Consider the following 68,118-nt stretch of genomic DNA (forward strand, 5'->3'; position numbering starts at 1 on the left):
CTGGCCTGTCTCTCAAAACAACTAGACAAGGTTTCCAAAGGCTGGCCCCCAGGTCTAAGGGCCCTAGCAGCAATGGCCCTGTTAGCACAAAGCACAAGCAGCAGATAAACTAACCCTTAGGCAAAACCTGAATATAAAGGTCCCCCATGCTGTGGTAACTTTAATGACTACCAAAGGACATCATTGGTTAACAAATGCTAGATTAACCAAGTACCAAAGCTTGCTATGTGAAAATCCCCACATAATCATTGAAGTTTGCAACACCCTAAGCCCCACCACCTTGCTCTTGGTATCAGAGAGCCCAGTTGAACATAACTGTGTAGAGGTGTTGGACTCAGTTTATTCTAGCAGGCCCAACCTCCGAGACCATCCTTAAACATCAGTAGACTGTGAGCAGTAAGTGGATGGGAGCAGCTTCGCTAGCCCCTGCAAAGTGACTCTGAAGACGACGACAAGCCCTGCTCCAGTCACACCTGGAAGCTGACTGGTCCACGTACGACCGAAGCATGAGAAAACTCATCGTGGGACTCATTTTCCTTAAAATTTGGACTTTTACAGTAAGGACTTCAGCTGACCTTCCTCAGAGTGAGGACTGTTCCCAGTGTATACATCAAGTCACTGAGGTAGCACAAAAGGTTTCTACGGTCCTATTGTATTATGGTTATTATAAGTGTACTGGAACTCTGAAAAGAACATGTCTGTATAATGTTATTTTATACAAGGTATGTAGCCCAGGAAATGACCAACCTGATGTATGTTATGACACATCTGAGCCTCCCATGACGTTTTTAAAATAAGATTAAAGACTGAGGACTGGTGGGGGCTCATAAATGATATGAGTAAAGTGTTAGGCAAAACAGAAGAAAAAGGGGTGCCCAAACAAGTCACCTTAAAATTTGATGCCTGTGCTGTCATTAATAGTAATAAGTTAGGAATAAGGTGTGGTTGTCTTAATTAGAAAAGAGGCTATCTGGCAGAAAATAAGTATATCTGTCATAAATTAGGACTGTGTGGAAATAAATGTAAATACTGGCCTTGTGTCATTTAGGCCACTTGGATAAAAAAAAAAAAAAAATGAAAAGGATCCAGTCCACCTTCAGAAAGGAAAAAATGGCCCTTTCTGTACTAAGGGACAATGTAACTTTCAGGCCTCTGAGCCCAAGCTAAGCCATCATATCCCCTGTGACCTGCATGTACACATCCAGATGGCTGGTTCCTGCCTTAACTGATGACATCCCACCACAAAAGAAATGAAAATGGCCTGTTCCTGCCTTAACTGATGACATTATCTTGTGAAATTCCTTCTCCTGGCTCATCCTGGCTCAAAAGCTCCCCTACTGAGCACCTTGTGACCCCCACTCCTGCCTGCCAGAGAACAACCTCCCTTTGACTGTAATTTTCCTTTACCTACCCAAATCTTATAAAACAGCCCCACCCCTATCTCCCCTCACTGACTCTCTTTTCAGACTCAGCCCGCCTGCACCCAGGTGATTAAAAACTTTATTGCTCACACAAAGCCTGTTTGGTGGTCTCTTCACACGGACGTGCATGAAATTTGGTGCCATGACTCGGATCGGGGGACCTCCCTTGGGAGACCAATCCCCTGTCCTCCTGCTCTTTGCTCCGTGAAAAAGATCCACATAAGAACTTGGGTCCTCAGACCCACCAGTTATTTCCACACCCCAACCCCTTTCCCACTTTTCTGGAGGGTAAGAACCCCTGAACCCCTGCCCTCTGTGTCTCTACTCTCTCTTTTCTCTTGGCTTGCCTCCTTCACTATGGGCAACATTCCACCCTCCATTCCTCCCTCTTCTCCCTTAGCCTGTGTTCTCAAGAACTTAAAACCTCTTCAACTCACAGCTGACCTAAAACCTAAATGCCTTATTTTCTTCTAGAATGCCGCTTGACCCCAATACAAACTTTACAGTAGTTCCAAGTAGCCAGAAAATGGCACTTTTGATTTTTCCATCCTACAAGATCTAGATAATTTTTATCATAAAATGGGCAAATGGTCTGAGGTGCCTGACGTCCAGGCATTCTTTTACACATTTTTCCCTCCCTAATCTCTGCGACTCATCCCAAATCCTCCTTCTTTCCCTCCCGCCTGCCCCCTCAGTCCCAACCCCAAGCATCGCTGAGTCTTTCTAATCTTCCTTTTCTACAGACCCATCTGACCTCTCCCCTCCTGGCCAGGCTGAGCCAGATCCCAATTCTTCCTCAGCCTCTGCTCCCCCACCCTATAATCCTTTTATCACCTCCCCTCCTCACACCTGGTCCAGCTTACAGTTTCGTTCCTCAACTAGATTTCTCCCACCTGCCCAGCAATTTCTTCTTAAAAAGGTGGCTGGAGCTAAAGGCATAGTCAAGGTTAATGCTCCCTTTTCTTTATCCGACCTCTCCCAAAATCAGATAGCGTTTAGTCTCTTTTTCATCAAATATGAAAAACCCAGCCCAGTTCATGGCTCATTTGGCAGCAACCCTGAGACGCTTTACAGCCCTAGACCCTAAAAGGTCAAAAGGTCGTCTTATTCTCAATATACATTTTATTACCCAATCCAATCCTGACTTTAAATAAAGCTCCAAAAATTAAATTCCGGCCCTCAAACCCCACAACAGGACTTAACTAACCTCACCTTCAAGGTGTACAATAACAGAAAAAAGTTGCAGTTCCTTGCCTCCACTGTGAGACAAAACCCAGCCACATCTCCAGCACACAAGAACTTCCAAACACCTGAACCGCAGCAGCCAGGCATTCCTCCAGAACCTCCTCCCCCAGGAACTTGCTACACTTGCCGGAAATCTGGCCACCGGGCCAAGGAATGCCCGCAGCCCGGGATTCCTCCTAAGCTGCGTCCCATCTGTGTGGGACCCCATTGAAAATCAGACTGTTCAACTCACCTGGCAGCCACTCCCAGAGCCCCTGGAACTCTGGCCCAAGGCTCTCTGACTGACTCCTTCCCAGATCTTCTCAGTTTAACGGCTGAAGACTGACACTGCCCGATTGCCTCTGAAGCCCCCTAAACCAGCACGGACGCCGAGCTTCAGGTAACTCTCACAGTGGAAGGTAAGTCCTTCCACTTCTTAATCAATACGGAGTCTACCCACTCCACATTACCTTCTTTCCAAGGGCCTGTTTCCCTTGCCTCCATAACTGTTGTGGGTATTGACGGCCAGGCTTCTAAACCCCTGAAAACTCCCCAACTCTAGTGCCAACTTAGACAATACTCTTTTAAGCACTCCTTTTTAGTTATCCCCTCCTGCCCAGTTCCCTTATTAGGCCGAGACACTTTAACTAAATTATCTGCTTCCCTGACTATTCCTAGGCTACAGCCATACCTCATTGCTACCTTTTCCCCCAGTTCAAAGCCTCCTTCACATCCTCCCCTTGTATCTCCTCACCTTAACTCACAAGTATGAGACACCTCTACTCCCTCCTTGGCAACCGATCATGTACCCCTTACCATCCCATTAAAACCCAATCACGCTTATCTCACTCAATGCCAATATCCCATCCCACAACACGCTTTAAAAGGATTAAAGCCTGTTATCACTCGCCTGCTACAGCATGGGCTTCTAAAACCTATAAACTCTCCTTACAATTCCCCCATTTTACCTGTCCAAAAACTGGACAAGTCTTACAGATTAGTTCAGGATCTGTGCCTTATCAACCAAATTGTTTTGCCTATCCACCCTGTGGTTCCCAACCCGTACACTCTTTTGTCCTCAATACCTTCCTCCACAGCTCACTATTCTGTTCTTGATCTTAAAGATGCTTTTTTCACTATCCCCCTACACCCCTCATCCCAGCCTTTCTTCGCTTTCCTTGGACTGACCCTGACACCCATTAGGCTCAGCAAATTACCTGGGCTATACTGCCGCAAGTCCTCACAGACAGCCCCCATTACTTCAGTCAAGCCCAAATTTCTTCCTCATCTGTTACCTATCTTGGCATAATTCTCATAAAATCACACATGCTCTCCCTGCTGATCATGTCCAACTGATCTCTCAAACCCCAATCCCTTCTACAAAACAACAACTCCTTTCCTTCCTGGGCATGGTTGGATACTTTCACCTTTGGACACCTGGTTTTGCCATCCTAACAAAATCATTATATAAACTCACAAAAGGAAACCTAGTTGACCCCATAGATCCTAAATCCTTTCCCCACTCCTCTTTCCATTCCTTGAAGACAACTTTAGAGACTGCCCCCACCCTAGCTCTCCCTGACTCATCCCAACCTTTTTCATTACACACAGCTGAAGTGCAGGGCTGTGCAGTCGGAATTCTTACATAAGGACCAGGATCGCGTCCTGTAGCCTTTTTGTCCAAACAACTTGACCTTACTGTTTTAGGCTGGCCATCATGTCTCTGTGCAGTGGCTGCTACCACCCTAATACTTTTAGAGGCCCTTAAAATCACAAACTATGCTCAACTCATTCTCTACAGTTCTCATAACTTCCAAAATCTATTTTCTTCCTCACACCTGACATATATACTTTCTGCTCCCCGGCTCCTTCAGCTGTACGCACTCTTTGTTGAGTCTCCCACAATTACCATTGTTCCTGGCCCGGACTTCAATCTGGCCTCCCACATTATTCTGGATACCACACCTGACCCTCATGACTGTATCTCTCTGATCCACCTGACATTCACCCCATTTCCCCACATTTCCTTCTTTCCTGTTCCTCACCCTGATCACATTTAGTTTATTGATGGCAGTTCCGCTAGGCCTAATTGCCACTCACCAGCAAAGGCAGGCTATGCTATAGCATCTTCCACATCTATCATTGAGGCTACCACTCTGCCCCCCTCCACTACCTCTCAGCAAGCCAAACTAGTTGCCTTAACTCAAGCCCTCACTCTTGCAAAAGGACTATGCGTCAATATTTATAGTGACTCCAAATATGCCTTTCATATTCTGCACCACCATGCTGTTATATAGGCTGAAAGAGGTTTCCTCACCATGCAAGAGTCCTCCATCATTAATGCCTCTTTAATAAAAACTCTGCTCAAGGTCGCTTTACTTCCAAAGGAAGCTGGAGTCATTCACTGCAAAGGCCATCAAAAGGCATCAGATCCCATTGCTCTAGACAACACTTATGCTGATAAGGTGGCTAGACAAGCAGCTAGATTTCCAACTTCTGTCCCTCACAGCCAGTTTTCCTCCTTCACATCGGTCACTCCCACCTACTCCCCCGCTGAAACTTCCACCTATCAATCTTTTCCCACACAAGGCAAATGGTTCTTAGACCAAGGAAAATATCTCCTTCCAGCCTCACAGGCCCATTCTATTCTGTTGCCATTTCATAACCTCTTCTATGTAGGTTACGAGCCGCTAGCCCGTCTCTTAGAACTTCTCATTTCCTTTCCATCCTGGAAATCTATCCTCAAGGAAATCACTTCTCAGTGTTCCATTTGCTATTCTCCTACCCCTCAGGGATTGTTCAGGCCTCCTCCCTTTCTACACATCAAGCTCAGGGATTTGCCCCTGCCCAGGACTGGCAAATTGACTTTGCTCACATGCCCCGAGTCAGAAAACTAAAATGCCTCTTAGTCTGGGTAGACACTTTCACTGGATGGGTAGAGGCCTTTCCTACAGGGTCTAAGAAGGCCACCACGGTCATTTCTTCCCTTCTGTCAGACATAATTCCTTGGTTTGGCCTTCCCACCTTTATACAGTCCTATAGGAGACCGGCCTTTATTAGTCAAATCTACCAAGCATTTTTTTAGGCTCTTAGTATTCAGTGAAACCTTTATATCTTTTGCGGTCTTCAGTCTTCAGGAAAGGTAGAACAGACTAATGGTCTTTTAAAAACACACCTCACCAAGCTCAGCCACCAACTTAAAAAGGACTGGACAATACATTTACCACTTTCCCTTCTCAGAATTCAGGCCTGTCCTTGGAATGCTACAGGGTACAGCCCATTTGAGCTCCTGTATAGACTCCTTTTTATTAAGCCCCAGTCTCATTCCAGACACCAGACCAACTTGGACTGTGCCCCCAAAAAACTTGTCATCCCTACTATCTTCTGTCTAGTCATATTCCTATTCACTGTTCTCAACTACTCATACATGCTCTGCTCTTGCTTACACTGCCGGTTTACACTATTTCTCCAAGCCATCACTGCTGACATCTCCTGGTGCTATCCCCAAACTGCCACTCTTAACTCTTGAAGTAAATAAATAATCTTTTCTGGCAGGACTATGCTGAATCTCCTTAGGCACTCTAATTAGATGTCCTAGGTCCTCCCAATTCTTAGACCTTTAATACCTATTTTTCTTCTGTTATTCCATTTAGTTTTTCAGTTCATACAAAACCATATCCAGGCCATCACCCATAATTCTAAATGACAAATGTTTCTTCTAACTGTCCCACAATATCACCCCTTACCACAAAATCTTCCTTCAGCTTAATCTCTCCCACTCTAGGTTCCCACGCCACCCCTAATCCTGCTCGAAGCAGCCCTGAGAAACATTGCCCATTATCTCTCCATACCGCCCCCAAAAATTTTTGCCGTCCCAACACTTTACCACTATCATATCACAGGGGATATGATGGCTTAGCTTGGGCTCAGAGGCCTGACAGTTACAAGCTGTCTTAAAAATAATCACTAATAAAACCGGCAGAGGCTTGACTATTCTGGCCCAGCAAGAAACTCAGATGAGAAATTCTATCTATCAAAATAGATTAGCTCTCGACTACTTGTTAGCAGCTGAAGGAGAGGTCTGTAGGAAATATAACCTTACTAATTGCTGCCTACACATAGACAATCAAAGGCAAGTAGTTAGAGATATGACAAAACTGGCACATGTGCCCATGCAAGTGTGGCATGGATTTGATCCTAGGGCCGTGTTTAGAAAATGGTTCCCAGCACTAAAAAAATTTTTTTAACTCTTATAATAAGAGTTATAATAGTAATAGAAACCTGCTTACTGCTCCCTTGTTTGCTGCCTGTACTTCTTCAAATGATAAAAAGCTTCATCACTACCTTAGTTCACCAAAATGCTTCAGCACAAGTGTACTATATGAATCACTATCGATCTGTCTTGCAAGAAGACATAGGTAGTAAAAATGAAAGTGAGAACTCCCACTATTGAGTGACAGTCTCAAAGTGGGGGAATAAGGGAGGAGACCACCCCTCACATTGTCTTATGCCCATTTTCTGCCTCCAAAGAAAGAAAAAGTAAAAACTAAAAGGCAGAAATGAAATCCACAAGCAGACAGCCCGGCACCACACCCTGGGCTTGGTAGTTAAAGATTGACCCCTGACCTAATCGGTTATGTTATCTGTAGATTACAGACATTGTATAGAAAAGCACTGTGAAAATCCCTATCCTGTTTTGTTCCCATCTAATTACTGGTGCATGCAGCCCCCAGTCACGTACCCCCTGCTTGCTCAATCGATCACGACCCTCTCACGTGCACCCCCTTAGTGAGCCCTTAAAAGGGACAGGAATTGCTCACTCGGGGAGCTCGGCTCTTGAGACAGGAGTCTTGCCAATGCCCCCGGCCGAATAAACCCCTTCCTTCTTTAACTCGGTGTCTGAGGAGTTTTGTCTGTGGCTCGTCCTGCTACAGACAAATTCATAGAGACAGAAAGGCGAGACATTATCAGATGTTGAGGTAGGTATGAATGGGAGATTTCTGTTTGGGGTGATGAAAAAAATGTGTAAATGGATTGAAGTGATGGTTGGATAACATTGTGAATGTAATTAATGCCACTGAACTGTATACTTCAAATGGTTAAAGTGGCAAGTTGAAAAAACACCCAATAAAAGAAGAGCTCCCCCAACACCTTAAGGAGCTTAGAGGGCAGGCATACATGCAAATAATTACAATACAGTGTGCTAATGTTATAATTGTGATGTATACAGAGTGTGAAGAGTTATAGGAGAGAGCTCATATGTTTGTGGGTGTCGGGAATTTGGAATAATCATGGTAGGTGCTGGAACTTCTCTCAGCTCAGTGTTAACAGGGTGTGGAAGGAAAATATCTTGGGCCCCCAAAATCACTGAGCTACAGGGAAAAGTCAAGCTGGGAGCTGCTGAGGGCAAACCTGCCTCCCATTTTATTCAAAGTCACCCCTCTGCTCACTGAGATAAATGCATATCTAATTGCCTCTTTTGGAGAGGCTAATCAGAAACTCAAAGGAATGCAACCATTTGTCCCTTATCTACCTATGACCTGGAAGGCTCCTCCCCACATCGAGTTGTTCCACTTTTGCTTCGAGTTGTCCCGCCTTTCTGACCCAAACCAATGTTCATTTTACATATGTTGATTGCTGTCTCATGTCTCCCTAAAATGTATAAAACCAAGCTGTGCTCTGACCACCTTGGGCACATGTCATCAAGACCTCCTGAGGCTGTGTCCTGGGCATGTGTCCTCAACTTTGGCAAAATAAACTTTTGAAATTAACTGAGATCTGTCTCAGATTTTCGGGGTTCATGTTTTGGTAACCATGAAGGGATTCTGACCTTGACAAACCTCCTATCGGTGCTTGGTACCAGCTTGAGCTATCTTTACGGCTCAAACAAATAGGACAACTTGCTGAGGCCTGGATCACCCACTGCAGAGAATCCCTGATTTCCCAAGATTTGGTTGAGATCTAAAGTTTATTTTGCTGTACAACTTCCTTTTTTTTTTTTTTTTTTTTTCAGTTTCACTTGCTTCCAACAAGGAAGGCAAGTTTTTCAGCTTCCATGACGATGGAAAGCAGGTTAACTCCTTTACCAGGTTTGAGTTTGCTTCCAATAGGGAAGGTGAGTTTTTTTTTTTTTTTTTTTTTTCCTGCTTCTAGGATGGTAGAGAGCAGTCTTCAGCCTGAGACCCGTCCCTAAGTAAGTAGCTGAATTGGGGTTTTGTCTTGGCTAAAGTTAACAACCAACTGGTCTTAATTTCTCTTTACTATTAGAGCACTCAGTAATCCAAATAAGTTGTGCGGTCGTTTGTTTTGCTTAACTGTTTTTTGTTGTTGTTTGTGTCCATTTTTGTTGGTGTTTTGGTCCTTTTCCCATTGGGTTTGACCAACTTTATCTGACTTGATCAAATCCAAAGGAAAGTTCCAAATTATGAGGAACAAGGCCCTGAAATAGTTAAATTCTCCCCCCATCCCCCTAACACAAAGGTGGTACGGTGGGGGAGAAAAAAACAGCTAGCAAAAGGAAAAAAAAAAAGAGGAAAGTTTTATTTTGACTACTAAGGGGTTTATTTACATAACAAGGTCACGTTTTTGCCAGCCAGGCCAAACTGAAAGAGCAATGGCTATACCTCTGAAATAGCAGCAATTTGTCCTAGCTGAAATATGGTAATGAGGTTAAAAAAATTTTTTTTAAAGGCGCTTAATGGTTAAAAGTCAGCTTAATTAAAAGCTAACATCCAAGACCTGTGTGTGATGGCTGGGTGCAGTAGCTCACACCTGTAATCCCAGCAGGAGAATCGCTTGAAACCGGAAGGTGGAGGTTGCAGTGAGCCGAGATTGTGCCGCTGCACTCTAGCCTGGGCAATAAGAGCAAAACTCCATCTCAAAAACAAAAAACAAAAAACAAAAAAAACCAACCAAACAAAAAACGTTGCTGACTCTTTTTTTTCCAGAGTAGTAAAATTTTTCTTTTAAGCTATTTACAGCTTTTAACAATTGAGTAAACTATACTCCTATGAACAAAATTAGGAGCATATTTGTTTCTCTCTACCTGATTTCTACAGAATTTGGAAACTATTTGTGAGTATTCTTAACTTATGACAATACAATTATTTGCATAAGTGCAATAAGAATCTGTTTTTGACCGGTCGCGGTGGCTCATGCCTGAAATCCCAGCACTTTGGGAGGCTGAGGCGGGTGAATCATGAGGTCAGAAGATCGAGACCATCCTGGCTACGGTGAAACCCCATCTCTACTAAAAATACAAAAAATTAGCCAGGTGCAGTGGCAGGTGCCTGTAGTCCCAGCTACTTGGGAGGCTGAGGCAGGAGAATGGCGTGAACCCAGGAGGTGGAGCTTGCAGTGAGCTGAGATTGTGCCACTGCACTCCAGCCTGGGCAACAGTGCAAGACTCCATCTCAAAAAAAAAAAAAAAAAAAAAAAAAAGAAATCTGTTTTCATTTGTGACAGGACACAATTGGAGAAACAGCTTATTTTACCAAGGCTTTGACTTGAATGGTGTGCTTTCCTTTAAGGAATTGAATGTGACTTATGTAGCCAATAAAAAGCCCCTTGGAAAAAACTGGCCTCATACTTTCATCTACACCGTCCCTGTACAGGGTTCCTGACCTGTGGTAAGTAAAGAATGTCACTTTCTGACAGGCCCAGGAGCCCCAAATTTATCTTGGACCCTCAGAGGAGACGAATTCACCCAACTCATAGGTATTTGATGATACAAATCCATGGCTGGGCTCACCTTTAAAAAAGTCTTATCTGAGATTCCTTCTACTGAACAAAGTTCCATCAAAGCCACTTTAAAAGCCTATGGGAAAAAAAAATAATTATTCTTGCTGCAGTGTATACAAATAATCAGGCCAAGTATAATAAAGCAAATCAGTCCTGTGATTTGTCTTTAGCAAAAATGGGAAACTGGAGAGAGAAAAATTATGTTTCAAAAACTTTAGTACACCTGTTGTTAGATTCTAGTCTTGCCTAATGTTTATCAATTTTTATTTTTTTCTACAGTTTGGACCAAATTCTAATTTTCTTGGCTAGGAGCATGCAAGATAATATTTTCAATTTTTTTTCTCCTCCTTTTTCTCCATTTTCCTTAATTTGGAGTCACTGAAAATCAAGCTGTGCTTTCTTTTCTTTTCTTTTCTTTTTTGAGACAGAGTTTTGCACTTGTTGCCTAGGCTGGAGTGCAATGGCATGATCTCGGCTCACCGCAACCTCCGCCTCCCAAGTTCAAGTGATTCTCCTGCCTCCACCTCCTGAGTAACTAGGTGGGATTACAGGCATGCACCACCATGCCCAGCTAATTTTGTATTTTTAGTAGAGATGGAGTTTTTCCATGTTGGTCAGGCTGGTCGTGAACTCCCAACCTTAGGTGATCTGCCCATCTCAACCTCCCAAAGTGCTAGGATTACAGACATGAGCCACTGTACCTGGCCTAAGCTGTGCTTTCTTAAAGCCCTGCGAACTGAAGCTAGACAACTTAAATTTCAGAAGAAAATAACAGCAACCTATTTACATAGATAACCAGCTTTCATACCTACCTACTGATGTACTTACTTCAGAGTATTGTGGCCTATGTTGATTTTTCAGGATTGTTCTTTGTTTGTTGTTTTCTCCCTTCCTCCTCTATTTTGTCTTTATAGGACATGAGACTTCACAACCTTCTAAAAATGAGCTTTCTGGCCAGGTGCACTGGCTCATGCCTGTAATCCCAGCACTTTGGGAGGTCTAGCAGGGTGGATCACTTGAGGTCAGGAGTTCAAGACCAGCCTGGGCAACATGGCAAAACCCTGTCTCTACTAAAAATACAAAAATTAGGCGGGTGTTGTGGCATGAGCCTATAGTCCCAGGTACTTGGGAAGCTGAGGCATGAGAATTGCTTGAGCCCAGGAGGTGGAGGTTGCAATAAGCCAAGATTGCACCACGGCACTCCAGCCTGGGTGACAGAGCAAGACTCTGTCTCCAAAAACAGGTTGGGGGGAAATGGAATTGTCATTTTCTCTCTGAAAGGATATTATATTAAACAAAGAAAAGGGGATACAGAGCTGCTGTACAGCCTCCTTAGAGGACTGAACAATAAGGAATATCATAGGCAACAGGAAGAGCTGAGATTTAAACAAAGAAATAACTTCCCCAGGCCCTGGAACCAGTGGACAGGGAGATTTGAAGCATCTACTTTCCCAGGACATTTCACTTCTTTTACGTACTGTGAATGGAAACAATATTTCTTTTTTTAAGCAGCCAGATGGATCATCTGAGGTCAGGAGTTCAAGACCAGCCTGGCCAACATGGTGAAACCCTGTCTCTACTAAAAATACAAAAATTAGCCAGGTGTGGTGGCTGGCACCTGTCATCCCAGCTACTTGGGAGGCTGAGGCAGGAGAATCGCTTGAACCCGGGAGGCAGAGGTTGCAGTGAGCCGATATCATGCTATTGCACTCTAGCCTGGGCGACAACAGCAAAACTCCGTCTCCAAAAAAAAAAAAAAAAAAAGAAATAGAAAAAGCAGCCAGAGAAAAAACACAAAAACACAGCATGTAGAGAATAAAGATAAGAATGACAGCCAAGTTCTTGAAGAAAATAATGCAAGCAGAGGTAGTAAACTCCTTTAAAGTACTGAAAGAACTTTAAAAAAAAAAAAAACTATTAACCTCTAATTCTATACCCAGCAAAAATATCTTTCAAAACAAAATGCAGGCCATTTGCAGTGGCTCATGCCTGTAATCCTAGCACTTTGGGAGGCCGAGGCGGGCAGATAACCTGAGGTCAGGAGTTCAAGACCAGCCTGGCCAATATGGCAAAACTCTGTCTCTACTAAAAATACAAAAAGTAGCTGAGTGTGGTAGCTCATGATTGTAATCCTAGTTATTCAGGAGGCTGAGGCAGGAGAATTGCTTGAACCTGGGAGGCGGAGGTTGCAGTGAGCTGAGATCACACCACTGTACTGCAGCCTGGCGACACAGTGGGACTCTGTCTAAAAAAAAAAAAATTAGCCCAGCATGGTGGCACATGCCTATAGTCCCAGCTACTTGGGAGGCTGAGGCAGGAGGATCACTTGAGGCCAGGAAATGGAGGTTGCAATAAGCCGAGATTGAGCCACTGCACTCCAGCCTGGGCAACAGAGTGAGACTGTCTCAATTTAAAAAAAAAAGGTAACTATGAGGGTTAACATAAAAGACTATTTTAAAAAATTATTTACATGTCTTTAAAAGATAATTGCTTAAAGCAAAAAAAAATGAGTTATGGGAGTTATAACATATGTAGAAGTATTGTATGATGAGTTCAAAAGTTGGGATGGCAGAAGTAGAAGTATATTGGTACAGGATTCTCATCCTATACGTGAAGTAGTGTAATATCAATTGAAGGTGAATATGTATACTACATACCTGAAAGCAACTACTTATAAAACAAACAAACAAACAAAATGAAGTGTTATACTAATGATAAGTCAAGAAAGGAGATAAATATATTTATTTATTTATTTTTGGAGATGGAGTCTCGCTCTGTTGCTAGGCTGGAGTACAGTGCCACAATCTCAGCTCACTGCAACCTCCGTCTCCCAGGTTCAAGTGATTCTCCTGCCTCAGCCTCCCGAGTAGCTGGGACTACAGGCACACGCCACCACACCCAGCTAATTTTTTGTATTTTTAGTAGAGACGGGGTTTCACCATGTTGGCCAGGAAGATCTTGATCTCTTGACCTCATGATCCACCTGCCTCAGCCTCCGAAAGTGCTGGGATTACAGGTTTGAGCCATCGTGCCCGGCCAGAAAGGAGATAAATATATTTTTAAATACTTATTCCAAAGAAGCAAAAAAAAAAAAAAAAAAAAAAGAGAGAGAGAAAGGGGAACAAAGACAGTTTGGTCAAATGGAAAACAAATAGTAAAATGGTAGATTTGAGCCAGGTCTGGTGGCTCACGCCTGTAATCTCAGCCCTTTGGGAGGCTGAGGCAGGCAGATCACCTGAGGTCAGGAGTTCAAGCCCAGACTGGCCAACATGGTGAAACCCCATCTCTACTGAAAAACCACAAAATTAGCTGGGAGTTGTGGTGCATGCCTGTAATCCCAGCTACTCAGGAGGCTGAGGCAGAGGTTGCAGTGAGCCGAGACCACACCATTGCACTCCAGCTTGGGCGATAAGAGTGAAACTCTGTCTCAAAAAAAAAAAGATGGTAGATTTGAACCTGATCATATTAATAACCACATTTTTTGGGGGGACAGCGTCTTGCTCTGTCACCCAGGCTGGAGTGCAGTGACACAATCTTGGCTCACTGTAGCCTTGACCTACCAAGCTCAAGCGACCCTCCCACCTCAGCCTCCCAAGTAGGTGGGACTACAGTGCATGCCACCACACCCAGATAATTTTTTACTTATTTTTTTGCAGAGACTAGATCTCACTATGTTGCCCAGGACAATCTTGAACTCCTGAGCTCAAGGGATCTGCCCACCTTGGCCTCCTGAAGTCCTGGGATTACAGGCATGAGCCACCACACCTGGACACATTAGATGTAAATGGTCTAAATACCCCAGTGAAAAACCAAAGATTGTCAGATCATACTGAATAAAAAAGACCCAATCATATGCCATCTACATGAAGGCCACCTTAAATATAAAAGTAGACATAAATTAAAATAGGCTTATATTTTGATAATATAATAATTAGGTGTGTACCCTTATAATACAGTACAGTGGCTCATACCTATAATCCCAGCGTTTTGGGAGGCCAAGGTGGGAGGATTACTTGAGGCCAGGATTTTGAGGCTAGCCTACACAACACCGTGAGACTCCGTCTGTACAAAAATTTAAAAATTAGCCAGGCATGGTGGCACATGCCTATAGACCTAGATAGGAGGCTGAGAAGGGAGGATCACTTGAGTCCAGAAGGTTGAGGCTGCAGTGAGCCATGATCATGCCTCTGTACTCCAGCCTGGGTGACAGAGCAAGACCCTGTCTCCAAATAATAATAATAATGTTGGCTGGGCACAGTGGCTCAGCCTGTTATCCCAATATTTGGGAGGCTGAGGCGGGTGGGTGGATCACCTGAGGTCAGGAGTTCGAGACCAACCTAGCCAACATGGGGAAACCCCATCTCTACTAAAAATACAAAATTTAGCTGGGCGTGATGGCAGGTGCCTGTAATCCCAGCTACTCGGGAGGCTGAGGCAGGAGAATCGCTTGAACCCGGGAGGTGGAGGTTGCAGTGAGCCAAGATTTTGCCACTGCACTCCAGCGTGGGCGATAGAGTGAGACTCTGTCTCAAAAAACAAACAAACAAAAAGACATACCTGTTCTAAACACTGCACACTTAATAAAGATTCAAAATACACAAAGCCAAAACTGCTAGAACTGCAGGAAAAATAGAGAAGTTCATAATTAAGGTTGGAGATTTCAGTATCCCTTCATAATCAATATACATTTAAATAACTCATAAAGGAGTAATCAAAAGGAAAATTAGAATTTTTTATTTTTTTGAGATGGAGAAATGGCTAATTTAAAAAAAATTATTTTTTATGGTTAAATATTACTTTTATGTTTTAATTAATGAATTAATTTTTTTTAAATTAAGGTGGAGTCTTGCTCTGTTACCCAGGCTGGAGTGCAGTGGCATGATCTCAGCTCACTGCCAAACTCTGCCATTGGGTTCAAGCGATTCTCGTGCCTCAGCCTCCGGAGTATCTGGGATTACAGGTGCACGCCACCAGGCCTGGCTAATTTTTTTTATTTTTAGTAGACGAGGGTTTCGCCCTGTTGGCCAGGCTGGTCTCAAACTCCTGACCTTGGGTGATCTGCCCGCCTTGGCCTCCCAAAGTGCTGGGATTACAGGCATGAGCCACCATGCCCAGATACTTTTATTTTTCTACCTATTTTGGTTTAGGACAGATGCCTCTGACTTGAACAGACCATCAGAGATGTGTAACATTAATTTTAGAAAACCACTCAGAGAGCTCCCTTAGGAAACAACACAAGTTTCTGCTTTCCCACCACCCATGCTTCTGGGCCTGTGCTCGCAGAGAAGTCCTCTGTTATCAGGCTGGCTTCATAAGTCAGTCCCAGCATCTTTGAAGGCATATTGATGCTGAAATGGAAAGGGTTTCAGTGCAATCTCTTCCAGTTTCATAGATGAAGCCCTAGGACAGAAGTAAACTTTCCTGTTTACAGCAGGTCCTTGAATAATGTTTTGTTCAATGTCATTTGGTTATAACATTGATGAGAAAAAAATCTGACTCCTGGCCGGGCCACTGTCTGTTTGCATGTTCTCCCCATGTTGGCGTGGGTTTTCTCCAGGTACTCCCACATCACAAAACTGTGCATGTTTGGTTAGTTGGCATGTGTAAATGGTCCCAGTCTGAGTGTGAGCGTGTGTATGAGTAAGCCCTGCGATGGGATGGCTTCGTGTCCAGGATTGGTTCCCGCTTTGCACTCTACCCTGCCAGGATAGGCTCTGGCCACTCATGACCCGACCCTGCACTGCTTATTCATTTCTGTGATGTTTATCCAGACTTTGTTCAAACTCATCTCTCCAGATTCAATCTTCTCAAGTTTTTTTTGCTTGCTGAATAGTTCTTCATTAAGTTTGGGGATTTCCTGGAATGGGCTTTTCTGATTAGATTCCATTGTTCGAAATTTTTCCTTGAGGGCATCCAGATCCTCCTTGAGAGCAACTTACATCCACACCAAGCCAACACAGGCCACAACACAGGCAGCGAGGATGACAAAACCACAGAGCGGATAGCAGATCTTGCAGCATGGTTAGTAGCCTCCCTTGGCAAAGCGAGAGCGATTTCCAACCACACCGAATTCCTCTTCCTCCTTGGAGCTGGACTCAGAGTCTGAGTCAGGAGGCTCAGGGCGAAGCAGGTGGTGACTGCTTGGGCTTCTTTCTCCGGCTGTCCCCAGCCAAACCAATCAATACATTGAGCTCTTTGGGCATTTTCATCTTCTTGTGTGGGGTGGGTAGAGCCCCGACTCCTGAGCTGCCAGGTGCGCACCCGACGCCCAATTGTCTTCCTGCGTTGGAGCTGCCTTCCAGGGTTGGGGATCCTGGGCCAGAGCCCCCTGGTCACTCCGCCAGGGACTGGAGATCAGAGCCCAGAGGAAGCTGGAACTCAGATGGGTGGGGGAAGTCACATAGAAATGGCCAAGGAGCTGATGACCCCAAGGATAAGGCCTTGGGCGCAGAGTGTTAGTAAAGAGGGTGGAAAGGGACCTTTATCTCCCAAAGGGCAAAAAAAGCCAAGTCAAAAATGAAGGATTCTCCGCCCTGATGAGTAGTCAATACTTCTAAGGGTGCTGCTCCAGGAGCTGGGGAAGGGCACACAAAATAGATGTTTTGGACCTCCGGGGCAGAATTTTCAATGGAGAGGGAAGAGAAACTTATTTATTTATTTATTTATTCTTTGAGTCGGAGTCTCTCTCTGTCGCCCAGGCTGGAGTGCAGTGGCACGATCTCTGCTTACTGCAAGCTCCGCCTCCCTGGTTCACACCATTCTCCTGCCTCAGCTTCCTGAGTAGCTGGGACTACAGGCGCCCGCCACCACGCCCGGCTAATGTTTTTGTATTTTTAGTAGAGACGGCTTTTCACTGTGTTAGCCAGGATGGTCTCCATCTCCTGACCTCGTGATCCGCCTGCCTCGGCCTCCCAAAGTGCTGGGATTACAGGTGTGAGCCACCGCGCCCGGCCGAGAAACTTATTCTTGAGTGGGAAGAGTGGGGAGGTACAGAGCAAGAACGTGGGAACGCGTCAGTCCCTTCCTAGCCGGAGAGGTGGCGGCAGGAGGGAGCTCCCAGCAGCTACAACCCCAACACTGCTTGGCCGCGGAGAAAATGCCCAGGCCAGGAAGCCGGCTGGGGTGTGTGATGATCACCGTTCTGTGGCCTCTGTCCTGAAAGTGAAAGGGGCCCGAGGCCGAGGAAGATCCGGAGCCCGGCTCTAAGGGCTCATCCTGAGAGAAGCCAGTCCCGCGCCTGCGAGACCTCCGCCCCGTGGTCTGGGCCTGTGGGGCGCCGTGCCGTGGGCGACGGCTGCTCAGCCAACCGATAGCGCTTCCGCCTGGAGTTTGAGGTCTCCGGCAGGGGCAACTCTCGGCCACTCAAACGCGCAGGCCCTACTCTAGCCTCAACTCCGGCCCCTGCTCCCGGCTCTGGCCGCGGCTGCTCCCTACACGTTGTTGTTGTAGGCGGTGGCGGCCGCGGGCTCCAGACCCGGGCCATCGCTCCGGCCCCATATTTTTAAAAATTTATTTATTGAGACAGTGTCTTACTCTATCATCCAGGCTGGAGTGCAGTGGTACAGTCACAGCTCACTACAGCCTCGACCTCCTGGGCTCAAGCAATCCTCCCACTTTTGCCTTCTAAGTAGCTGGGACTACAGGTGTGAGCCGCCACGTACAGCTACTTTTTTTATTTTTTGCAGAGACGGGGTCTCACTATGTTGCCCAGGCATTTATCTTGTTTCGAAACATCATGTTAATTTTCACCTGTTTGGTAGGGATTTACTTTGCTGTTTTCTATGCAATTTTGTATTATATTTCATAATCCTTTTCTGTTCTTACTTTCATGTGAAATGCATTTTCCTGTACTTATTGGGAGAGACAGGACAGAATAGCTTTTCTAGCCTCAAGGCTCATGAAGTTCTATTATTTTCATAAAGTGACTAAAATAGCCTAATACTTTGAGATGTTTCCTCTGCTTCTCTCTCACTTCTGTCTATACCTTTTCTTTCTTTTACCTCTTATTGTCACTGTCCTGCTCAATTTGGAGTCTACAACCTCAGAGGGGTTTTGTTTTGGAATGAAGCTCAAATTTGTTCGTTTCAAGAGTTCATGAGAACCTAGACCACTACAACATCTTCAGAACTTAGCACCATCCCCACAAACTCACGGGCAAATTGAAGCCTATAGAAACCTTCTGTGTTTTGACTGTTGCTAGATTTTTTTTTTTTTTTTTTTTTTTTTTCAGATGGGAGTCTCATTGGTTCTGTTGCCCAGGCTGGAGTGCAGTGGCAGGATCTCGGCTCACTGCAACCTTCACCTCCTGGGTTCAAGCGATTCTCCTGCCTCAGCCTCCCGAGTAACTCGGATTACAGGTGCCTGCCACCACCACACCTGGCTCATTTTTGTATTATTAGTAGAGATGGGGTTTCACCAGTTGGCCTGGCTGGTTTCGAACTCCTGACCTCAGGTGATCCACCTATCTCTGCCTCCCAAAAAGCTGGGATTACAGGCGTGAGCTACCACACCTGGTTCCAATTTTTAAAATTTTATTTTTGGCCTACCATGCTTTCCAGTGAAAACATGTTGACTTGAGGGCTCTCCTATTCTTAATGCCATCAGATGTCCCATTGCCTTTCCTCCACGGCTTTCCACACAGTCCCAAGCAGATCTTATAGCTGCTTTTGAGTTTGTCACTATCTGATCATATTTTGGGATTGTGGAGATAGCTTGTCACAAAGATTAGCAGTAGATGCTGTGCATGGATTTCTGCTTTAACTCTCCTAGTTGCTGTTTTTATGAAGGGATTTGGGGAGATTAACAAAAACGACACAACTATTTCTGACATTTTTTTTTTTTTTCTGTGACAGAGTCTCATTCTGTCACCTAGGCTGGAGTGCAGTAGCGCAATCTTGGCTCACTGCAACCTCTGCCTCTCAGGTTCAAGCGATTCCCTGCACAGCCTCCTAAGTAGCTGGGAATACAGGTGTGCACCACCATGCCTGGCTCATTTTTTTGTATTTTTAGTAGAGATGGGGTCTCACCATATTAGTCAGACTGGTCTTGAACTTGTGGCCTCAGGTGATCCACCTGCCTCGGCCTCCCAAAGTATTGGGATTACAGGTGTGAGCCACCACGCCCGGCCATCTATTTTTTAATGGACTTCTGGTAATCTTTTATTTAGGAATATTTATAAGTGATAATGGTTATCTAAGAGGTAGTAGAGCATGGTGATTGATAGCATGGGCTTTGGAGTCAGACTACCTGGGTACAAATCCAGTTTCACCCGTATTAGTTGTGTAATCCATAATGTCTGTTTTTTTAGTTTCTTCTGTAAAATAATAGGTTGTTGTGAGAACTAAATGAAATAATATATGTAAAACACTGAGGGAAGTACTAGGTTACTTAATAGGCTAATAGGCATTCAACAAAGATAGCTGTTATACTTAATGTAAGTTTATTTTTTACATTATTGGCTGTATAATAGACTACAAAGAATAGAAAACACTTGAAAATGAAAACAAGAACACCAACCTCTTGATTTTTTTTTTTTTTTTGAGACGGAGTCTTGCTCTGTGGCCCAGGCTGGAGTGCAGTGGTGCGATCTCGGCTCACCGCAAGCTCTGCCTTCTGGGTTCACGCCATTCTCCTGCCTCAGCCTCCCGAATAGCTGGGACTACAGGCGCCCGCCACTGCACCCGGCTAATTTTTTGTATTTTTAGTAGAGACGGGGTTTCACCATGGTCTCAATTTCCTGACCTCATGATCCGCCCACCTCGGCCTCCCAAAGTGCTGGGATTACAGGCGTGAGCCACCGCACCTGGCCCAACTTCTTGATTTTATGACAAGATAGAAACTACAACTAAAAACAGCTAGAAAATGATGAAAATGAAAAAACACGTGGTTGACCAAGCTGACTTTAGAGGAAAGTTCATAGCCTTAAGCACTTCCATTAAAAGAATGAAAATATATGCAACACACATTCAATACTAGAGTTAACCATCTTCTATTTTTTTTTTTTTTTTTTTGAGACCGAGTTTCACTCTTGTCGCCCAGGCTGGAGTGCAATGGCAGGATCTTGGCTCACTGCAACCTCTGCCTCCTGGGTTCAAGTGATTCTCCTGCCTTAGCCTCCTGAGTAGCTGGAATTACAGGCACCCACCACCACGCCTGGCTCATTTTTTTGTATTTTTAGTAGAGATGGGGTTTCACCATGTTGGCCAGGCTGGTCTTCAACTCTTGACCTTGTGATCCGCCTGCCTTGGCTTCCCAAAGTGTTGGGATTATAGGCGTGAGCCACCATCCCCAGCCTATTTTCTCTCTTTTTTGAAGCGGAGTTTCGCTCTTGTTGCCCAGACTAGAGTGCAATGGCGCAATCTCAGCTCACCGCAACCACAGCCTTTGGGGTTCAAGCTATTCTCCTGTCTCAGCCTCCCGAGTAGCTGGTATTATAGGCATGCGCCACCACGCCCGGCTAATTTTATATTTTTAGTAGAGACGGGGTTTCTCCATGTTAGTCAGGCTGGTCTTGAACTCCCGACCTCAAGTGGTCTGCCCGCCTCGGCCTCCCAAAGTGCTGTGATTACAGGTGTGAGCCACTGCGCCAGGCCTGTTTTCTCTTTTTTAAGGTGGAAATCAATTAATTAGGGCTGGGCATGGTGGCTTATGCCTATAATCCGAGCACTTTGGGAGGCCAAGGTGGGTGGATCACCTGAGGTCAGGAGCTCGAGACCAGCCTGGCCAACATGGTGAAATCCCGTCTCTACTAAAAATACAAAAATTAGCTGGGCGTGGTGGCGTGCATCTGTCATCCCAGCTACTTGGGAGGCTGAGGCAGGACAATCACTTGAACCTGGGAGGCGGAGGTTGCAGTGAGCCGAGATCATACCATTGCACTCCAGCCTGGGCAACAAGAGCAAAACTCCATCTCAAAACAAAAACAAAAACAAAAAAAAAACTTTTTTGAAGTATAAAGAAATAGTCTTTTCTTTGCAGGTTACTTAAATATAGTTATATTTTCATAACGTGGCTTAATAATTTATTGTGCCATCCAGCTGAGATGTATAAATCAAAAACACAGCAGTGATTTTAACGTTTAAACAGGACAGTTTACAAAAAAGGAGATACAAATGGCTGAAACAAATAAACAGATACCTAACTTTATTCTTGTTTGTTTTAAAGAGATAAGGTCTCACTCTGTTGCCTAGACTCTGGAGCATAGTGGTGCAATCATGGCTCACTGCAGCCTCAAATTTCTGGGCTTAAGCAATCCTCCTGCCTCAGCCTCCCAAGTAGCTGGGACTTCAGGTATGCAGCACCACACTTCGCTAATTAAAAAAAAAAAAAATTGTAGTGATGAGGTCTTACTATGTTGCCAACCTCATCTTGAACTCGTGGCGTCAAGTGATCTTCCTTCCTGCGTAGGCCCTCAAAGGGCTGAGATTATAGGTGTGAACCACCACGCCCAGTCCTCAACCTTATTCTTAAGTGAATATACAAAATTCTACTGAGATTAAAATGCCATTTTTAAAGTAAGAGATTGGGAAAGATCAAAACATTTGATAACACTTACAAAGATTTAATAGGCACTCTCATGCATTGTGGGTGGGACTGTAAATTGGCACAATCCTTACAGATGGCAACTTGCCAATATCTATCAAAAGTAAAAATGCACGTATCTTAACCTAGTAATTCTAACTTTAGATTTCCAGCTTACAGTAACTTACTCATGTGCAATGTGACTTATATAAAAGGTTATAAAATGAATCATTATTTATAATAGCAAAAGGTTAGGAAAAAAATGTCAGCAGGGACTGCTCAAATATATTACAGTACATTCATACAATAACATCTGCAGTTATAGACCAAGAATCAAGAAACTCTTCATGTAACGACATGGGACAATCTCAAAAATATGTTACACAGAGAAGACAAGCTGAAGAACAGTATACACCGTACAATACCACTTAGGAAAAATATCTCTAGAGGGATATTTAAGGAAAAGATAACACTGTTTGGGAAGAGAAAATGAGTTCTAAAGTAGGGAAGGAGACTTCACTGTATATCATTCTGTGTCTTTTGAATTTTGAACAATTTTGAAATGAAAACATCCCAATGGAAATACAAGTCTTTTAGGTAAGTTCAAATGAGCAAGTATTATATTTCTTTCATCTGACTGATAAACTTTTCCACAATTTCATTGAGTCGTTCAGGCTCCATTAGTTTATTTACCAACTCCTGCTCAACAGCCATTAGGGCTGGGCCAGTAAGCTTCTCTTGTCCCATGGTATTACATAAATATGTCTTAAGACGAGGCAGGGTAGAAAATGAGTTCTCAGTACTTGCTGAAGTAATTGGCCAAGACAAAGCAATATATAATAGCTTTGAGAGACAAGGAATATTACTGTGAAGACCATGCTGAATAAACAAACAGCCAAGACTGACGAAGTTTATGCAATTATCATCTATGACAAAGTTAAGCTTTGCATAATGTCGATAAAATCTAAGTTCTGGGATAATGTCCTCATCGAGTTTATAAAATTCCTGAACATGTTTTGCTGTTGTTTCATTTAATGGTTCATTCCATTTAAATAACAGTTCTGAAATTTGCTTTATTTTACAATAATCAAACTCTGAAAAACATAACTTTAAATTTTGTAATATAGTATCTAATCCTTGGTAATAGATATTAATTTTATATTGTTCTTCTGTTGAAGTAGGAAAAAACATATTATCTGAATTGCCAAGATCTACTGATTTCTGAATTTTTCTTCTTTTCTGAAGAGAAGGTTTTTCAACTTTAAAACCTTTACAGGTTATTTTTTGACATATTTCCTCTGTTCCATCCCAGATTGTTTTAAAGTATACGTCATTTCTTTCAGATGATAAACATTCCAAAATTGCTTCTATTTTTGAAGACAAAGAAAAAATGTCTATGGTTTTATTTTGAAGCTCTTTGGAAAGAATTCCTGTAACACTCAGCACTCGATACAGGAATTTCAAACAAAAGACAAATTCAAATTTGGAAACCAATGTCAGCAAATGACTCAATTCATCAGCGAAACTTGTATTTGAAGAATGGCTTGCTATAACTTCCAATGTTTCAATAATCTCTGGAAGACTGTCAATCACAGATAGTAATGTACGATCATGGACTGTCCAACATGATTGTGATATATGTTTCTTGCATGTTTTGTTTTGACTTAGCCTACAAATATTTCGAAAATTTGCCAACATTTCCCCAGACATACAAATAGTGTTGAACAAAGAACTGAGAGTTTTTAGAGCACTTCGGAGTTCTTTTACTTCTTTACAAAACCTAATTATTGATAAATCCAAAAAGTGTGCATAACAATGTGTGTATAAAGCTCTTGGTTCTTCTTTCTTGAATTCTGCTGCTATTTTATTAAATTTTATCCTCAAATTAGTGGTGCTATCATAGGCCTGGCCATGTATTTTATCCATATCAACTCCAATTTGCTGCAGGTAAGTTTTGATAGTCCTATGTAAGTGGGTCCCAGTCATCTCCTCAGTATCAACAAAACCCAAGAATCTTTCCTTAATTAAGATAGCCTTTGATGATTTTTGTGGGTATCTTACACAAATTGAAAGCTGTTCTTTCATGGCACTATTGGTTGTCTCATCACATATGATTGAAAACGCTGAGGAGTCATTGATCTCATTCACAATATCCTGCAACATTTCAGTCTTTATTATTTCGATAATATCACTTTGAATTTGTGTACTGTTATAGAAGTCAACTTGTGAATTCATAAGTCGAAATGTTTCTTCTCCTTTATCTTTTGCTCTCATTTCTAACAATTCTAAAAAATTGCCTTTATTCACAGATGAAACTGACTGGTCGTTTCCTCTTAAGGGTAAACACTGCTTTCCAAGAAATAAAATATTTTCAATTATAAGCTTTAGGTACTTTTTATTTCCCTCAATCTGTTTCGAATGAATAGATAAATCGTCACTGACAGCTCCATCACAAAATTGGTATTCTCTCCAAAATTCCAATGACTTCAAATGCATTTCACTTTTTTCATGCTTTCTGAATTTTTCCAGGGTTTTTTTCCAATTAGAAGTTCCGTGGGTTGCAAATGACTCTCTTCCACAGCTAAAATATTTTTGGCAGAACAACTGGCATGAATAACAGAATGCCACATCTTTTTTACTGTTTTCCAAACACTCAAAATCTGCACAACAAGATTTTTTAATACTTCGTGATTTACCTTTAACTTTTTGTACTTTGGATGTACATTTTGGGTGACATAGTTCATCACTTATTTTCATAGATTTCATATTGTCTTTTTGTACTTCTATACTGGAACCAATTGCATGCTGACTGAATACTGATGAAGATGGTGAAATGCTTGGCTGTTCCATACTACTACTAGCAACAGCACTACTGGGTTCACTAGGTGAACTCTTAGAAAGCTTTGGGAGAAAATGAGAAAAGAACATTTAACAGTTTTCAAAAATTAATTAAAATATCAAATATATCTACTCTAATAACATAGTAAAATAAATGGCTGAGTTACAGTATGAGCTCCACTAGGGGAAAACATTAACAATTACGTATAACTTATTTATTTGCAATCTAGATTCAGCATTAAATGTTTGAAGGACCTTTTGGTATGTAATTGTCATAAAAGTAATTTTTATTGCTCAGATGACTCAAATTGTGTAGTATTTTTTTAAAAGAAGAACCCAGAGGAAAAAAATACTTCTGTTTAAACAATCTACAAACACACACACACACACAACATATATGAATATATAATATATAAAATATATAAATATATATATAAATAATATACAATATATTTATATTACATTATATATTATATATATATAAAAAAAATCTGGGCCAGGTGCAGTGGCTCATGCCTATAATCCCAGTACTTTGGGAGGCTGAGGTGGGCGGATCACCTGAGGCCAGCAGTTCAAGACCAGCTTGGCCAACATGGTGAAACCCCTTCTCTACCAAAAATACAAAAATTAACTGGGCATGGTAGCAGGCGCTGGTAATCCCAGCTACTCAGGAGGCTGAGGCAGGAGAATCGCGTGAACCCAGGAGGCAAAGGTTGCAGTGAGCTGAGATCACGCCACTACACTCCAGCTTGGGTGGCAGAGCGACACTCTGTCTCAAAAAAAAAAAATAAAATAAAATAAAAAATAATCTGCTTATTAAAAAAAGACAGTGGTAAAAAAAGTTAAAATAAAACTTACATCCACAATGACATCTGCTGTTGCTGTTACTGAAGAAACTGTATCTGTTAAAATAGAGCATAAATTCAAGATCTTATATTCTATAACCTATAAAATAGCATCATAAACTATATTTGCTTATTTCATATAAGAAACAAAAAAAATTTAGCATATAGACAGATTTATCAAGTGTGACAAAATAATATTTATGTCAAATATCTTAACATCAACTTTTACCTTGTAAGACATCAGTGTTCATGATGGGCAAGGCAACATCGGTGTCTGCCAATGACACTATATTGCTTATAACTGGAGTCGTATCTTTCTTTGGAGAAAGAAGCTCTGTTGAAGTATCATGCACCACAGAAACAACATTTACTGACAAAAATAAAAAGATTTCTTATAAACAAGGCAAAATCAATCATCAGAAAGTACTGTTTAGTAATACTGTTTCAAGAAATAATGCAAGCATCTAATAGCTTAAGGAATTGGTAGGTACTGAAGTAATTTTTATTAGGGCTTAGGAATAGCCAGGTTCTTTAGTATCGTATTTATAATTACAACACTACACTGAAAATTTACACTTCTCCAACATTTTATGTCTTTTACCTTTGTACACAATTTCCCAGTCCTTTTAAAGAATTTGTTTAAAATTATGAGCAAATTTTTCTGTGAAATTACTCATGAAGAAAAGAGATTCTGATAGAATCTCCTAATGGGCATCTATTTCAAACTCTTCCAGGACTCATAAACCTTAACATCAATGAACTGCTAGGTTGGTGTCCAAGCTACTATTGCAGAAATTTCTGTAACAAGACAGTTTGTATGACTTACAAATCCCAGAGGCATTAGTCACTCTATGGTCTATGTAAATAGCACCACTGGTCCTACATGAGGCTTTTTGATGGAATACTTAGTTGGCTCAGATTATTTGTGCTTTTTTATTATTGAGTCTTAAAGTATTTACAATCAACTCTATTTCATATGAAAAATGTAATGAAAACTTGCTTTTACAAAGCAGGGCTAAATAAAACATTCTAGATTCTAATAAAAGCAGTCTTATAAATGTATTAAACTCTATATTGATCAAGTGCCTCCTATGTACCATGTTTTGCAGTAGGTGCTCAATATATATTGATGTAAACATACATATGTTCATTTACTAAATAATCTAAAAAAAGACATATATCTTTTAATTTTTATTATTATTATTTTTGAGATGGAGTCTCACTCTGTCGCCCAGACTGGAGTGCAATGGTGCGATCTCGGCTCACTGCAACCTCCACCACCCAGGTTCAAATGATTCTCCTGTCTCAGCCTCCTGAGTAGCTGGGACTACAGGGACCCACCAACATGCCCAGCTAATTTTTTTGTATTTTTAGTAGAGACGGGGTTTCGCCATGTTGGCCAGGCTGGTCTCAAACTCGTAACCTCAGGCAATCTGCCCACTTTGACCTCCCAAAGTGCTGGGAATACAGACATGAGCCACCGTGCTTCGCCTACAAATATTAAATCTCTGGTGGTAAAGTAGCCTTCCTTTTATACAAAAATACTGAAAAATAGTTCTTTGCAACAAGTTTAGATTGTTTTGACTTTTAAAAGTCAGTTTAATTTGAAAATGAATCAAGGTTATAAATTAAAGTCAAATAATATTATTAATAATTACTAAACCCCTACAATTGCTAAACAAACATTACCTGAAGAAGATTCCATCTTAGCTTTACTGTATGCAGAGAAACAATTAATAGAGCAGAAAAGCTCTGTCTTCCCCAAATCACTGGTAGTCTCAATCATTTCATCTGAGGGCTTCAATGGTTTGCAAGGAACAGATATAAGTGGTTTGGCAGGTTTCTGTTTAGAGATTAAAATAATATTCATATTCCTGGTATATGATATATTGTTAATGAAGAAGAACCTATCTATTACCACTGCTTTTAGTTGGAATATTAAAAAGAATAACAAGACAGTTTTTACATTTTCTTAAAAAGACACTACAGATTGCAATAACTAAAAGAATATTGGCAAATTTGAAAATGATTTTTATTATTTATCAGATATATTTAACAGCAATAATAATAATACCTATGAAAGCAATAAGGCCGGGTGCAGTGGCTCATGCCTGTAATCCTAGCACTTTGGGAGGCCAAAGCAGGCAGATTACCTGAGGTCAGGAGTTCGAGACCAGCCTGGCCAACATAGTGAAATCCTGTCTCTACTAAAAATACAAAAAATTAGCTAGGTATAGTGGCGAGCGCCTGTAATCACAGTTACTCAGGAGGCTGAGGCAGGAGAATCACTTGAACCTGGGTGGCAGAGGTTGCAGTGAGCTGAGATTGTGCCACTGCACTCCAGCCTGGGCAACAAGAGCGAAACTCCTTTTCAAGGGAAAAAAAGAAAGCACGCAATGAAGAAAGTGGTCACAGAAGTTCATTTCAGGCAGTCAAAGCCTACTGGATAAACAAAGGCCTTATATAGTTATAGATCTGTCCTCAATGGTAGCTTGGGAATTAACTTGGGAAGATGTCTACCGATGCTGAGGAGGAGCCAGGAAGGAGTGCTTAACATACCTTACAGGATACTGTGGGAATCACTGTTTTTCTAGGCTAACTTCATGGTAAAAATTACAAGCATATTGTAAGAAAGCAGCATACAAGCAATAGAAAGTATAGAGTATTGTGAGTTCAGTAAGCAGTAACTGTGCAAAAGAAAGGATATAAACTTTGAAAGGCAGGCATTACTGTAAAGATTATGCTCACCACCTATTCTTTCTAGTCAAACAGGAACCAATATTCCTGGATTTTAGAATATGTCAGAGCCTAGGCACAGTGGTTCATGCCTGTGATCTCAACTTTCAGAGGTTGAGGTGGGAGGATCACTTGAACCCAGGAGTTTGAGACCAGACTGGTAAAACAGTGATACCTCATCTCTAATAAATAAATAAAAATAAAAAATTAGCCTAGTGTGGTGGCGTGCACTTGTAGTCCCATTTACTTGTGAGGCTGAGGGGGAAGGATCACTTGAGCCCAGGAAGACAGAGGTTGCAGTGAGCCGAGATCACGCCATTGCACTCCAGCCTGGGTGACAGAGTAAGACTGTCTCAAAAAAAGAAAGAAAAAAAAATACATCAGGCTGGGTGTGGTGACTCTTGCCTGTAATCCCAGCACTTTGGGAGGCTAAGGCAGGAAGATCAGTTGAGCCCAGGAGTTCGAGACCAGCCTAGGCAGCAAAGTGAGACCCATCTCTACAAAAAACACAAACATTAACCAGGTGTGGTGGTGCACACCTGTGGTCCCAGCTACATGGGAGGCTGAGGCAGGAGGATTGCTTGAACACCTGAGGTTGGGCCTCCAGTGAGCTTTGCTCATACCACTGCACTCCAGCCTCCATCCTGGGTGGAAACGCAAGACTCAGTCTAAAAAAAAAAAAAAAAAAAAAAAAAAACCGATGGAATAAAACTGCTTTTGGAGATGCAAAGTACACAGACAGGCTGGGCACGGTGGCTCATACCTGTAATCCCAGCACTTTGGGAGGCCGAGGCGGGCAGATCATCTGAGGTCAGGAGTTCACGACCAGCCTGGCCAACATGGTGGAACCCCGTTCTACAAAAATAGCTAGGTGTGGTGGTGTGCGCCTGTAACCCTAGCTACTTGCGAGGCTGAGATGGAAGAATTGCTTGAACCTGGGAGGCGGAGGTTGCAGTGAGCTGAGATCGTGCCATTGCATACCAGCCTGGGCAACAGAGCAAGACTCTGTCTCAAAAAAACAAAAACAAAACAAAACAAAACCCACCAAAGTACAAAGACAAAAAAATACATATACGTTTTCTTTTTCTGTGAGAGAAGAGGATATTGGCAAAGGCACAACAAAACGAAAAGAATAATTTTGAAAATTTCTATTTTTATCCTTTATTAGTATGAAAAACTTTTATATTTTGAGAAATCTTAACAATTCACTAATCTTTAACATTAAGCAACAATAGTGGCATAATTTATTTTTATTTTGTTATTTATTTTTGAGACAGAGTCTTGCTCTGTTGTCCAGGCTGGAGTGCAGTGGTATGATCTCGGTTCACTACAACCTTTACCTTTCCCAGGTTCAAGCAATTCTCCTGCCTCAGCCTCCCGGGTAGCTGGGATTATAGGTGTGTGCCACTATGCCTGGCTAATTTTTGTATTTTTAGTAGAGATGGAGTTTCACCATGTTGGCCAGGCTGGTCTTGAACTCCGGACCACAAGTGATCCTCCCGTTTGGCCTCCCAAAGTGCTGGGATTACAGGCGTGAGCCACTGCGCCTGGCCCAATAGTGGTATAATTTATAATTAAGTTAGTTTAATATTCATAAGGGAAGGCTAACTTAATATATTCTATTAACATATGGCCAAAATAATTACAATTACATCTAATAATCCCCTTTTTAAAAATAAAAAGCTACCCCATTTTTAGATTCACATATTTGGACATTTTTCTAATTCTGGATTATAGTTCACTAACATTGTAGATTTACTCCATTATCACTGTCACATGATGTCTTACATTCAGATGCAAAGGGAAAGTGTTAGGCTGTGCTTGTTAACTAACTCGTTTACCCAAATCAGTCTTGCCCCATCACATAAGCTGAACAACTGGGTACTCAATACATGTTTTTTTTTGTTTTGTTTTTTTGTTTTTTTGTTTTGTTGAGACAGAGTCTTCCTCTGTCGCCCAGGCTGGAGTGCAGTGGCGCAATCTCGGCTCACTGCAAGCTCCGCCTCGCGGGTTCATGCCATTCTCCTGTCTCAGTCTGGCGAGTAGCTGGGACTACAGGCGCCCGCCACCACACCCCGCTAATTTTTTTTTATTTTTTATTTTTAGTAGAAACGGGGTTTCACCGTGTTAGCCAGGATGGTCTCGATCTCCTGACCTCGTGATCCATCCGCCTCTGCCTCCCAAAGTGCTGGGATTACAGGCGTGAGCCACGGCGTCCGGTTTACAGGCTTTTAAAAACAGAACAAGGCCGGCCGGGCGCGGTGGCTCACGCGTGTAATCCCAGCACTTTGAGAGGCCAAGGCGGGCGGATCACGAGGTCAGGAGATTGAGACTATCCTGGCTTACATGGTGAAACCCTGTCTCTACTAAAAATACAAAAAATTAGCCAGACGTGGTGGCGGGCACCTGTAGTCCCAGCTACTCGCGAGGCTGAGACAGGAGAATGGCGTGAACCCGCGAGGCGGAGCTTGCAGTGAGCCTAGATTGCGCCACTGCCCTTCGGCCTGGGCGACAGAGCGAGACTCTGTCTCAAAAAACAAAAAACAACAACAAAAAAAACAACCCAGAACAAGGCCTATTTATTGAGTGTCAAAAAGAAAGAAAGAAAAAAAAAGGAATATTATTTCCTGCCTTTGGGAGAAGTCTTCTGTGCTTTCTGTTCTGGTCCCAAGGCAGGATACTCTCAAGATGGGGGCCATAGAAAAGATGTGAGTCACAAATGATCTATTTGAATAATGGCTTGTTTTGACTCCCATCTTCAACTGCTTTTTTTTGAGACGGAGTCTCACTCTGTCGCCTAGGCTGGAGTGCAGTGGTGCCATCTCGGCTCACTGCAACCTCCGCCTCCCGGGTTCAAGAGATTTTCCTGCCTCAGCCTCCCAAGTAGTTGGGATTACAGGCGCCCGCCACCATGCCCAGCTAATTTTGGTATTCTTAGTAGAGGCGAGTTTTCGCCATGTTGGCCAGGCTGGTCTCCAACTCCTGACCTCAGGTGATCCGCCAGCCTCAGCCTCCCAAAGTGCTGGGATTATAGGTATCAGCCACCATACCCGGCCAACTGCTTGTTTTTAAGGAAGTCTGTATAGGGATAGAGTTGGGTCTCAAAATATGATATGAACAAACAACATATCTAAGAAGTCTGACCTCATCTCATTTGCTCTTTCTCTGCTCTCAGAAGCACCCACCCAGAGCTTGTCTATCAGAAACAGGGACAAATAATACTAATCTCACTGGATTATTTCCTCCTATGACTGATTCAGATAAAGCATGTGATATTTTTTGTTTGTTTTTTAAAAGACAGGTTCTTGCTATGTTGCTCAGGCTGGTCCTGAACTCCTGGCTCAACTGAACCTCCCGCCTTGGTCTCCCAAAGTGCTGAGATAACAGGTGTAAGCCACCATGCCTATCCACATGTGACATTCTTGATTCATCTTTGCATTGTTTGGTGTAAGAGTTAAACACGTAGAATTAAAAACAAAAACATGGCTAGGCTCACATCTGTAATCCCAGCACCTTAGGAAACCAAGGCAGGAGGATCAGCTGAGTTCAGGAGTTTTAAGACAAGCTTGGGCAACATAGTAAGAGCTTGTCTCTACAAAAAAATTAAAAATTAGCCAGGTGTGGTGGCGTGTGCCTGTAGTTCCAGCTACTCAGGATGCTGAGGTGGGAGGATCACTTGAGCTAAGGAGGTCAAGGCTATAGTAAGCCATGATTGCCACTGCACTCCAAGCTGGCTGACAAAGACCAAAAAATAAATAGCTGGGCACGGTGGCTTACACCTGTAATCCCAGTTCCTTGGGAGGCTGAGGCAGGAGAATTGCTTGAACCCGGGAGGCGGAGGTTGCAGTGAGCCAAGATTGTGCCACTGCACTCCAGCCTGGACAAGACAGAGAGACTCTGTCTCAAAAAAAATAAATAAGGCCGGGTGTGGTGGTGGTTCATGCCTGTAATCCCAGCACTTTGGGAGGCCAAGGCGGGCAGATCACAAGGTCAGGAGATCGAGGCCATCCTGGCTAACACAGTGAAACCCCATCTCTACTTAAAATACAAAAAATTAGCCAGGCGTGGTGGTGGCGGGTGCCTGTAGTCCCAGCTACTCAGGAGGCCGAGGCAGGAGAATGGCGTGAACCCGGGAGGCAGAACTTGCAGTGAGCCGAGAGCGCGCCACTGCACTCCAGCCGGGGTGACAGAGGAAAACTCTGTCTCACCAAAAATAAATAAATAAATAAATAAATAAATAAATAAAATAAATAAAAATAAAAACAAAAATACTTTTGTGTTTGGGTTTTATTGACCAGCAGAGTATTGTTATTTTTGCTATACTTATTTCTAGTTTATAAACTGGCTCCAGCCTGCATGCCTTTTCTTTAAGGTGAGATAATCAATCTGAGATTATTTAGGAAAATCTCCATATAGCATTTATCATGAATTATTATGCAAGAAGAAACTGTTAAAAGCCTTCTATTTCATCTTCATCAACTTACCGACATTATTCCAAAGGGTACCAAAAACTAATTCCCCCATTTTCCTAGAGTGAAACCATTCATAGGCCAGTTAATAGAAGAAACAATAGGTCTTTATTCATACCTGCTTATATGCTGTAATACTCTTTGAACTATTAAAGTAATGAGACTGTCCTTCCGTCTGAAGTATGTGGGACAGACTAGAGCTGGTGTAACAGTAAGTGCCACAGTTCTCACAGCAGTTCATGATGAAGTTGTTAGCAGAGTGAAACTTTGAAAGGCAGGCATTACTGCAAAGATTACGTTTCACATTTTGGTATTTTACTTCATACTGAATCTAGGATTTAATAAAAAGATTCAGTAAAAACTCTGATATTTAAGCAGAATCATCAGAATCCCTGTAAAGGTTATAATTGGAACTTACAATAGCAGTCTTCTGGCACATGCTGCACTTGGTCAAAATGCTATTAGTACATATGGTAACAAATGGTTTTCTTTTTTCTTCATATGATGAAAGACAAGATAGGCTGCAAAAAGTTTTGCAAGAGGTAGTGTCTTCCAGCTGGACACTGATCACATCCTTTGGATTTAAAATGTCTCTAAGAACAAATAACAAGGACACCATTAAACAGTTTAAACACAATTATAACTTCTTTCTCTTTACAAATGAAATGACCTCTCAAACTAGAGTAAGAACATTAGCCTTGAAATGAGAAAACCTGAATTTGGTACCCAGTTCTGTCACATTTATACTCCCTAAATTTTAATTTTCTCATCTATACATTACAGATTATAAAACACATCTAATAGTGCAGTTTTGTTTTTTAAGAGAGAGGGTCTTGCTGTGTTGCCCAAGCTGGCCTCAAATTCCTGGGCTCAAGAGATTCTCCCACCTCAATCTCCCACGTAGCTAGGATTACAGGCACATAATCCCACCATGCCTGACTTTGAAGGTGTAGTTTTGGAGACTAGCCAGCCTGTATTATTAGGTGGTGCTAGTGAAAACCGAGGGATGATGAGAGATCACATATTCACATGAGCAACTCTAGAATCTATAGGACAGAGAATCTTAAAATATGGTCTTCAAATCCCTGGGGGAGTCCCCAAGATCAAAACTATTTTCATAGTAAGATGTTATTTGCTTTTTCACCGTGTTGATATTTGCAACATCACTTTGCAACTGATGTTGCAAAGCTAATGGTAGGACCCTGCAATCCCATTCCTTGGTAAACACCCAAAAAAACTGAAAACAGGTACTCAAACAAGCACATGTACATGCATATTCATAACAGCACTATTCACAATGGTCAAAAGATGAAAACAGCCCAAATGTTCATCAGTAAGTGAATGAATGAATAAGCACATTGTTACATACATACAATGGAATATTATTCGCCTATTAACAAAAAGAATAAAGCACTGATACATGTTACAACATGGACAAACCTTGAAAATATTATTCTAAGGGAAAGAACTAGACACAAAAAGTCACTGCACTCTAGCCTGAGCAACAGAGTAATAATACCCTGTCACAAAAAAGTCATATATGATTCCATTTACATGAGATATTCAGGATAGATAAAATCTATAGATATAATGCATACTGGTGGTTGACAGGCACTGGGGGAGAGGGAAACTGGGAGAAACTGCTTAGTGTTTAAGGTGTTTTACTTTGAAGTGATGGAAATGTTTTGGAACAAGATAGAGGTGATGGTCATACAACATTATGAATATACTAAATGCCAATGAAATGGTTAATTTCTTGGTATACAAATTTCACTTCAATGAATTTGGAAAAGAAAAAAAGCAATGGTGGGTAAAACTGTCAGAGCCTTAGCAGAAATCAAGGCAGTGGCACCAAAATGTGCTAATATTCATGTTATTCCCTGCTATACATTCACTGCCAAAAAAAATTCTTTTTAAAGTATCAGTTTCACTTAAGGAAGTACTCAGTGAAACAGCAAAATATTTTAAATTATTTAAACTTCATCCTTAAATACATTTAAAAAATATTCTGTCTTGGCCAAGTGGTAGGGTGAGAAAAAAAAATTCCGTGTGACAACATAGGACATAAGCATAAAGTACTTCTGTACACCAAAGGATGATGGTTGTCTCAAGGAAAAGCCCATATGGAAATGTTGAGTTATAAATGAATTAGCCACTTTTTTCATGGAAAACATTTTTACTTGAAAGTACTGTAAACAGTTTACTGTAAATAAAGACAAACTATTATCCAGAACTGGGTATCTGCAGATATTTTCTTGAAAATGAAAAGAATGAGACTGTCACTTCAAGTAAAACATCTGACAGTATTTATCGCCAACAATAAAATTTTGGCTTTCAAGTAATAATTAGAATTTTGGAAAACTTGTATCTTCCAACTTCAACTTGATCGATACCCAAAACTTAAAAACTTTTCTGAGATTAGTGGTGATTTTTAAAATACTGCATAATAAAATATGAGAACATTTAGAAGATCTGCAGAACTCGGTGAACCAGTATTTTCCAAATTACAATAGCATATTACAAAAATCATTCACGGGTAAAAGATCCATTCAAAGTACAAGATAGATTAATGAATTTTAACATAACAAAGTGCAAAAAGTTCACTGATCCACATGGTACAAAAAGTTTGATCCCACATTGCAACTAGGCTTTAAGAAACTACCACTTGATTTTTGGTTGTAGTATCAAAGAACACCCACAACGATCTAAAAGGCTACTAAAACACTCCCCCCTTTTCCAATCACCTATTTATGAGGCCAGATTTTCTTCAGACTTCAACCAAAACAACATTTTGCAATAAAGTGAAGGCAGAAACAGATACAAAAATCCAGCTAGATGTAAAGTGATTTGCAAAACTGATAAAACAATGATACTTATCAATTTTTAAAAATATGGGTATTTTTCATTTAAAATGTCATTTAATTTTTGATACAGTTAATATTCATAATCTACATAACTAAAGCTCTTTGGGTGTTCAATAATTTTTAAGGGTACAAGAAGTCCTGAGACCAGAAAGTTTGAACACAGCCACTATAGAAAATATCAATATACCTAATAGCGGGCGCGGTGGCTCACACCTTTAATCTTGGGAGGCCAAGTTGGGCAGATCACTTGAGGTCAGGAGTTCAAGACCAGCCTGGCCAACCCCGTCTCTACTAAAAATATTTAAAAACATTAGTATTTTGTGATCAATGTTTTGGGAGTTACGAACACAACACTGTAAAATCACAGACCACAGAAGAATTAATTTGGGGGGCGGGCGGTTGTAAGAGGAGAGTGAGGAATGGTGTGGGAATAGACAAAAGGTAAAGATATTTGAGGCATACCTTTCAGACAGAATAAAGACACCAGCCAGATGGGAAGGAAGGAAGAAGAAACTACATCAGCGATGCATGGAAGTCTGAAAATGCTTCCTAGTTTTTATTGCTATCAGCATACTAGATTGCTGGCTTCTAAGAATCTACTAAAGCTTTATAAAATATTGAAAAATGAATGTTGGCTGGGCACGGTAGCTCACATGTGTAATCCTAGCACTTTGGGAGGCCGAGGCAGGCAGATACCTGAGGTCAGGAGTTGGAGACCAGCCTGGCCAACATGGTGAAACCCCATCTCTACTAAAAATACAAAAATTAACCGGGCACAGTGATGGGCACCTGTAATCCCAGTTACTAGGGAGGCTGAGGCAGAAGAATCGCTTGAACCTGGGAGGTGGAGGTTGCCGTGAGCTGAGATCCCGCTATTGAACTCCAGCCTGGGCAAAAGAGCGAGACTCTGCCTCAAAAAAAAAAAAAAAAAAAAAAAAAAGAATGTTGGCTGGGTACGGTGGCTCACGCCTATAATGCCAGTACTTTGGGAGGGGCAAGCCAGGAGGATCACTTCAGCCCAGGAGTTCAAGACCAGCTTGGACAACATGGTGAAACCATCTCTACAAAAAAATACAAAAACTGGACAGGCAGGGTGGCATGTGCCTGCAATCCCAGCTACTCGGGAGGGTAAAGGTGGGAGTATTGCTTAAGCCCAGGTGGTCGAGGCTGCAGTGAGCCAAGATGGTGCCAATGCACTCCAACCTGGGTGACAGACAGGGACCTTGTCTCAAAAAAAGAGAAACGCCAACAAATTAGGAACAACTTTCCGATAAATAAATCAAACCTTAGTGCAGGGGCCTATTTTGGACTTTATTGATTGCATTCAGGATTTGTGGTTGGTTCCAACTGAGATACCAAAGTGAAGAAATGACACTTCTTAAATACAAAGTTCCCAAGAACAAGTCACATCTTTTTTTTTGAGACAGGGTCTCACTCCGTTGCCCAGGCTGGAGTGCAGTCGCACAATCTCAGCTCACTGCAACCTCCGTCTCCTGGGTTCAAGCAATTCTCCTGCCTCAGTCACTGGTGTAGCTGGGTTTACAGGCACACACCACCACGCCTGGCTAATTTTTATATTTTTAGTAGAGACAGGGATTTGCAGTGTTGGCTAGACTGGTCTCGAACTCCTGACCTCCAGTGATTCTCCTGCCTTGGCCTCCCAAAGTGCTGGGATTACAGGTGTGAACCACCTCGCTTGGCCCACAAATCGCATCTTTCTAATAAGATTTAAAATATCATCTTCAAAGTGATCTTCCATTTGGTCCATGAAATAGAATAAAAAGTGCATTGACTCAAAACAGATATTAAATCATTCCTATAAAGGAATCTTAAAAAGTAACTAAAAATCAGGCAGGGCGTGGTGGCTCATACCTATAATCCCAGCCCGGGGAAAAGCAGATCACCTGAGGTCAGGAGTTCAAGACCAGCCTGGCCAACATGGCAAAACCGCATCTCTACTGAAAATAAAAAAACTAGCTGGGCGCAGTGGCACACACCTGTAATCCCAGCTACTTGGGAGGCTGAGGCAGGAGAATTGCTTGAACCCAGGAGGTGGAGGTTGCAGTAAGCCAAGATTGCACCATTGCACTCTGGCCTGGGTGACAGAGCGAGACGAGACTCCGTCTCAAACAAAACAAAACAAAACAAACAAACAAACAAAACTGAAAATCAGCACGGTGGCTCACACCTATAATCCTGGGAGACCAAGGCAGGAGGATCACTTGAACTCAGGAGTTTAATATCAGCCTGGGAAACATAGTGAGACTCTGTCTCTGCAAAAATAAATAAATAAGTAACTGAAAATTATTTTCAGTTCAGGATAGTTTCACTGGAAGATAAAAAACCCCAGAAGAATAGCTAAAATTTATATAAAAGGCTAATTAATGTGGAATTTTTAAGTTTTGAAAAAAGCAATCTACTCTGAATCATGGATGGCCTTCCCCAGCCTAAAATTTACTACCATCTTTCTACCCACTACAATATAATATTTTTTATAAAAAAATTTTATTCTAGAGGAAGTAAAACTTATCTCAGATTTTTACTCATATTGGATTTCCATGCCTAGGAGAACTTACACACTAAATCTTTCCTGCTTCAGCCTTTTTCAATCTGTCTGGGACATCTGCTGAAGATGTGTAGTGAGTCTCTAAGGTCCCTTCCAGTTTTATGATTCTGCAGGGAGAGAAAGCAGGCTGAAGAGAGTACTATATGGCCCATAGCAAAAAAGTAAAAAGACGAAAGACTAGTATAGTATTGAAGGGTTGAAAAGCAAAAGAGAATGGTAAGTAACGCTCCATGGAATAAGACCTGAAGCAACAGATAATAACTGAAGCAGCAGCCAGAGGAGCTGAAGCAAACCCATCAAAAGAGTTTGTGAGTTTGTTAAGAGAATAATAATAGTTAACATTTATTGAGTTCTTATTACATGTTAGTATTGTTCTGACCACTTAAATATACTATTTAATGCTCATAATTCTTTTGTACATTTATCAAAAACAGATAAGAATACTAAGTAACAAAGAAGTTCTCAATACTGCTCCAACTTTAGCATGTATAGGAATCACATGGGGATAAATGCAGTTCTGAATCAGCAAGTCAGGGTAAGACCGGAGAAAGTGCATTTCTTTTTTTTTCTTTTTGAGACGGAGTCTCACTCTGTCGCCCGGACTAGAGTGCAGTGGCCCGATCTCAGCTCACTGCAACTTTGGCCTCCCGGGTTCAAGCAATTCTACTGCTTCAGCCTCCCAAGTAGCTGGGATTACAGGTGCATGCCACAGTGCTCGGCTAATTTTTTTGTATTTTAGTAGAGACAGGGTTTCACTGTGTTGCCCAGGCTGGTCTTGAACTCCTGAGCTCAGGCATTCTGCCCACCTCGGCCTCCCTAAGTGCTAGGATAACAGGCGTGAGCCACTGCGCCCAGCCTGAGAAAGTGCATTTCTAACAAACTCTTGGGTGATGCTGATCTAGCAACTCAGGGATGAAACTCTGAGTAGTAAAATATAACTAAACAGAAGAAGCAAAATTCAAATTATGGCAACCTGAGTCCAAAACAAGTATTATTTGAAAGAAATTTGTTATATTTAGAAGCACTGTGGTTGCCTATGAATTCTCTTGTTCTGAACAAGAACACTTAAAAATTAGCATATCCTAAGTGCTAACAACCATAATTATACTGCCTTAGGACTCTCAAAGCCAAAATGACACTGATTCTTCACACATTCTCACATAAATTTTTAAAAGATTACATAGAGACATGTAGGTTTGTCTATGGCCATCAATTTTTCAAAAGAATCACTTCATTTACCATTATAAAAGAAATATAATATTATTTCACATCTTGGAAAATCCAAACTAATTGTCATAGGATTAATTTTTTAGTAGGTTGCTCCCTATACAGTTAAATAGAACAGAATGGATAAACAATAATCCCACTTACAGAGAATTTCAAATGAAAAGAGTAGCAAAATAAGTTTTGGAAGTCTCTTAAAGGTGAAGAGAAACAGTACTTTTCACATGTTAATTTCTGCAAAAAAATATTTCTAGAGAATCCATCAGAGGAACTAAAAGTAGAAAAAACTTCTTTTTACTAAACCAAGACGACATGTCTTCAAAAGAAATGAAAATGGCCGGGCGCAGTGACTCACACCTGTAATCCCAGCACTTTGGGAGGCCAAGGTGTGCGGATCACCTGAGGTCAGGAGTTCAAGACCAGCCTGGCCAATATGGCGAAACCCCATCTCTACTAAAAAATACAAAATTAGCCGGGCATGGTGGTGCATGGCTGTAATCCCAGCTACTTGGGAGGCTGAGGCAGGAGAATCGGTTGAACCCAGGAGGCGGAAGCTGCAGTGAGCCGAGATCGCGCCACTGCACTCCAGCCTGGGCAACTAGAGTGAAACTCAGTCTCAAAAAATAAAAAAAGAAAATGTAGAAATTACAACTAAGACTATGATCAAGAACAAGGAAGGGAAATAAAAGGGGACATAATTTAGAATTATATACTTTGAGCAGTTTGAACAAGTTCTCTTAGAAGGAACTGGTGAACTGGCAGATGAAATGTATTCAGTGATGCATGGTATGGAGCAGAAAAGTTGAGCAGATCCTTTCCTCTGATAAGCAGTTTGCCCCTTCTGGAGAATTTTTTTACAACCAGCACAGGAAACCTGAATAGCTGTGGTTGAAACTGAAGGAAGCATTTTATTCATGCCAGATGATGCCAGAGAAAGCTGAATGCCTGCAGTCAACTGTGAAGCTATAAAAACACAAGAGGGAGAAAAAAAAATTGGTATTTACACAAAATTAAGTAGGCATTCTTTTATTTTCTTTCTTTTTTTAGAGACAGGGTCTTGCCCTGTTGCCCTCTTTTGCACTCTAGGCAGTGTAGTGATATGATCATGGCTCACTGCAGCCTTGACATCCTGTACTCAAGTGACCCTCTCACCAGCTGGTACGGTGGCTCATGCCTGTAATCCCAGCACTTTGGGAGGCCGAGGCAGGTGCATCACCTGAGGTCAGGGTTCAAGACCAGCTTGGCCAACATGGTGAAACTCCATCTCAATTAAAAATACAAAATTAGCCAGGTGTGGCAGCTAATGTCTGTAATTCCAGCATTTTGGGAGGCCACGGTGGGTGGATCACGAGTTCAAGAGATTGAGACCATCATGGGAACATGGTGAAACCCTGTCTCTACTAAAAATATAAAAATTAGCTGGGCATGGTGACACATGCCTGTAGGCCCAGCTACTCAGGAGGCTGAGGCAGGAGAATCGCTTGAACCTGAGAGGTGGAGGCTGCAGTGAAGCGAGATAATGCACTGCCCTCCAGCCTGGCAACAGAGCGAGACTCCATCTCAAAACAAACAAAATTATTTGGGTGTGGTGGCATGTGCCTGTGATCCTAGTTACTTGGGAGGCTGAGGCAGGAGCACTGCTTGAACCTGGGTGGCAGAGGTTGCAGCGAGCCAAGATTGTGCCATTGCACTCCAGCCTGGGCAACAAGAGCGGAAACTCCATCTCAAAAAAAAAAAAAACCTCCCGCCTCAGCCTCCCAAGTAGCTGGGACTATAGGCATGCACCAACACACCTGGTTTTTAAATTTTCTATAGAGACGGGATCTCACTATGTTGCCCAGGCTGGTCTCAAACTCCTGCCCTCAAGCTGATCCTTCCACCTTGGCCTCCCAAAATGTTGGGATTACAGGCATGAGACACCATGCCCAGCCTCTTTCATTTTCTTCTCTTTTTTTTTTTTTTAGACGGAGTCTCGCTCCGTTGCCCAGGCTAGAGTGCAGTGGTGCAATCTTGGCTCACCACAACCTCTGCCTCCCAGGTTCAAGCAAATCTCCTACCTCAGCCTCCTGAGTAGCTGGGATTACAGGCATGCGCCACCACGCCTGGCTAATTTTGTATTTGTAGTAGAGACAGGGTTTCACTATGTTGTCCAAACTGGTCTCAAACTCCTGACCTCATGATCCGCCTGCCTTGGCCTCCCAAAGTGCTGGGATTACAGGCGTCAGCCACTGTGCATGGCCTCTTTCATTTTCTTACAGGTTACTTCTCCTGGACTTAAAACCCAACACAAACAAAGCAATATTCAAAGGCATTAAAAAAGAATGAATCAGCTATCATATTGGTCTGAATAAACATAATTAACTTAAATAATTATATTACCACTCTCTGAAAACACAGCGTTTATTTTCAGTTCATTCTCTTGAGTTCTGGACTGTTGCCTATGACAATACTCCTAAAAAGAAAAAAAAAAAATTAAAAATAATGAATACAATGAATTTAAGACAACCAGTCATTCAATTCAGAAAATGATAAATTGTGGTCAGGTCTGGTCAATGAATTGTATAACTGAATTGAACCAAAATACACAGGTATGCACTACCCTTTTGGTGCTCTTTGGCTGACAACACCAATCACCCAATACATTATTTTCTATGGTATCCAGGTGTGACATCAGAATCTTTGTCAACAAAATCCCTCCATTCACTATCAATAGGGAGCAGACATATTGAATTACAACTATTTTCCCTACTTGTTTTTTTTTTCTTTTTTTTTGAGACAAGATCTCACTCTGTCACCCAGGCTGGAGTACAGTGACGCGATCTCGTCTCACTATAACCTACTTCTGGGTTCAAGTGATTCTTGTGCCTCAGCCTCCCAAGTAGCTGAGACTACAGGCACATGCCTCCATGCCCGGCTAATTTTTTAATTTTTAGTGGAGATGTTGCTCATGGTCTTGAACTCCTGGCCTCAAGTGATCTGCCTGTCTCACCCTCCCAAAATGCTGGGATTACAAGGCATGAGCCACCACACCCAGCCTTCCCTCCTTGCTCTAATCATTAACAGCTAATTGTCTTCATAAAGACCTTAACCCCAGAAATTGTTAATTGGGCAGAATGATTCTTACAAAGGACAATTTTTTCAGAGCAGGAGGCAATTTCATAGCCACCATATCTAAACTTGACCTATGCCTGAACGTCCATGGCATGAAGAAGCAATAGATAGTTCCTAGATGAGTAACATTCCCCAGTGTTAACAACTCAATGGTAAGCATACCCTTATTTAATATTAATCTACTTTAGGCTATTTCTAAATAGAATACTACAAATAAATTACTCTTTTTAGTGATTTTTTTCTTTCATTAGAACTTTCAGCTGGTTCACAGTTCATACACAAACATTCCTTTTTTTTTTTTTTTTTTAAGAGATGGGGTGTCGCTTCATTACCCAGGCTGGAGTGCAATGGCACAATCATAGCTCACCGCTTCCTTGAATTCCTGGGCTCAAGCGATCCTCCTGCTGTAGTCTCTCAAGTAGCTGAGACTACAGGCGTGCACCACTATGCCTGGCTAATTTCTGTATTTTTTATAGAGACAAGGTCTTGTCATCCGGTTGGTCTCAAACTCTTGGGCTCAGGTGATCCTCCCACCTTGGCCTCCCAAAGTTCTGGGATTACAGGTGTGAGCCACTGTGCCTGGCCATATATACAAACATTCTAAGGAATGTTTTCCCTACTTAAACAATACTCACAGCTCAAGTCAGTTCATCCTTTATAGGTTCTTTAGTGATATGTCTAAAAAATTTTTTTTAATTTACATAAAAAATTAATTTAGATTAAAAAATGTAATTTGTATTGTTTGTAAGTTAAGAAAAACAAAAACAAACTGTGTTAACCTTCTCTGGAAGTAGAATCTGGTTAAAAAAAAAAAAAAAAAAAAAAGTGTTAACCTTAGCTAGGCCCACAACACCCTAAACAATCCTTTTACCTACGCAAAAACCCAATTCCAAACAGTCTAATCTTTCCTCAAATCATTTTCTTACATATACTTGTAGTGGCACTTAACACCATATACCTTGTATTATTTAATTAACTGCTTTGGAGGAGATAAGGATTTGAGTTTTTCAATGAATAATTTCAGCACCTTCGTAACTAAAATTTATAGTTAAATGCTGCTCTAGAAATAATGGAAATAAGGGAAAATATTTACTTGAGCATTGTCGGGTTCTGTCTTAATTTCATCTAGCAGCCCCAGCTGTGATGCCACTGCCTTGTCACACTCACCACCTAACAGTGGTTCTTTCATTTTAGTATCTGATGCAAAGGAATTCTCCAGTTCCAAACTAATGGGTTTCTTCCTGAAGAACAGTTTCCAGATTCCTAAAATAAAATATTGATAAAGAGTTTGATTTTAAAATCAGTCCTTTTAAATATGGTAATTTTCTAGAACCACAAAAGGGTCTTTAGACAGCTTGGCATCAAGGTTCCTTCACTGTAAGAACACTGGCTTCTTTCCTTTCATCCATTATTCTTCAATATAGTTTTGCTTTATACTTCTCTGGTAGCTGCTACCAACTCTGTGCCTTCTTCTGGAAATAGTCTCCATTTCTGTTCCTCCAAGACTGAATGCAGCATAAAACCACCAAAACTTACAAGTTTATTTTTAACTTTTCAATAGTAGAAAATGTAAAGCTTTCGGCCTGGGTTGGTGGCTCATGCCTGTAAACCCAGCACTTTGGGAGGCCGAGGCGGGCAGATCACTTGAGGTCAGGAGTTTGAGACCAGCCTGGCCAACATGGTGAAACCCCATCTCTACTAAAAATACAAAAATTAGCCGGGTTGTGGTGGCACATACCTGTAATCCCAGCTACTCGGGAGGCTGAGGCACGAGAATCGCTTGAACCTGGGAGGTGGAGGTCGCAGTGAATGGACATTGAGCCACTGCACTCCAGCCTGGGCGACAGAATGAGACTGTGTCTCAACAAACAAACAAACAAACAAAAAAGAAATGTAAAGCTTTCTATCTGAGGTTAACCCAATCTGTACTCACTACCCCTCTCTGCCCTCCAGTTATCCTTCTCATTTGCTTCAGTTCCTCTTCCCCTCCTATTGATTCCAGGATATAAGCATTTAAATACATTCTAGAATCTAAAGCTATCCACCCTCTCTGACCACCCCTTTCCCCATTCTTGAAATTCCTTTCATTTTTCTTACTCCGAGGTCTCCTATTTCTCATTTTACCTCTTTGCCAGTATTTTTCACAATTACTTATTTTACCTGCTTCTAAAATGTTTGTGTTCCTCAAAAACACAATTCCCCAGTACTCAACTTGCCTGCTCTATGATCTTGAAATCCTGGCTTTAAAAAAATAACGAAGTTGGCTGGGCACAGTGGCTCACGCCTGTAATCCCAACACTCTGGGAGGCTGAGGTGGGTGGATCACGTGAGATCAGGAGTTTGAGACCAGTCTGGTCAACATGCTGAAATCCCATCTCTACTAAAAATACAAAAAATTAGGCTTGGTGGCGTGCGCTGGTAATCCCAGCTACTCGGTAGGCTGAGGCAGGAGAATAGCTTGAACCTGGCAGGCAGAGGTTGCAGTGGGCCAAGATCACGCCATTGCACTCCAGCCTGGGTGACAGAGCGAGACTCTGTCAAGAAAGAAAAGAAAGAAAAGAAAAGGAAAAGAAAGGAAAGAAAGAAAGAAAGGAAGGTACGAAAGAAAGAAACGAAAGAAAAGAAAAGAAAAGAAAAAAGACAAGACAAGACAAGACCTGTTGGCCGGGCGCAGTGGTTCACGCCTGTAATCCCAGCACTTTGAGAGGCCAAGACGGGTGGATCACCTGGGGTCAGGAGTTTGAGACTAGCCTGGCGAAAAAGGCAAAACCCCGTCTCTACTAAAAATACAAAAAAAAATCAACCGGGTGTGGTGGTGTGTGCCTGTGATCTCAGCTACTCAGGAGGCTAAGGCAGGAGAATCACTTCAACCCAGGAGGCAGAGGCTGCAGTGAACTGAGATCACACCACTGCACTCCAGCCTGGGCAACAGAGCGAGATTCTGTCTCAAACAAACAAAAAAACCAAGTCTTTGGCTGGGCGCAGTGGCTCATGCCTGTAATCCCAGCACTTTGGGAGGCCGAGGCAGGTGGATCACCTGAGGTGAGGAGTTCGAGACAAGCCTGGCCAACATGGCAAAAACCCGTCTCTACTAAAAATACAAAAATTAGCTGGGCATGGTGGCAGGCGCCTGTAATCCCAGCTACTCTGGAGGCTTGAGGCAGGAGAATCACTTGAAAACGGGAGGCAGAGGTTGCAGTGAGCCAAGATTGTGCCATTGCACTCCAGCCTGGGAGACAGAGCGAGACTCCATCTCAAAAAAACAAAACAAAACAAAACAAAACAAACAAAAAACAAGTCTTTCTCTCTCTTTTTTTTTTTTTTGAGACAAGGTCTCGCTCTATCACTCAGGCAGTGGCACTATCTCAGTTCACTGCAGCCTCCCCCTCCTGGGATCAAGCAATTCTCCCACCTTAGTCTCCCGCGTAGCTGGGACCACAGGCATATGCCACAGTGCCCAGCTAATTTTTTTTTTTTTTTTTGTAGAGAAGGTGTCTCACTATGTTGCCCAGACTGATCTTGAACTCCTGGGCTCAAGTGATCCTCTCACCTCCGCCTCCCAAAGTGCTCGAATGACAGGTGTCCATCTGCGCCCGGCCTACGATCACAACCTCAGATTCAACTATCACCTATGGGCTGTTTTTCCCCAACATTCCTGAGCTGTGGCCCATATACCTAATTGCCTATTAAATATCTCCACTTGGCCGGGGCAGTGGCTCACGCCTGTAATCCCAACACTTTGGGAGGCTGAGGCGGGTGGATCATGAGGTCAGGAGATCAAGATCATCCTGGCTAACATGGTGAAACCCCGTCTCTACTAAAAATACAAAAAAAATTAGCTGGGCGTGGTGGCAGGCATCTGTAGTCCCAGCTACTGAGAGGCTGAGGCAGGAGAATGGCGTGAACCTGGGAGACGGAGCTTGCAGTGAGCCGAGATCGCGCCACCGCACTCCAGTCTGGGAGACTCCGTCTCAAAATAAATAAATAAATAAATAAATAAATAAATAAATAAATAAATAAATATCTCCACTTGAATGTTCCACAGGTCCCTCAAACTCAAGGGATTTGAACTCTGGTCTCAAGCAATCCTCTTGCCTCAGTAAAACTATATTCTTTTATTACTCCCACAAACCTGCTTTACAGATATTCCCTTTTTTGGTAAATAGCAGTGTCATATACCTAATTTCCCATGCCAGAAATCTAGGATTAACGTGGAATTATTCTTCTTCTCCCTAAATCTAATTATGAAATTAGATCAATCTACCTTTTAATTAAGTCTTTTTTTTTTTTTGAGACAAGAGTTTTGCTCTCGTTGCCCAGGATGGAGTGCAATGGTGCGATCTCAGCTCACTGCAACCACAGCCTCCCAGGTTCAAGTGATTATCCTGCCTCAGCCTCCCGAGTAGCTGGGATTACAGGCATGTGCCATCACGCCCGGCTAATTTTGTATTTTTAGTAGAGACGGGGTTTCTCCATGTTGGTCAGGCTGGTCTCGAACTCCCGACCTCAGGTGATCCACCCACCTCGGCTTCCCAAAGTGCTGGGATTACAGGTGTGAGCCACCACACCCAGTCAAATAAGTCTTAAGTCTATTTTCCCATCACACATGCCTGCCTGCTTCTCCTCACTATCCAAATCAATAGATTCCTTTTTGGTCAATCTTACAACTTTTGAGGAACTACGAAAGCAAGGTCTCTTTTTCTTTTTTCATTAAAGTTCTGGGGTGTATGTGCAGAACGTGCAGTTTTGTTATATAGGTATACACATGCCATGGTGGTTTGCTGCACCCATCAACCTGTCACCTGTATTAGGTATAGCTTCTAATGCTATCCCTCCCAGCAAGGTCTCTTTTTCAAAGACAGATTGTTTCCTTGTTTTCTCCTTTTTCCTTGACTGAGGCCTACTTTCCACTTATCTGGTAGCTGTTACCTCTGATTCTAAATCCTTTGGAACTCTTTCCATTCCTGCCACCCTAGCTTGGCTTCAGAGTGCAAGTCTTCCTGTCTCCTAGATCCTTAAAAAAGAGCCTTATAGGCCAGGCTCGGTGGCTCATGCCTGTAATCCCAGCACTTTGGGAGGCCGAGGCGGGTGGATCACGAGGTCGGGAGATCAAGATCATCCTGGCTAACATGGTGAAACCCCATCTCTACTAAAAATACAAAAAAATTAGCCAGGCGTGGTGGCGAGTGTCTGTAGTCCCAGCTACTCCGGGAGGCTGAGGCAGGAGAATGGCATGAGCCCGGGAGGCGGAGCTTGCAGTGAGCAGAGATCGTGCCACTACACTCCAGCCTGGGCGACAGAGCGAGACTCCGTCTCAAAAAAAAAAAAAAAAAAAAAAAGAGCCTTATATCGGGCACCTGTAGTCCCAGCTACTCGGGAGGCTGAGGCAGGAGAATGGCGTGAACCCGGGAGGCAGAGCTTGCAGTGAGCCAAGATCACGCCACTGCACTCCAGCCTGGGTGACAGAACAAGACTCCGTCTCAAAAAAAAAAAAAAAAAAAAAAGCCTTGCAACTAATCATTATGGAGGGCAGATGATAACTAACACAAATGTGGAGAAGTTGAAGTTGTTACAGGATCACTTAGAATAACGGACTCAAAAAAAGAAAAAAAAAAACAAAAAACCTCTTACAGGAGTAATTCCAGGACTATGGTTTTATTCTGGGTTAGTACATGAAAGACCCAAGTAATTCTGCCATTATTTTTTATTTCTGTGATTGGGGCTCAACCACCTTCCCTCATTTCCATCTTTAGCTCAGCTTTTGTTGAAAGTTCCTATCCCAATGCAGATTAAATAAGACCTGAGTGTCAAGTGCAATAAATAGCTCATACAGCCTCTGTCCAGTCCATTTGAGCATTATACACAAGCAGTAAAGCAAAACTTGCTAAAAATTAACTATTTGTCATTAGGTAGATTCCCTTCACCTGGAAGTACATATGCCATGCAAGTCTAAACATCAATTAAAAACAAAGCACCGAGTTTTGTGCAGTGGTGGTATCACAGCCAATGAGGTTTACGTGAGGTACAATTATCGTTATTTGTAAGACAAAACAAAACAAAGTACCTATAAGCTTTGGCATCTTGCAACTCCTTCAAACGTGTCATCATACAAACATAAAAATAGTGGAGGCTGGGTGCAGTGGCTCATGCCTAAAATCCCAGCGCTCTGGGAGGCTGAGGTGGGTGGATCAGGAGGTCAGGAGTTCAAGACCAGCCTGGCCAACACAGTGAAACCCCATCTCCACTAAAAAATACAAAAAATTAGCCGGGCGTGGTGGTGGGCGCCTATAATCCCAGCTACTCGGGAGGCTGAGGCAGTAGAATCGCTTGAATCTGGGAGGCAGACGTTGCAGTGAGCCGAGATCATGCCATTGCACTCCAGCTCAGGCAAGAGTGTGAGACTGTCTCAAAAAAAAAAAAAGGAAAGCATCCTGAAAATTTCTGAGGCAAGGGAAAATGCTATGCAACATTTGTTTGGCTATAAGAAGAGCAAAACATGTATTAGTGACAGATCCATTACTTCCTTTTCCAACAAGATGCACATTAGAGTAAAATAAGTCCTACAGACTTCCTTTTAATATAGCCCTACTCATCTTTCCAAACTAGGGCTAAATCATAGTATGAAAGAGTACAGGTATTAATAGTCAAAGGACGAATGTTGCACATCTTCCTGCTGGGCAATACTACTTGGTAGTAATATAAAATATATATATACACATACACACATTTTGAGATGGAGTCTCACTCTGTTGCCCAGGCTGGAGTGCAGTGGTACAATCACGGCTCACTGCAACCTCCACCTCCCGGGTTCAAGCGATTCTCCTGCCTCAGCATCCTGAGTAGCTGGGATTACAGGCACGCGCCACCACACTCAGCTAATTTTTGTATTTTTAGTAGAAAACCCAACATGGGTTTTCACCATGTTGGCCAGGATGGTCTTGATCACCTGACCTTGTGATCCGCCCGCCTCGGCCACCCAAAGTGTTGGGATTACAGGCGTGAGCCACCGCGCCCGGCCACAAAATATTTTAATTTAAACCAAAGAGAGAAATATGATAAGGGCAGACAACAAAATTCACATTCATTTTTTTTTTCTTGAGACGGAATCTCTCTCTGTCGCCCAGGCTGGAGTGCAGTGGCACAATCTCAGCTCACTGCAACCTCTGCCTCCCAGGTTCAACCAATTATCTGCCTCAGCCTCCTGAGTAGCTGGGATTATAGGCACCAGCCAGCATGCCTGGCTAAGTTTTGTATTTTTAGTAGAGACCGGGTTTCACCATCTTGGCCAGGCTCGTCTTGAACTCCTAACCTCATGATCCACTGGCCTCAGCCTCCCAAAGTGCTGGGATTACAGGCATGAGCCACTGCACTCGGCCCATATTCATTCTTAAAATAAAACACGAGATCACAAAGAAACTGCAAGTTTTGAGGCCAGGCCCGGTGGCTCACGCCTGTAATCCCAGCACTTTGGGAGGCCAACGTGGGCTGATAACCTGAGGTCGGGAGTTTGAGACCAGCCTGACCAACATGGAGAAACCCCGTCTCTACCAAAAATACAAAAAATTAGCCGAGCGTGGTGGTGCATGCCTGTAATCCCAGTTATTTGGGAGGCTGAGGCAAGAGAATCACTTGCACCCAGGAAGCAGAGGTTGCAGTGAACGGAGATTGCGCCATTGCACTCCAGCCTGGGCAAGAAGAGCGAAACTCCATCTCAAAAAAAAAAAAAAGAAAATGCAAGTTTCAAGAGTTATTTCCAGATACACATATAGACCTCCAGGGGATATCATCCAGATTCCTCCTGGAAAATTAGTACAATAGTATTTATATAACCCTGATGGTTCAAACTACTGTTAAAAAATGAATTTTTGGGCGGGCACAGTGGCTCACCTCTGTAATCCCAGCACTTTGGGAGCCTGAGGCGGGCAGATTACCTGAAGTCAGGAGTTCGAGACTAGCCTGGCCAACATGGTGAAACCCCATCTCTACTAAAAATTCAAAAAATTAGTCAGGTGTGGTGGCACACACCTGTAGTTCCAGGTCTGGGGAGGCTGAGACAGGAGAATCTCTTGACCTGGGAGGTGGAGGCTGCTGTGAGCGAAGATCGTGCCACTGCACTCCAGCCTGGGTACGACAGAGCAAGACTCCATCTCAACAACAACAACAAAAGGCCAGGTGCGGTGGCTCACGCCTGTAATCCCAGCACTTTGGGAGGCTGAGGTGGGTGGATCACAGGGTCAGGAGTTCAAGATCAGCCTGGCCAAGATGGCAAAACCCCATTTCTACTAAAAATACAAAAAAAATTAGCTGAGCATGGTGGTGGGCACCTGTAATCCCTGCTACTTGGGAGGCTGAGGCAGAGAATTGCTTAAACCCAGGAGGCGGAGGATGCAGTGAGATCGGGCCACTGCACTCAAGCCTGGGCGACAGTGCGAAACTGCATCTCAAAAGAAAAAAAAAGGATTTTTTAATTGAAAAAAAATTGCATGAGATTTCAATGAAATATAAGGCAGTTACAATAATGAAAGGAAACTGCATGACGATGAATAAGATTCACAGACATACAATCTCAAAACTAATTTATATAGAGACTATTTTTTTACTGCTACAGATTAAGTTATAATCTTGATTGGAAACAGAGTTGAACAAATTTAGCAACAAACAGTCATTTTCTGCTTTTTATAAATAGCCCAGACTGTAGTCCCAGCTACTCAGGAGGCTGAGGCGGGAGGATCACCTGAACCTGGGAGGCAGAGGTTGCAGTGAGATACGATTGTGCCACCACACTCCAGCCTGTGTGACAGAGTAAGATTCCATCTCAGAATAAATAAATAAAATAAACTAATAACCCAGTATTGAAAATTTTGGGAAAAAACCTTAAAATTCTGTATATATTGAAAATTTTGGGAAAAAGCCTTAAAATTCTTTATGAATATAAATATGACTTGAAGAAATGATTTTAAAAAGCCACATTATGAATGACAGTGATTTATATAATGAAATTCAAATCTTCTATATTTTCTGTGATAACAATTTACCATGAGTAACCCAAATATAGTGTTTAAACATAATACCTAAAATTGAATTCTGTCATCATTGATAATTTGCTTACTTTCAGTCCTGAAAACCACAGCTTTACATGTATTTTTCTATTTGGTCATTACAAAGGTGTATTTGTCACGGCAGGAGGATGGAACTCATTTTATTCCATGATGTGTTAGCTTAATTTATAACTTTTAAATATTTAGACACAGAGTATGTGGGCTTCCATTCATACTCTTAGCAAGGACCCCACAAATGCTAAGGGCCAGTGTGAACCTAGCACTCCAACCACAAGTACATTTCAAAACTAGGCTGGGAATTAGGGATACAGAATACTGATTTAACAACAATAATTCCCTATTAGAGCTAGGTGGTTGGCATGTGCCACACCAAAGGCAGGAAAGGGCAGGCCCAGGAGAGCCCTAGGAATGACTGTTCCAGGAAAGAGGCTATTGTCCCTGAAGCTGGAATGTAGTCAAGGAGGTGGTTTCAGGGTCAGCAAAGGACAGCTGCAGCCAAAGGGAGATCTACAACAACCACAGGAGAAAATACTATCCTCCTCTTTGGGCCAGAGGGAAAGGGAGACAGATGTCAAGGCAAAGAATCAGCTGCACCTTAACCTCCTCACTTTACTTGTCCTCATACTGCTTTCCTTCCTGCAAAAGTCATTTCTGCCTAATCAGATCCTATGCAGTTTGGAAACCAACTGAGCTCCAGATTTTAACAGACTAGCATGAAGTAAAAATAATATGGGGGCCGGGTGCAGTGGCTCACGCCTGTAATCCCAGCACTTTAGGAGGCCGAGGCGGGTGGATTACGAGGTCAGGAGATCGAGACCATCCTGGCTAACACGGTGAAACCCTGTCTCTACTAAAAATACAAAAAATTAGCCGGGCGTGGTGGTGGGTGCCTGTAGTCCCAGCTACTCGGGAGGCTGAGGCAGGAGAAGGGCGTGAACCCACGAGGTGGAGCTTGCAGTGAGCTGAGACGGTGCCACTGCACTCCAGCCTGGGCGACAGAGCGAGACTCTGTCTCAAAAAAAAAATAAATAAATAAAAATGGGGCCGGGCATGGTGGCACACACCTGTAATGTAATCCCAGAACTTTTGGAGGCCAAGGCGGGTAAATCACCTGAGGTCAGGAGTTTGAGACCAGCCTGGCCAATATGGTGAAACCGTGTCTCTACTAAAAATACAAAAAAAATTAGCCAGGGTCGGGCACAGTGGCTCACACCTGTAATCCCAGCACTTTGGGAGGCCAAGGTGGGAGGATCACTTGAGGTCAGGAGTTCAAGACCAGCCTGTCCAACATGGTGAAACCCCATATTTACTAAAAATACAAAAATTAGCAGGGCATGGTAGCATGCACCTGTATTCTCAGCTACTAGGGAGGCTGAGGCAGGAGAACTGCTTGAATCCAGGAGGCGGAGGTTGCAGTGAGCCGAGATCACATCACTGCACTCCAGCCTGGGCGACAGAGCGAGACTCTGTCTCCAAAAAAAACCAAAACAAGACAAAACAAAAAACGGATAAATCCAGGCATAACAGAGTAGCCTTTAGCATACTAAATCCTTTCACTGGAATTAATTACAAAATTTAACAGACTTTACTGGTAAGGGAACTTTCCATGACAAAATAGTGGAAACCCAAGCAGAAAACAGCAGGAGACAGTTAGAAGTACTGGAGCTGGAACTTAAGAGGCACAATCTGGGAGAGGAGGGAACTACAGAAAAATAATATGCATACAAATCTCCCCTCCTCCAAGTCATTGGCGGACTCCTAAACTGCACATTTACAGAGTGAGACTTCAAAAACTTAACAGAACACAGCAGTTAAACGTCAAAGAGCTAATAAGATTCTGGCAGCTATGCTGAGTTGAGAGTTGAAATTTAAGACCAGCAAGATAGAGGGGTTTTGGTAAAGACCTGGATTTCCGGTTGAGACTCAAGGAGGGCCTTGCCCTAGGAGTAATGGCTATGCCCCAGGAGGAAAAGAGACCACTTCCAAGAAGAAAGAACAAACTGAAATAGACCAGCCTTAACAAGGCCTATAATCAACCCTCAACAGGATCAATGTCATCTGCTACTACTACCCACGTGCCTAATGGCAACCTTAGTCTGCTTTGAAGGGAGTACATCCGGATGCTAATAATGTTCATCCAAAATTTCCAGAATCCAGTAATAATTTATGGACGAAGAGGAATTTTTAAAATCCCAAAACTGACTGGAAAAAAATGGCAATAGAAACAAACCCACAGGTGACTCAGATATTGTTCTTGTCAGGCAAGGACTTGGATATGTTTGAGAAAACAGAGGAAAGATGGAGAAGTTCTGTAGTGACCTGGAATCCATCAAAAAAAAAAAAAAAAAAAAAAAGAGTTACATGGAAAATCTAGAATTGGAAAACACAGTGAGGAAATTAAAAATTCAATAGATGAATATCAAATTAGTGAAGAAGACAAGCTAGAAGGTAGACTGATGCACAGAGATAAAAGCATGGAAAATTGAAATAATGTGCCATGTGGGATTCCTATTCAGTTCTAGAATAAGAATCTAGAATAATGTGCCATGTGGGATCTCTTATTCAGTTCTAGAATAAGAGAAAATAGACAACGCAAAAGAAGCAGTATTTGAAAGAAAGTACCAGGCAAGGTGGCTCATGCCTGTAATCCCAGAACTCTGGGAAGCCAAGGCAGGAGTCTGAGCCCAGGAGTTCGAGACCAGCCTGGGTGACACAGTGAGACCCTCATCTCTACAAAGAAATTAGAAAAATTAGCTGGGCATGGTGGTGGATGCCTGTAGTACAGGCTACGTGGGAGGCTGAGGCTGGAGGATCACCTGAGCCCAGGAAAGAGTTCCAGGTTACAGTGAGCTATGATCACACCACTGCACACCAACCTGGGTGACAGACTGAGACACTGTCTCGAAAAAAAAAAATAACAAAAAATACCTACAATTTTTTGGGACAATTTCCCAAAACTGAAGAAAAACATCAAACCACATGAATTCAAGCTCTGTGAATCACAAATAAGATATAAAGAAAAACACGAGTAGGCATGTCATAGTTACACTGGTGAAAACCAAAAAAGAAAATCTTAAAAGCAGTAAGGTTGGGTGTGGTGATTCACACTTGCAATTTGAACATGTCGGGAGGTAGAGGACAAAGGACTGCTTAGCCCAGGAGTTCAAGGTCACCCCCTGGCAGCATAGTGAGACCCCCATCTCTAAAAACAATTAAAAGATTAGCTGGGTATGATGGTGTGCATCTGGAGTCCCAGCTACTCGGGAGGCCGAGGTGGTAAGATTGCTTAAGCCGGGAGGGTGAGGCTACAGTGAGCTGTGATCAAGCCACTGCGCACCAGCCTGGGGGACAGAGTGAGACCTTGTCTCAAAAAAAAAAAGAAAAGAAAAGAAACAATGAAACCCCAGAGGCCAATGTAATATCTTTAAAGTGCTGGGGAAAAATCTACCTAAAATTCTATATTCAGTAAAAATATCCTTCAAGATTAAGAGCAAAATAAAGACATTTTCAGATAAATGAAAACACTGTAGAAATGCTACAGGAAATTCTTTTTTTTTTTTTTTGGAGACAGAGTTTTACTCTTGTTGTCCAGGCTGGAGTGCAATGGCACAATCTCAGGTCACTGCAACTTCCACCTCCCGGGTTCAAGCGATTCTCCTGCCTCAGCCTCCTGAGTAGCTAGGATTACAGGCATGCGCTACCACTCCCGGCTAATTTTTTGTATTATTAGTAGAGACGGGGTTTCACCATGTTGGCCAGGCTGGTCTGGAACTCCTGACCCCAGGTGATCCACCTGCCTCGGCCTTCCAAAGTGCTGGGATTACAGGGGCGAGCCACCATGCCCAGCCACTAAAGGAAATTCTTTAAGCTAAAGTAAAATAGTAGATGGGAATTTAGCATAAAAGTTGGAAAGGAGGCCAGGCGTGGTGGCTCACGCCTGTAATCCCAACACTTTGGGAGGCTGAGGCAGGCGGATCACTTGAGGTCAGGAGTTCGTGACCAGCCTGGCCAACGTGGTGAAACCCCATCTCTACTAAAAATACAAAAATTAGCTGGGTATGGTGGTGCACGCCTGTAATCCCAGCTACTCAGGAAGCTGAGGCAGGAGAACTGCATGAACCCAGGAGGTGGAGGTTGTAGTGAGCCCAGATCATGCCACTGCACTCCAGCCTGGGTGACAGCGCAAGACTCTATTTAAAAAAAAAAAAAAAAAAGTTGGAAAGGAAGAAAACTGTTTTTATTTGTAGACATGACTACATATAGAAAACTCTAAGGAACCTCCCCCAACTCATCCCCCGCAAAAGAAACTATTAGAATAAGTGAATTCAGCAGAATCACAGGATAATACAAGATCCGCATTTTAGAATTTTTCTTATCGCTTATCTTCAACATTGTAGTAGAAGTTCTAGTCAGATCAATAAAGCAAGAAAAAATAAAAGACAAACTTTGAAAAGGCAGTAAAATTGTTATTATTCATGGATGACATGATTCTATACAAAGAAAATTCAAAAGAATCTCCAAATTATTAAGCTTAGCAAGACATTCGAAAATAAATTTTGGCCAGGTGCAGTGGCTCACGCCTGTCATCCTAGCAATTTGGGAGGCAGAGGCGGGTGGATTACCTGAGGTCAGGAGTTCAAGACCAGCCTAACATGGTGAAACCCATATCTACTAAAAATACAAGAGAATTAGCTGGGCGTGGTGGTGGGCGCCTGTAATCCCAGCTATTCAGGAGGCTGAAACAGGAGAATCACTTGAACCTGGGTGTCGGAGGCTGCAGTGAGCCGAGATTGTTTCACTGCATTCCAGCCTGGGTGACACAGTGTGACTCCATCTCAAAAAACAACAACAACAAAAATCAATTTTATTTCTTTATACTAGAACAGAAAAATATAAAAATAACCATTTTCTGCAGCATCATAAATATCAAATATAGGAATAAATCTAATGAAAGCTATTAAAGAACTCTATAGTGAAAACAAAACATTGCTGAGAGAAATTAAGGAAGATCTAAATAAATGCTCATTGATGGAAAGAGTCAATATTAAGTTAATTTTTCTCCTAATTAAGCTGTAGATGAAAATCCCAGCAGGGGTTTTTGTGGAATTTGCAGGGTAATTCTAATGTATATACAATGTGCATACAGAGCTTAGAATAACCAAGACAATCTCAAAAAAAAAAAAAAAAGTTGGAAGGGCTTATAAAGCTACAGTAAATTAAGATAGTGTGGTATGGACACAAGCAAAAACAAAACAGAGTCTGGAAGCAGATATACTCCTATTCCTTATTTCTTTGCATTATACCACTTCTTTATACATTACACTTTGCTAAGATTTATTTTATTCGGCCGGGCACGGTGGCTCCTGTCTGCAATCCCAGCACTTTGAGAGGGTGGATCACCTGAGGTCGGAGTTCTAGACCAGCCTGGCCAACATGGTGAAACCCTGTCTCTACTAAACAAAAATTAGCCAGGTGTGGTGTAATCCCAGCTACTTGGGAGGCTGAGGCAGGAGAATCACTTGAACTGGAGGTGGAGGTTGCAGTGAGCTGAGATCGCGCTACTGCACTCCAGTCTGGGCGACAAGAGTGAAATGCTGTCTCAAAAAAAAAAAAAAAAAAAAAAAAATTTTATTCAACTGAGTTCTGCAAGGTCTTTTACTAGCCTGATGGGAAGGCTGGAGGCAGAAGGCTATATGTTTTTCAAACCAAACTAAAATGTCCATGGTTAATTCTGCAGGCAATGAAGAGCCATCATTTCCGAAGTGCCTTGGTACGGGGTTACATTGATGAGTAGGATGTCCCAGCCAGTAAGTATATACAAGGTACTGAGAAGAAATGAAAAAAGACGGTCAGTCTTCTGGGAGGTGAAATTTGAGCTGGGTTTTAAAGTGTCTACCAACCAAGGATAGCGGATATTCCTGGTATAGAGAGAGCATGTACAAAACCACAAATAGCTGGGCACAGTGGCTCAAGCCTGTAATCCCAGCACTTTGAGAGGCCCAAGCGGGTGGATTGCTTCAATTCAGGAGTTCGAGACTACCCTAGGCAACGTGGAGATAACCTGTCTCTACAAAAAATATAAAAATTAGCTGGGCCTAGTGGGGAGCACCTGTTGTTCCAGCTACTCTGGAGCCTGAGGTGGGAGGATCGCTTAAGCTCGGAAGGCTGAGGCTGCTTGTGAGCCGTGATCGTGTCACTGCACTCAGCCTGGGCCAAAGAGCGAGACCCTGTCTCCAAAAAAAAAAAAAGCGGCACAAATATATGGGAACTAGGAGTGGGACTATTGTTGCAGATAAAGTAAAAGTGCAAGAGTGCTAGTAGAAGGAACTGGAAAGCTGTAAAAGTAGACATGGGCCATGTCAGGAAAGTCCCTGATACCAAATACCTTAAAATTAATCTTGTATATCAGCAGCGTTCAAACTGTGCTTTTGGGGTTCAGCAAACATTTCATTCTTTTTTTTTTTTTGAGACGGGGTCTCGCTCTGGAGTGCAGTAGCACGATCTCGACTAAATGCAACCTCTGCCTCCCGGTTCAAGCGATTCTCCTGCCTCAGCCTCCTGAGTAGCTGAGATTACAGGCGCCTGCCACCAAGCCCAGCTAATTTTTGTACTTTTAGTAGAGACGGGGTTTTGCCATGTTGGCCAGGCTGGTCTCGAACTTCTGACCTCAAGTGATCCGCCCGCCTGGGCCTCCCAAAGTGTCGGGATTACAGGCGTGAGGCACCGCGCCCCGCCAGGAGTCAAACTTTTGAAAAATCACTGCTCAGTGAAGAAGAGCTACAGGTGTGATGGGACTTCTGAAACGGAGGCTGCGGAGGGAGACCAAAGTCTGAAGGCCCAGTTACTACACAGGAGCAGGAGGCGGCGAGAATCGCTGGAAGCGGGGAGCACTAACCGCCCCCCCCAGTCTATAAGGGCAAGGTTAAAGGAGGCGACAAACACAATCCAGGTCAGGGCCTGGCCCGGAGTTCCCGACCCCCATCTGGCGGAATCCGCACTCAAAGCTCCGTCTCTAAAACCCCGACCCGGCGCGTCATCCTCCCTCCGACCGACAGCAGAAACCCTGCCCCTTTCAAGTAAGGCGCAGGAGTAAAGACCGAAACCAGAGCCGCATGAGGAGGCTTACTAATTTCTCTCAGAGACGCCCGCCGCCCAAAGCTTCTGAAACAATCTTCGAAGCGAAACGGCCCCGCAGACCCCGCCCCTCTCCCGTCGTGCTCTGCGGCTGAGCATGCGCAGGGCCGCTGGCCCAGGGTGGTCCCAGCTCCCTGAGTTGGGAAGGGCGACTTTGGCATAGAAAAAGTGGGAGAGGGGGAGGGGAAGAGCCCTTACGGCCCGCATAGGATCTTACCCTTGAAGTCGTCGCTGGCTGGCAGCCAAAGTAGGACCCTTGACTCAGAGCTCAGGCAGGGCAGTTAGATTTCCTGGATTTGAGAGATGGCTTTACTACTTATTAGCTGTGTGCTAGTAAGCGATTTGACAACTTCTATAAATCTCAATTTCTTCGTCCTTGAAATGGGGATAATTGTAGTGGCTGCATCATAGGTTTGTAAAGATTAGGCAGGCTTCTGCAGACCCCAGGCTGGGCGTGGTGGGTCACACCTATAATTCCAGCACTTTGGGAGGCCGAGGCGGGTGGACTGCTTGAGTTCAGGAATTCAAGACCATCCTGACCAACATGGTGAAACCCCGTCTCTATTAAAAATACAGAAATTAGTCGGGCATGGAGGCGGGCGCCTGTAATCCCAGCTACTTGGGAGTCTGAGGCAGGAGAATCGCTTGAAGCCAGGAGGCAGAGGTTGCAGTGAGCTGAGATTGTACCACTGCACTTCAGCCTGAGCGACAGAGAGAGACTGCGTCTCAAAAAAAAAAAAAAAAAAATTAAAATAACCCCAAACTGCATGTCAAAAATAATGGTATATTTTAAATGTTTTTTGACAATACTTTCAACACCTAAAAAAGTATAGGACGAACTAACTGTGCTTTTCCTAAAGGCATATGAGGATTCTAAAATATATATATAAGGTTGAATGATGAACTTATTATAATCATATTTGACAATTACTTTTAAAGGAGATATTCTCAAAAATCTAAATTTGAGGCCCTTGTGAAGGTGAGGTCCAGACCAAAAGGGCCTCCTAATCCTTGCTGCTATGGTCCTTAAATATCCTTTGGAATTAGCCTCAAATCTAATATAAACCCTTTGGTAATTTGAAATATTATACGAGTAACTGAAGTTAATTTCTCCAACATTTATTATTACCTTCTAATATTCATAATAATCTATTTAGACTGTTAGGATTAGAAAGGACCTTACTGAAATGATCTCTCCTCTAATGCTCCCTTCCTACCAAAGGAAAAGCTGAGAGCAAGAGGATAAAGGTAATTTGCCCCAAGTCACACAGCAACTCAGTGACTGGGATTAGATTGGAACCCAGAAATGAGTCCTGGTTCAGTGGGCATCCAAAGGCAAGTGATGTCATGGTAACTGCCCCGTGGGTTCACCTTGCCCGCTACCTAAACAGAGTCCATTTATCAAGATGGGGAATTGCAATAGAGAAAGAGTAATTCACGCAGAGCCAGCTGTGCGGGAGACTGAAATTTTATTATTATTTAAATCAGTCTCCTCGAGCATTTGGGAATCAGAGTTTTTAAGGACAACTGGTGGGTGGGGGGAAGCCAGTGAGCCAGGAGTGCTGATTGGTTAGGTAGGAGATGAAATAATGGGAAGTTGAAGCTGTCTGTCCTCTTGCGCTGAGTTAGTTCTCTGGTGGGGGCCACAAGATCAGATGAGCCTGTTTATCGATCTGGGTAGTACCAGCTGATCCATCAAGTGCAGGGGCTGCAAAATATCTCAAGCACTGATCTTAGGAGCAGTTTAGGGAGGGTCAGAATCTTGGCCTCCAGCTGCATGACTCCTAAACCATAATTTCTAATCTTATGGCTAATTTGTTAATCTTATAAAGGCAGTCTAGTCCTCAGGCAAGGAGGAGGTTTGTTTTGGGAAAGGGCTGTTATTGTCTTTGTTTTAAACTATAAACTAAATTCCTCCCACAGTTAGTTCAGCCTATGTCCAGGAAGGAACATGGACAGTTTAAAGGTTAGAACCAAGATGGAGTCCATTAGGTTAGATCTCTTTCATGGTCTCAGTCATAATCTTGCAAAGGTGGTTTCATCATCATTACTAACTTCCTTGGGAGTTGAGTTGAAAAAATGGTAGGATTCATGATATCATAAAAAAATTGTAAGGATGTGTGATAATTTTGAGATGTGATATTCCAACCACCCCCAGTGATAGATCTGAAAATTTGGCCCACTATTTCAAGCAGTAGATGTAGCTCACAAGTTGCATGCGTCTTTCTTGCCCTGAAGTCTCAATAGTTTATACTGGCTGAAAGATTAAGTCCTAAGGAATAGGAGGAGAGCTCTGGGAGATAGGAAGCTTGATTCATTCTTTTTCTTTTCTTTTCTTTTTCTTTCTTTCTTTCTTTTTTTTTTTTTTTTGAGACAGAGTTTTGCTCTTGTCACCCTGGCTGGAGTGCAATGGCGTAAGCTCGGTGGCTCACTGCAACCTCTGCCTCCTGGGTTCAAGCGATTCTCCTGCTGCAGCCTCTCAAGTACCGGCGTGCCCCACCATGCCTAGCTAATTTTGTATTTTTAGTAGAGATGGGGTTTTGCCATGTTGGCTAGTCCGGTCTTGAACTCCTGACCTCAAGTGATCTGCCCGCCTCAGCCTTCCCGTGTGCTGTGATTAGAGGCGTGAGTCAATGTGCCTGGCTGATTCATTTGTTTTCCTTTTTTTTTTTTTGAGATAGAGTTTCACTCTTGTTGCCAGGCTGGAGTGCAATGGCACAATCTTGGCTCACTGCAACCTTCACCTCCTTGGTTCAAGTGATTCTCCTGCCTCAGCCTCCTGAGTAGTTGGGATTACAGGCATGCGCCACCATGCCCGGCTAATTTTGTATTTTTAGTAGAGATGGGGTTTCTCCATATTGATCAGGCTGGCCTCGAACTCCCGACCTCAGGTGATCTGCTCACCTCAGCCTCCCAAAGTGCTGGGATTACAGGTGTGAGCCACCACATCCGGCCAGAAATTGGAACTTTTTTGACTGGGGGCATATGGGTAAAATCAGTTTGCCAGTCCTGTCCTGGAATGTGTCCCCTGACTTGACGGGTTGGGAAAGAAGGGGGTCTAGTGTTGCAGTGGGGTGAAGCTTTCTGGCAAATAGAGCGTTGATGGGGAATGGCTTTTAACTGTTCCTTTATATCTGGGGTTATGTGTATATGGGAACTTAAGAAATGTAGAGGGCAATGGCTAGTGTGGAAGAGGTTGTGAATGTCCTGTGAAAGAGTTGCTTTTTCAGGGTCAGGTAGGACTAATTTGTTTTGTATGAACCAGTATGGGGGTTTGAATTGTGCCCCTGCCATGATTAGTTGTTGTATTTGGTGTTCTGGATAAAAGGAGGGGATATGTTGTATGAGGGGAAATAGGTATTGGGGAATTGGGTGATTGGTTGAGCACAATAGTCAGCCTCACAGTTCCCTAAAGAAATGTAGCTTTTATCTGATTGATGTCTTTGCAATGGATAACTGCAACCTTTCCTGGAAGTAAAGCTGCCTTTAGTAGATGATGGATTGGTTTTCCATTAATGATAGTTGTTCCCTTAGCCGTGAGATAGCCCTGCTTGCTCCACATTTGGGCATTGGAATGGATGATGTTATAGGCATATTTAGAATTGGTGTATATATTAACTTGTGTGGTTTTTGCTAGGGTTAATGCTCTTATTAGGGCAACTAATTTCTGCTTTTTGGTAGGATGTGCCCAAAGGCAAGGGGGCAGCCTCTACAATTGTTCTAGGTGGGAGAGAGTGGGTATTATCATGATATCCCTCAGTAATGGCATATCCTCTTGGAGGGGAGGGTTTTTTGATGTGCTGCCATCTATAAACCAATCCAGAGCTTTCTTTATGTGAGTGGAAGTAAGGCAGGAGAATCACTTGAACCCAGGAGGCAGAGGTTGCAATGAGCTGAGATTGTGCCATTGCACTCCAGCTTGGGCAATAAGAGTGAAACTCTGACTCAAAAAAAACAAGAAACAACAAAAAAGCAAGACCCAACATATTGCTGCCCACAAGAGACTCACCTCACCATTAAAGACAAACACAAGCAAAATGAAAGGATGGAAAAAGATTTTCTATGCAAACAGAAACCAAAAGTAAGCAGGAGTAGCCACACTTATATCAGATAAAATAGAACTTAAGTCAAAAACTGTAAAAAGAGACAAGGTCATTACGTATGACAAGGGGGTCAATTTAACAAGAGGATATAACAATTATAAATATATATGTGCTACCATCCTGGCTAACACAGTGAAACCCCATCTCTACTAAAAATACAAAACATTAGCTGGGCGCAGTGGCGGGCTCCTGTAGTCCCAGCTACTCAGGAGGCTGAGGCAGGAGAATGGTGCGAACCCAGGAGGCGAAGCTTGCAGTGAGCCGAGATCGCGCCACTGCACTCCAGCCTGGGCGACGGAGGGAGACACTGTCTCAAAAAAATTAAAAAAAAAAAAAATATATATGTGCCCAACACCAGAGCACCCAAATATATAAAACAATTATTACTAGAGCTAAAGAGATAGACTGCATACAATAATAGTACGGGACTTTAACACCTCACCCTCAAAAATGGATAGATCATTTAGCTAGAAAATCAACAAAGACGGCTGGGCGCGGTGACTCATGCCTGTAATCCCAGCACTTTGGGAGGCCGAGGCGGGCGGATCATGAGGTCAGGAGTTCAAGACCAGCCTGGCCAATATGGTGAAACCCCATGTCTACTAAAAATACAAAAATTAGCCAGACATGGTGGCGCATGCCTGTAATCCCAGCTACTTGGGAGGCTGAGGCAGGAGAATCGCTTGAACCCAGGAGGTGGAGGTTGCAGTGAGCCAAGACCGCGCCACTGCACTCCAGCCTGGTGACAGAGTGAGACTCCGTCTCAAAAAAAAAAGAAAAAAAAAAAAAGAAAAGAAAATCAACAAAGAAACATCAGACTTTAGCTACACCATGGACCAAATGACTTAACAGACATTACAGAACATTCCATCCAACAGCTGCAGAATACACATTCTTCTCAACTGAACATTATCCAGGATAGACCATATATTAGGCCACAAAACAAATCTCAGCAAATTTAAGAAGATAGAGATCATAGCAAGTATCTTTTTGGACCACATGGTATAAAATCAACAATAAGAAAACCTTCAGAAATCTTACACATATGTGGAAAGTAAACAAGATGATCCTGAATGACCAATTGGTCAATGAAGAAATTAAAGTGGAAATTAAAAAATTCCTTGAGGGGAGCCATGGTGGTTCATACCTGTAATTCCAGCACTTTGCGAGGCTAAGGTGGGTAGATCGCTTGAGGTCAGGAGTTTGAGACCAGGCTGGCCAATATGGTGAAAGCTCATCTCTACTAAAAATACAGAAAAAGATGAGCCGGGCATGGTAGCGCACACTTGTAATCCCAGCCGAGGCAGGAGAATCGCTTGAACCTGGGAGGCGGAAGTTGCAGTGAGCCAAGATTGCACCACTGCACTCCAGGCTGGGGGACAGAGCGGCAAACAACGTGGAAACACATCATCACAAAATCATAGGGACACAGGAAAAGCAGTTTTAAGAGGGAAGTTCCTACCAAAAAATGGATCAAAAAAGAATGATTTTCCTTCCTTCCTTCCTTCCTTCCTCCCTCCTTTCCTTCCTTCCTTTCTTCCTTCTTCCTTCCCTTTCCTTTTTTTCTTTTCTTTTCTTTTTTTATTTCCTTTCTTGTTTCCTTTCCTTTCCTTTCCTTCTTTTCTTTTTTTTTTTCCTTTCTTTCTTGTTTCACTCTATCACCTAGGCTGGAGTGAAGTGGTGTGATCATAGCTCACTGCAGCCTGGAACTCCTTCGCTCGAGCAATCTGCTTGCCTCAGCCTCCTGAGTAGCTGGGACTACAGGCATGTGTCACCATACCTGGCTAAAAAAGAAGAAATATTTCTCTTCCTTTCTTTTCTTTCTCTTTCTTTCTTTCTTTCCTTCCTTCCTTCCTTCCTTCCTTCCTTCCTTTCTTCTCTTTCTTTCTTTCTTTCTTTCTTTTTTTCTTTCTTTCTTTCTTTCTCTTCCTTCCTTCTTTCTTTCTTTCCTTTTTTTTTTTTTTTTTTGACGGAGTGTTGCTCTGTCACCCAGGCTGGAGTGCAGTGATGTGATCTCAGCAACCTCCACCTCCTAGGCTCCAGCAATTCTCATGCCTTAGCTCCCTGAGTAGCTGGGACTACAGGCATGTGCCACCATGCCTGGCTAATTTTTCATATGTTTTGTATTTTTTTTTTTTTTTTTTGAGATGGAATCTCACTCTGTCACCCAGGCTGGAGTTCAGTGCTGCAATCTCAGCTCATTGCAACCTCTGCCTCCTGGGTTCAAGTGATTCTCCTGCCTCAGCCTCCCAAGTAGCTGGGACTATAGGCTCCCACCACAATGCCCGGCTAATTTTTGTATTTTTAGTAGAGACAGGGTTTCACCATATTGGCCAGGCTGGTCTGGAAATCCTGACCTCAGGGGATCCACCCGCCTTGGCCTCCCAAAGTGCTGGGATTACAGGCGTGAGCCACTGCTCCCAGACTTTTTTGTATTTTTAGTAGAGATGGGGTTTCACTATGTTGACCAGGCTGGTCTTGAACTCCTGGCCTCAAGAGATCTACCCTCCTTGGCCTCCCAAAAAGCTGGGATTACAGGTGTGAGCCACCATGCCTGGCCAAGAAGAAATATTTCTAATTAACTACCTAACCATGCACCTCAAGAAACTAGAAAAACAAGAAAAAACTAAACCTAAAATTGATAGGAGGGAGGAAATAATAAAGCTCAGAGCAGAAATAAAAACATAGAGGCTAAAAAAAATTCAAAAGATCAATAAAATGAAGAGTTGGTTTTCTGAAAAAAAATTAACAAACTTTTAGCTAGACTAACCAAGCAAAAAAGAGAAAAGACCCAAATAAATAAAATGACAGATGAAAAAGAAGACACTGCAACTGATATCACAGGAATTCAAAGGACCATAAGAGACTATCATGAACAACTATATGCCAACAAACTTTAGAAGATTAAATTCCTGGACAAATACAATCTGCCAAGATTATATGATGAAGAAATAGAAAATCTGAACAGAGCAAAAATGAGTGAGGAAATTGAAACTGTAATAAAAAGTCTGCCATCAAAAAACTCCAAAACATAAACACATCCAGGACCCAATGGCTTCACTGCTGAATTTTATTTTATTTTATTTTATTTTTTGAGATGGAGTTTCTCTCTTGTTGCCCAGGCTGGAATGCAATGGCGTGGTCTCGGCTCACTGCAACCTCTACCTCCTGGGTTCAAGGAATTCTCCTGCCTCAGCCTCCCAAGTAGCTGGGATTACAGGCATGCACCACCACTGGCTTATTTGATAGTTTTAGTAGAGACAGGGTTTCACCATTTTGGTCAGGCTGGTTCGAACTCCTGACCTCAGATGATCTGCTGCCTTAGCCTCCCAAAGTGCTGGGATTACCGGCATGAGCCACTGCGCCCAGCTTTCACTGCTGAATTCTACCAAACATTTAAAGAAGAACTAATGTCAATTATTCTCAAAACATTCCTGAAAATTGAAAAGAAAGGAATACTTCCAAACTCATTTTCAGATGCCAGCATTACCTTGATTCCAAACCATACAAAGACAAAACAACAACAAAACTATAGTTCAATGTCCCTGATGAACATAGATGCAAAATTCTCAAGAAGATACTAGCAAACTGGAAGGCTGGGTGCAGTGAGTGGCTCATGACTATAATTCCAGCACTTTGGGAGGCTGAGGTGGGTGGATTGCTGGGGCCCAGGAGTTAGAGATCAGCCTGGGTAACATACTGAGACTTTGTCTCTACAAAAAATTAGAAAAGTTAGCCAGGCATGGTGGCATGCACCTGCAGTCCCAATAACTCAGGAGGCTGAGGTGGAAGGATCACTTGAGCCTGGGAAGTCAAAGCTGTAGTGGGCCATGATTGCACCATTCCATTCCAGCCTTGGTGATAGAGTGAGACCCGACCCTGACTCCAAAAAAAAAAAAAAAAAAAAAGTAGCAAACTAAATTCAAAAGCACATCAAAAATATCATTCACCACGAACAAGTGGGATTCATCCTAGGGATGCAAGTATGGTTCAACATATTCACATCACTATGATATATCACATTAACAAATAGAAGGCTGGGCACAGTGGCTCATGCTTGTATTCCCAGCACTTTGGGAGGCTGAGGTGGGCGGATCATCTGAGGTCAGGAGTTTGAGACCAGCCTGGCCAACATGGCAAAACCCCATCTCTACTGAAAAAATATAAAAAAATTGCTGGGTGTGGTGGCGCACACCTGTAATCTCAGCTACTTGGGAGGCTGAAGCACGAGAATCGCTTCAACCTGAGAGGTGGAGGTTGCAGTGAGCCGAGATCATGCCACTGCACTCCAACCTGGGCAACAGAGCGAGACTCCATCTCAAAAAAACCCAAAAAACAAAAACCCATTATTTCAACATATGCAGAAAAAGGATTTGACAAAATTCAACATCCCTTCATGATAAAAAAAAAAAAAAAACACTCAAGAAGTTAGGCATAGAAGGTATATAACTCAACACAATAAAGGCCATATATGACAAACCTATCGCTAACATCATCATATATCACAAACCCACAGCTAATATTAACTTTTCTTGTAAGAACAGGAAGAAGACAAGGATGCCCACTTTCACCACTCCTATTCATCATAGTACTGGAAGTCCTAGCCAGAAGAATTAAGCAAATGAAAGGAATAAGAAACATCTAAATTGGAAAGGAGGAAGTCAAACTGTCTCTGTTTGACGACAGCATAATGTTTTTATTTTAGACAACATAATCTTATATATAGAAAATTCTAAAGACTCCACCAAAAATCTGTTAGAACCAATAAACAAATTCAGTAAAGTTACAGGATACAAAATCAACATAGAAAAATCAGTAGTGTTTCTATATATTAATAGTGAACTATTAGAAAAGTAAATCAAGAAAGCAACTCTATTTATAATCGCTACAAAAAAGATACCTAGGAACCAACTTAATTAAGGTAGTGAAAGATCTCTACATGGAAAACCATAAAACATTAGTGAAAGAAATTGAAAAATACCCAAATAAATGGAAAGATATCCCATATTCACAAATTGGAAGAACTGATATTGTTGAAATCCCCATACTACCCAAAGCAATCTATAGATTTAATGCGATCTCTACAAAAATACCAATGACATTATTCACAGAAATATAAAAAACAATCTAAAAATTCAAATGGAACCACAAACAACTCCAAATTGCCAAAGCAATCCTAAGCAAAAAGAACAAAGCTGGAAGCATTATTCTATCAGACTTCAAAATATACTATCAAGCTTTAGTAACCAAAACAGCATGGTACT

The 68,118-nt window shown here is 42.6% G+C and overlaps 1 protein-coding gene across 21 annotated transcripts; it reads right to left on the reverse strand.

Moving 5' to 3' along the window:
* Nucleotides 1-21,350: 21,350 nt before the first annotated feature.
* Nucleotides 21,351-58,827, reverse strand: ZMYM1 (zinc finger MYM-type containing 1). Of its 21 annotated transcripts, none has more exons than XM_063666045.1 (12): nt 58,744-58,827; nt 48,623-48,959; nt 44,297-44,418; nt 43,652-43,821; nt 41,827-41,899; nt 40,161-40,410; nt 33,212-33,386; nt 32,912-33,124; nt 27,278-27,431; nt 25,818-25,958; nt 25,602-25,645; nt 21,351-24,806 (listed from the first exon to the last, which is right to left on the reverse strand). In XM_063666045.1, the coding sequence occupies exons 2-12, from the start codon at nt 48,664-48,666 to the stop codon at nt 22,524-22,526; spliced, it is 3,669 nt and encodes a 1,222-aa protein (XP_063522115.1). In that variant the 5' UTR covers nt 48,667-48,959; nt 58,744-58,827; the 3' UTR covers nt 21,351-22,523. The 21 variants fall into 21 exon arrangements, with proteins under 21 accessions (XP_063522115.1, XP_063522122.1, XP_063522130.1 ...); XM_063666052.1 differs by having other exon boundaries at nt 44,297-44,394; nt 48,623-48,963; nt 58,744-58,826; XM_063666060.1 differs by having other exon boundaries at nt 25,818-25,922; nt 44,297-44,394; nt 58,744-58,803.
* Between the last annotated feature and the right edge of the window lie 9,291 nt (nt 58,828-68,118).

The sequence above is a fragment of the Pongo pygmaeus genome, chromosome 1, assembly GCF_028885625.2.
Source record: "Pongo pygmaeus isolate AG05252 chromosome 1, NHGRI_mPonPyg2-v2.0_pri, whole genome shotgun sequence".
NCBI lineage: Eukaryota > Metazoa > Chordata > Mammalia > Primates > Hominidae > Pongo > Pongo pygmaeus.

What these genes read in the sequence shown, in the direction of transcription:
- ZMYM1 (XM_063666045.1), bottom strand. Translation starts at nt 48,666, where the DNA reads ATGATGACACGTTTGAAGGAGTTGCAAGATGCCAAAGCTTATAG. An exon ending in CAGAACCCGACAATGCTCAA is followed by an intron (nt 41,900 to 43,651) that starts GTAAATATTTTC and finishes TTTTCTTTTTAG; the next exon opens with GAGTATTGTCATAGGCAACA. An exon ending in CAGCAGATGTCATTGTGGAT is followed by an intron (nt 24,807 to 25,601) that starts GTAAGTTTTATT and finishes TTTCTCCCAAAG; the next exon opens with CTTTCTAAGAGTTCACCTAG.